Source organism: Aegilops tauschii, chromosome 1, assembly GCF_002575655.3.
Source record: "Aegilops tauschii subsp. strangulata cultivar AL8/78 chromosome 1, Aet v6.0, whole genome shotgun sequence".
Classification (NCBI taxonomy): Eukaryota; Viridiplantae; Streptophyta; class Magnoliopsida; order Poales; family Poaceae; genus Aegilops; species Aegilops tauschii.
The window spans coordinates 16864545-16936633 of NC_053035.3; the positions used below are offsets into that span (position 1 = coordinate 16864545).

At 44.4% G+C, this 72089-nt stretch overlaps 1 protein-coding gene across 1 annotated transcript; it reads right to left on the bottom strand.

The window, feature by feature from the left end:
* Positions 1-9992: 9992 nt before the first annotated feature.
* On the bottom strand, positions 9993-19476 carry LOC109769367 (probable LRR receptor-like serine/threonine-protein kinase At1g51820). The gene is made up of 11 exons (XM_073503742.1): positions 19440-19476; positions 13343-14401; positions 13122-13260; positions 12336-12407; positions 12163-12234; positions 11901-11981; positions 11657-11832; positions 11301-11569; positions 11024-11162; positions 10826-10885; positions 9993-10669 (listed from the first exon to the last, which is right to left on the bottom strand). Exons 1-11 carry the CDS (start codon positions 19474-19476, stop codon positions 9993-9995), a joined length of 2781 nt encoding a protein of 926 aa, XP_073359843.1.
* Positions 19477-72089: the final 52613 nt, after the last annotated feature.

Consider the following 72089-nt stretch of genomic DNA (forward strand, 5'->3'; position numbering starts at 1 on the left):
CCCCTATGCCTCGGCCATAGGGTCTATTATGTATGCCATGCTGTGTACCACACCTGATGTAAACCTTGCCGTAAGTTTGGTAGGAAGGTACCAAAGTAATCCCGGCATGGAACACTGGACAGCGGTCAAGAATATCCTGAAGTACCTGAAAAGGACTAAAGATATGTTTCTCGTTTATGGAGGTGACGAAGAGCTCGTCGTAAAGGGTTACGTCGACGCTAGCTTCGACACAGATCTGGATGACTCGAAGTCACAGACCGGATACGTGTATATTTTGAATGGAGGAGCAGTAAGCTGGTGCAGTTGCAAGCAAAGCGTCGTGGCGGGATCTACATGTGAAGCGGAGTACATGGCAGCCTCGGAGGCAGCACAGGAAGCAGTCTGGATGAAGGAGTTCATTACCGACCTAGGGGTGATTCCCAATGCGTCGGGCCCGATGACTCTCTTCTGTGACAACACTGGAGCTATTGCCCTTGCGAAGGAGCCCAGGTTTCACAGGAAGACCAGGCATATCAAGCGTCGCTTCAACTCCATTCGTGAAAGTGTTCAAAATGGAGACATAGATATTTGTAAAGTGCATACGGACCTGAATGTAGCAGATCCGTTGACTAAACCTCTCCCTAGGGCAAAACATGATCAACACCAGGACGCAATGGGTGTTCGATTCATCACAATGTAACTAGATTATTGACTCTAGTGCAAGTGGGAGACTGTTGGAAATATGCCCTAGAGGCAATAATAAATGGTTATTATTATATTTCTTTGTTCATGATAATAGTCTATTATTCATGCTATAATTGTATTGTCCGGAAATCGTAATACATGTGTGAATACATAGACCACAACGTGTCCCTAGTAAGCCTCTAGTTGACTAGCTCGTTGATCAACAGATAGTCATGGTTTCCTGACTATGGACATTGGATGTCATTGATAACGGGATCACATCATTAGGAGAATGATGTGATGGACAATACCCAATCCTAAGCATAGCATAAAAGATCGTGCAGTTTCGTTTGCTAGAGCTTTTCCAATGTCAAGTATATTTTCCTTAGACCATGAGATCGTGCAACTCCCGGATACCGTAGGAGTGCTTTGGGTGTGCCAAACGTCACAACGTAACTGGGTGACTATAAAGGTGCACTACGGGTATCTCCGAAAGTGTCTGTTGGGTTGGCACGGATCGAGACTGGGATTTGTCACTCCGTGTGACGGAGAGGTATCTCTGGGCCCACTCGGTAATGCATCATCATAATGAGCTCAATGTGACTAAGGCGTTAGTCACGGGATCATGCATTGCGGTACGAGTAAAGAGACTTGCCGGTAAAGAGCCAACATGGGTATCCAGATCCCGCTGTTGGTTATTGACCAGAGAGGCATCTCGGTCATGTCTGCATGTCTCCCAAACCCGTAGGGTCTACACACTTAAGGTTCGGTGACGCTAGGGTTGTAGAGATATATGTATGCGGAAACCCGAAAGTTGTTCGGAGTCCCGGATGAGATCCCGGACGTTACGAGAGGTTCCGGAATGGTCCGGAGGTGAAGAATTATATATAGGAAGTCAAGTTTCGGCCACCGGGAAAGTTTCGGGGGTTACCGGTATTGTACCGGGACCACCGGAAGGGTCCCGGGGGTCCACCGGGTGGGGCCACCTATCCCGGAGGGCCCCATGGGCTGAAAGTGGAAGGGAACCAGCCCTTAGTGGGCTGGGGCGCCCCCCTTGGGCCTCCCCCCATGCGCCTAGGGTTGGGAACCCTAGGGGGGAGCTTCCCCCTTGCCTTGGGGGGCAAGGCAACCCCTTTCCCCTCTTTGGCCGCCGCCCCCCCTTGGAGATCCCATCTCCCTGGGCTGGCGCCCCCCCAGGGGCCTACATAAAGGGGGGAGGGAGGGCAGCAACCTACAGCCTTGGGCGCCTCCCTCCTCCCCTGCAACACCTCTCTCTCTCGCAGAAGCTCGGCGAAGCCCTGCCGGAGACCCGCTACATCCACCACCACGCCGTCGTGCTGCTGGATCTCCATCAACCTCTCCTTCCCCCTTGCTGGATCAAGAAGGAGGATACGTCGCTGCACCGTACGTGTGTTGAACGTGGAGGTGCCGTCCGTTCGGCACTCGGTCATCGGTGATTTGGATCACGGCGAGTATGACTCCGTCATCCACGTTCATTGGAACGCTTCCGCTCGTGATCTACAAGGGTATGTAGATGCACTCCTTTCCCCTCGTTGCTAGTATACTCCATAGATGCATCTTGGTGAGCGTAGGAAAATTTTAAAATTATGCTACGATTCCCATCAGAAGGTATACCCAATGGTTTCCTTAGGGTATCCTATGAAGACGCATTTTTCCGACTTGGGTTCGAGCTTTTCAGGTTGAAGTTTCTTGACATAAGCATCGCATCCCCAAACTTTTAGAAATGACAGCTTAGGTTTCTTCCCAAACCATAATTCATACGGTGTCGTCTCAACGGATTTCGACGGAGCCCTATTTAAAGTGAATGCGGCAGTCTCTAAAGCATAGCCCCAAAATGAGAGCGGTAGATCGGTAAGAGACATCATAGATCGCACCATATCCAATAGAGTGCGATTACGACTTTCGGACACACCATTTTTCTGAGGTGTTCCAGGCGGCGTGAGTTGTGAAACTATTCCACATGTCCTTAAGTGTGTGCCAAATTCGTGACTCAAATATTCTCCTCCACGATCTGATCGTAAGAACTTTATTTTCCTGTCACGTTGATTCTCAACCTCACTCTGAAATTCCTTGAACTTTTCAAAGGTTTCAGACTTGTGTTTCATTAGGTAGACATACCCATATCTACTCAAGTCATCAGTGAGAGTGAGAACATAACGATAGCCACCGCGAGCCTCAACACTCATTGGACCGCACACATCAGTATGTATGATTTCCAATAAGTTGGTTGCTCGTTCCATTGTTCCGGAGAACGGAGTCTTGGTCATCTTACCCATGAGGCATGGTTCGCACGTGTCAAATGATTCGTAATCAAGAGACTCCAAAAGTCCATCTGCATGGAGCTTCTTCATGCGTTTGACACCAATGTGACCAAGGCGGCAGTGCCACAAGTATGTGGGACTATCGTTATCAACTTTACATCTTTTGGTATTCACACTATGAATATGTGTAACATCACATTCGAGATTCATTAAGAATAAACCATTGACCAGCGGGGCATGACCATAAAACATATCTCTCATATAAATAGAACAACCATTATTCTCAGATTTAAATGAGTAGCCATCTCGAATTAAACGAGATCCTGATACAATGTTCATGCTCAAAGCTCGCACTAAATAACAATTATTGAGGTTTAAAACTAATCCCGTAGGTAAATGTAGAGGTAGCGTGCCGACTGCGATCACATCGACCTTGGAACCATTCCCGACGCGTATCGTCACCTCGTCCTTCGCCAGTCTCCGCTTATTCCGCAGCTCCTGTTTTGAGTTACAAATATGAGCAACCGCACCGGTATCAAATACCCAGGAGCTACTACGAGTACTGGTAAGGTACACATCAATTACATGTATATCACATATACCTTTGGTGTTGCCGGCCTTCTTGTCCGCTAAGTATTTGGGGCAGTTCCGCTTCCAGTGACCACTTCCCTTGCAATAAAAGCACTCAGTCTCAGGCTTGGGTCCATTCTTTGGCTTCTTCCCGGCTATGGCTTACCGGGTGCGGCAACTCCCTTGCCGTCCTTCTTGAAGTTCTTCTTACCCTTGCCTTTCTTGAACTTAGTGGTTTTATTCACCATCAACACTTGATGTTCCTTTTTGATCTCCACCTCCGCTGATTTCAGCATTGAATATATTTCATGGATGGTCTTTTCCATCCCCTGCATATTGAAGTTCATCACAAAGCTCTTGTAGCTTGGTGGAAGCGACTGGAGGATTCTGTCAATGACCGCGTCATCCGGGAGATTAACTCCCAGCTGAGACAAGCGGTTGTGCAACCCAGACATTCTGAGTATGTGCTCACTGACAGAACTATTTTCCTCCATCTTACAACTGAAGAACTTGTCGGAGACTTCATATCTCTCGACCCGGGCATGAGCTTGGAAAACCATTTTCAGCTCTTCAAACATCTCATATGCTCTGTGTTGCTCAAAACGCTTTTGGAGCCCCGGTTCTAAGCTGTAAAGCATGCCGCACTGAACGAGGGAGTAATCATCAGCACGTGACTGCCAAGCGTTCATAACGTCTTGGTTCTCTGGGATGGGTGCATCACCTAGCGGTGCTTCTAGGACATAATCTTTCTTGGCAGCTATGAGGATGATCCTCAGGTTCCAGACCCAGTCCGTATAGTTGCTGCCATCATCTTTCAGCTTGGTTTTCTCTAGGAACGCATTGAAGTTGAGGGCAACGTCGGCCATTTGATCTACAAGACATATTGTAAAGATTTTAGACTAAGTTCATGATAATTAAGTTCATCTAATCAAATTATTCAATGAACTCCCACTCAGATAGACATCCCTCCAGTCATCTAAGTGAAACATGATCCGAGTCAACTAGGCCGTGTCTGATCATCACGTGAGACGGACTAGTCAACATCGGTGAACATCTTCATGTTGATCGTATCTTCTATACGACTCATGCTTGAACTTTCGGTCTTCCGTGTTCCGAGGCCATGTCTGTACATGCTAGGCTCGTCAAGTCAACCTAAGTGTATTGCGTGTGTTCCGAGGCCATGTCTGTACATGCTAGGCTCGTCAACACCCGTTGTATGCGAACGTTAGAATCTATCACACCCGATCATCACGTGGTGCTTCGAAACAACGAACCTTCGCAATGGTGCACAGTTAGGGGGAACACTTTCTTGAAATTATTATAAGGGATCATCTTACTTACTACCGTCGTTCTAAGCAAATAAGATGTAAAACATGATAAACATCACATGCAATCAAATAGTGACATGATATGGCCAATATCATTTTGCTCCTTTTGATCTCCATCTTCGGGGCGCCATGATCATCTTCGTCACCGGCATGACACCATGATCTCCATCATCATGATCTCCATCATCGTGTCTTCATGAAGTGTTCACGCCAACGATTACTTCTACTTCTACGGCTAACGTGTTTAGCAATAAAGTAAAGTAATTTACATGGCGTTATTCAATGACATGCAGGTCATACAAAAATAAAGACAACTCCTATGGCTCCTGCCGGTTGTCATACTCATCGACATGCAAGTCGTGATTCCTATTACAAGAACATGATCAATCTCATACATCACATATATCATTCATCACATCTTCTGGCCATATCACATCACAAAGCATATGCTGCAAAAACAAGTTAGACGTCCTCTAATTGTTGTTGCATGTTTTTACGTGGCTGCTATAGATTTCTTAGCAAGAATGTTTCTTACCTACGCCAAAACCACAACGTGATATGCCAATTTCTATTTACCCTTCATAAGGACCCTTTTCATCGAATCCGTTCCGACTAAAGTGGGAGAGACAGACACCCGCTAGCCACCTTATGCAACTAGTGCATGTCAGTCGGTGGAACCTGTCTCACGTAAGCGTACGTGTAAGGTCGGTCCGGGCCGCTTCATCCCACAATGCCGCTGAAACAAGATAAGATTAGTAGTGGCAAGGAAATTGACAACATCTACGCCCACAACAAGTTTGTGTTCTACTCGTGCATAGAAACTACGCATAGGCATGGCTCTGATACCACTGTTGGGGATCGTAGCAGAAATTTAAAATTTTCTACGCATCACCAAGATCAATCTATGGAGTCATCTAGCAACGAGAGAGAGGAGTGCATCTACATACCCTTGTAGATCGCGAGCGGAAGCGTTCAAGTGAACGGGGTTGATGGAGTCGTACTCGTCGTGATCCAAATCACCGATGACCGAGCGCCGAACAGACGGCACCTCCGCATTTAACACACGTACGGAGCAGCGACATCTCCTCCTTCTTGATCTAGCAAGGGGGAAGGAGAGGTTGATGGAGATCCAGCAGCACGACGACTTGGTGGTGGTAATAGCGGGGATCCCGGCAGGGCTTCGCCAAGCGCAAGCGGGAGGGAGAGGGAGGCGCCAGGGGCTGTGGTGCGGCTGCCCTCCCTCCCCTTTCCTATATATAGGCCTCCTGGGGGGCGCCGGCCCTGGGAGATCTGATCTCCAAGGGGGGCGGCGGCCAAGGGGTGGCTTCTCCCCAAGCCAAGTGGGGGGCGCCCCAACCCCTAGGGTTTCCAACCCTAGGCGCAGGGGGAGGCCCAAGGGGGGGCGCACCAGCCCACCAGGGGCTGGTTCCCCTCCCACTTCAGCCCATGGGGCCCTCCGGGATAGGTGGCCCCACCCGGTGGACCCCCGGGACCCTTCCGGTGGTCCCGGTACAATACCGGTAACCCCCGAAACTTTCCCGGTGGCCGAAACTGGACTTCCTATATATAATTCTTCACCTCAGAACCATTCCGGAACTCCTCGTGACGTCCGGGATCTCATCCGGGACTCCGAACAACTTTCGGGTTACCGCATACTAATATCTCTACAACCCTAGCGTCACCGAACCTTAAGTGTGTAGACCCTACGGGTTCGGGAGACATGCAGACATGACCGAGACGACTCTCCGGTCAATAACCAACAGTGGGATCTGGATACCCATGTTGACTCCCACATGTTCCTCGATGATCTCATCGGATGAACCACGATGTCGAGGATTCAATCAATCCCGTATACAATTCCCTTTATCAATCGGTACGTTACTTGCCCGAGATTCGATCGTCGGTATCCCAATACCTCGTTCAATCTCGTTACCGGCAAGTCACTTTACTCGTACCGTAACGCATGATCCCGTGACCAAACACTTGGTCACATTGAGCTCATTATGATGATGCATAACCGAGTGGGCCCAGAGATACCTCTCCGTCATACGAAGTGACAAATCCCAGTCTCGATCCGTGTCAACCCAACAGACACTTTCAGATATACCTGTAGTGTACCTTTATAGTCACCCAGTTATGTTGTGACGTTTGGTACACCCAAAGCACTCCTACGGCATCCGGGAGTTACACGATCTCATGGTCTAAGGAAATGATACTTGACATTGGAAAAGCTCTAGCAAACGAACTACACGATCTTTGTGCTATGCTTAGGATTGGGTCTTGTCCATCACATCATTCTCCTAATGATGTGATCCCGTTATCAATGACATCCAATGTCCATAGTCAGGAAACCATGACTATCTGTTGATCAACGAGCTAGTCAACTAGAGGCTTACTAGGGACACGTTGTGGTCTATGTATTCACACATGTATTACGATTTCCGGATAACACAATTATAGCATGAACAATAGACAATTATCATGAACAAGGAAATATAATAATAACCATTTTATTATTGCCTCTAGGGCATATTTCCAACAGACTGTACGTGGAGAGGCTGACAGCTGGGTCCACGGCCGCAGCAAGGAAGTGCCTCCTTATTACGCGCAAAATAATTATTCCTCCACCTGACAGCGGGGACCCACCGGACGGGCCATCGTATTTCACGAAAAAAACATTTCCCCCTGACTGTTGGGACCCACCAGCTACATCTTCGCATGCAAGGAAGTGCGTCCGGGCAAAAAAAAACGATTCGCCCCCCTGACTGCTAGGACCCACCAGCTACATCTTCACAGGCAAGGCAGTGCCTGACAGTCGGGAACCACCTGGTCGAAGCGTACGTAGCGTTGTCATTCTGGTCGCGAACGTGTAACTACATACTGGTCGATGTAGAGGCGCGCACGTGTCGTAGTAGAGGCGCGCATGTAGCATGTACACGTACGTACAGCGGCCAGGGTGCAAGAAAGTAAATACGGCCACGTACGTATATACGGGCGGGGTTTCGAACGCCTACTCGCGCGTACGTACGGCCAGGGCTCGTGTACATGGCTGGGTCGGAACGGAGAAACAGCGCCGTCGTCGTGTTCATGGGGAGCCAACCGGCTGGGTCGGAACGGAATGCGTCGTCGTGTTCATCAGGAGGGCTTGGACGGAACAGCCGATGGAAACGAGGCCTGGCGTACCGCAGAACAGAGGAAACGGCCTTGTGTTCGACCGGCCACGTTCGAAACGGGATCCTGTTCATCGGGAGGGGTCTGGCGTACCGCAAAACGGAGGAAACGGGCCTCCTACGGTCGAAACGGGGGTCCTGTTGATTGGGCGGGGTGTGGCGTACCGCAAAACGGAGGAAACGGATTTGTGTTGGAGCGCTACGGTCGAAACGGGGGTCCTGTTCATCGGGACGGGTGTGGCGTACCGCAAAACGGGACTCCATGGGATACTGTTCATCTCCACCGTCGACCCCTCCAGACTCCACGGGCTACTGTTCATCCACCGTCGACCTCCTCCAGCCTCCACCTGCGACTGTTCATCCACGGGCTCCTGTTCATCCAGCCTCCACCGCGCGCTACTCCACCAGCTACTGTTCAACCAGCCCTCTCCACGGGCTACTGTTCAACCACCCCTCCACGGGCTACTGTTCATCCAGCCCTCCACCGTCTACTGTTTATCCTGCCCTCCACGGGGTGGTCCTGTTCATCCTGCCCTCCACGGGGTCCTGTTCATCCAGCCCCAACCGGCTCGAACGATCGGGGTCCTGTTCATCCAGAGGCAACGCCACGGGGTCCTGTTCATCCACCCCCACCGGGAACTGTTCATCTAGACCCCCCAGCAACGCTCACTGTTCATCCAGAGGCAGCATCGATCGGCTTCAGTTAGCAGCAGTAGCGAAGGAATCGCTCGATCGGGTTCAGTTAACAGCCATCGATCGATCGCTCGGGTTCAGTAATGCATAGCCTGCAGTGCAATCACTCGGGTTCAGTTAGAGCCCAATGCCTCGCTCTGGTTCAGTTAGAGCCCAACGCCTCGCACCCACGCGTGTGCGTGTACGAGAGAAACGCGCATCGCTCGGCACCGATCACCCACCGTAACCGGGAACACCCCGATATTTTCCTCGCCCTCGCTTCTACCATGGTTTTTTTCGTCATGGACGGCCTAAAGAATGTCATGCAGCTGCGTCTCCGGCCCGCCCAGGACGAAAAGCCCATTTTCTGTCATGATTTTTTGTCATAGAAGTAGGACCCCACCACATCTATGATGATACCGTGTTTTGTCACAATTATTGTCATAGAAGTGTCATAAGTATGACAGATTTTTTCCGTTCGATCCAAAATGTCACGGATGTGTCTTTTTTTGTAGTGCATCCAACAGAACAGTTGACCAGAAGAACTATGGTGATGACAATGCATCTAATAGAAAACGTCCACTGTGTGTGATCAGTATCCACTTGATGAAATTACTCCATGTCATGGTATTCATTATGTACATTTTATCTTTCTTGATGGCTTCTTTTGTCTGCAATTGTTCAGAATCACAATTTGTAATTAGTATGCTTGTTGACCTCATCATTGGATGAGTGGTCTTCTAACATTTGTTGCTCTGATTGTTTTAAGTTAGAACCTAGAATTGCATTGAAACAACCTTTGCTCCTGCTTTGTGGTGGTAGTTTTAGTTTCCTGAACCGTAGTTGTTTCAATATCTCGAGGAGGAAGGTACAGAAATGAGTTAACAACCACACTCTTATGGTACTGGGACAATACTTTAGGGCAATCCCCTGGGCATAGGGTAATGCATCATTGCATCCAAATTACTCTTTAGAGAAGCTTCCGAATCACAGATAAACCATGGAAGCCTTGGACCAGTTGTGTTTCATTGATTAAACCAAAACAACTGTGATAAGAATATTGTGTGCACATGCAACGTTCACATTGAAGAAAAGTAGGTAGTCCTTTGCCTGCTATGCAAGCAATATATATTATAGAAATACATGGACTCTGATGCCTTACAATTAAAAATACAGATTGCACACAATTTATCTGAGAACTGTCCATTTGCACTTTCTTTAGTAAGTAAATGACAACATGATTAACAATCTCACAAGGACTTCAAGAAAGTAACAATCATATAATTGGATTTAGACGGAGAATTATCTCAGCGTGCAATAGGACCTGGACCGGTGGCCACCGTTGGCATCCTCAGTTCCATCCCAAATGCAGAATTGCTGCTCACATTAGTGGAGTGCCCACTGCCATAAGCATTATAATTCCAGCTTGAGTAATTACTGCTGCTTCCACCGGAGTTGAAGTCACGGGTGCGGCTCTCCTCGAGCTCCACACACTCATGTAACTGCGCCACCACGTCGCCCATGGTAGGCCGCTGCACCGATGCCTGTGTGGTGCATTTGAGTGCGATCTCCGCTACCTTCCACACTCCATTGACATTGTAAGCGCCATGCAGCTGTGCGTCCACCACACCCTCGATGTTGCCTTGCGTTAGTCGTTGTTGCACCCAATGGATAATATTCGTGGGCTCTGGCTCCGAGAGGATGGCCGGCTTCCCAGTGACCAGCTCTAGCAGGACCACACCAAAGCTGTATACATCGCTCTTGGTTGAGGGTTGCATTGTCGCCTGGTATTCTGGATCCACATATCCGGGTGTACCGACAAATGTATTTGTTGAAATGTAATTTTCATTGTGGTGATCGAAGGCCTTAGACATGCCAAAATCTGCGATCTTGGCCTCCAGTCTAGCATCCAACAAGATGTTGGTGGCCTTGACATCCCTATGGATAATAGGCGGGTTGCATCCCTTGTGCAGATACTCCAACCCTACACGTCACAAAATCAGCAAACAATAAGATTCTGGAAACACAGTTGGCGATCCAACATCACAAAGTGCACCCAAAGAATTCAACGACCGGAAGAGTGTTCTCTTCTGTTGGGCCAAAAAATAGTAACAACAATAGAATGCATTTAAGCATGCACCTTGTGCAGATTCAAGTGCGATCCGGAGCCTCTGTCTCCAAGGTAAACTTCGATCGCTTTCTGCAAATACAGTAAGCCCGTGACTTCTCAATCAATAAACAATAGTTCAGATGAGGGTAACCTGCATATTTGCATGGCTAGGATATTTTTTATATGCTTCATGTGAGTTGAAAGCTATTTCCTTTTGTTAATCGGAACTGGTAGTCATACCAACAATGTGCTCTCGGAGGGTTCCTTGCGACATGTACTCATACACAAGAGCCATATACTCCCCATCCTTGCAGTACCCAATCATGGTCACAAGATTCTTGTGATGAATCCGGGTTAGAATCTGAGCCTGCACAAGCAAATCAAATTTCACATGGGAATCACACAACTTCAACACAAAGAGTTGTGCAGTAACCAATCCTTGCAGAAACCAATCTGCCAGGAGTTGAAGGCACATGTTGTCAAAGGAATGGCGGCCCCATTGTACCTCTGCGAGGAACTCCTTGACGCCTTGATTAGAGGAATGAGACCGCAACTTCACCGCCACTTGAGTACCATCCTCCATGAAGCCATCATAGACACGGCCAAACCCTCCTTGGCCAAGCACTCGCTCGAAGCCATTGGTTATTAACTCGAGTTCCTTGTACATGAACCGGCGGTTCTCGACTAGTCGCAGCGAATCACTATCATTGCCATGGTTCGTTGACATTTCCTCCTCGTTCTGCGCCTTTATTATTGTCCTATTGTTCATTGATCCTTCATGTACGCATAGGCAATTGATAAATTAATATGCCAAAAGGAAATTATTGTGTGCTAGCTAGATCATGCTGGAAAAGGCCCCACTCTCACCTTGTTGCTGCTTTCGCCGTCTTAGCAAGAACAAGACTAGGACTGCAACTGATACTATCGCCACAATGACAAGCAAGGGGACAACAACATAGATAGCCAGTTTGCTCTTCCTTTTAGCAGCAAGCTGGCATGAATTGTCACGGGTACAAAGGTTTAGATTGTTGCCATGCCTAATAAATTAATGAGCAAGTTAAGTAGTGAACATGCCTTATGAAATTTATGAAGTATGTACGCTTACCTTAGGTTCAGGGAGCCATCTTGAATTCTTTTGAGAAGTCCAGGGGGGATCGATTCATTGAGCTGGTTGCCAGACAAATCTCTGGAGGAAACAAATGAATCACATTATATATATTCATGATAACTCAAATAATTCAGTCAAAATCTTATTAATTATTACATATGTGTCATGTCTAGTGTTTGAGCTGTAATTAACTGTGCATGCACACGGACCATGATGACATTAGCTAAGTAGTGCTAACTTGTTGCCCAACTAAACTTACATGTCTATCAACGATTGTAATTGTGAAAGGGCGTCTGGAATTGAGCCTGTCAAGTTGTTGTTTGACAAATTCCTGCAATATATGGAATCAAGCCCTTTAATTTCTGGAAGTTTTTGTTTCTGAAACCTAGAAGAAGTTTAAGCCAAGTAAATCTAGAACTCTGGATGTAGTACAAGTATTGGAGAGCCGTGAAATTTGCGAAGGAAGACGATATATCACCAATCAGGCCACTTGAGGACAGATTTCTACAAAGAAAAAAACACATATACAGAGGATCAGTTCCGCTATCCATAGTAAAATAAGGAGCCATTTGGTCTCTCCAGTTTTTGTCAGTTATAGATTTGGTCCTTAAACTTTGTAACAAACACATCTTGGACCCTAAAATTTTCAAATTAGGCAATTTTGGTGCATGGCCACAGCTAAAATGGTAAGACTTATAACACATTGGTGGTTCTGCACAGGAAATCAGCCCATCACAAAACATAGGACAAAACTAAAACATATATATTGTGGAAATATATTATGAACATTCATGAAAAATCAAAATAACAAAATGTTTACAATTTATTTATGAGTTTTCTCAAATTTCCAAAAATATAGAAAACTCATATCACCCTTCTATTCTAAAATTCCTTTAATTTCAATATATTGCTGAAAACTTCTTGGTTTGTATGTTATTTACATAATCACAACTTTTTAGAAGATTTTTTTCGAAGATACCAGCTTTCGAGAAGATGCTTGCTGAAGTTTTTCTTTACTACTTTCCCCTTTAATGACAACAATTTTCATTGATTATAAGCTTTGACCCAGTCAGCGGCCCATTATAATTTTCCAATGAAAGTTTAGGGACGAAGAAATATACATGAGCGATATTGAAGTTGAGGGACCAAATGTTGTTTTTTATGCGTAATTAACATTGTACATTTCGTCATAAAATATACTCATAATGAACTACTTACATGGTAGTTATCCTTGAAGGGTTGGCAGTCTTAGAGCTGCAGGTCAACCTATCCCACATCATAGTCTTGGGAAGGCACGGGTCACCGATCCAGTTCTTCTGCACCTTGTACTTGGCCTTGATTGACATGGCGGCAGATGCTGCGTGCACGCTTGCAGTAGTTAATCACATCGCACCCAACATTTCAATAGGTAGATACATGTTCTTAATTAAATTGATTACCATCTTGGATGTCGGTGCCAAGGTTGGTGGTGGGGATGACGGAGTACACCTCGACGGCGTTGATGATGGGCGGCAGCGTGGAGCTGGTTGTGGCCTCGATGGAGAAGTTGTAGCCGCTCTCCCGGCTGGGGGATTCGCTGTAAAGGTAGCCACTGAAGAGGTAATATGGCGTGTAGCCCGCGTGCCAGAGGTTGTCGTTGAGATTGATGTTGAACTCGCGCAGCTCGCCATTGCTGCCATTGAGGAGCTGCAGCTCGGAGAAGTGCAAGATGGCGATATACCCTGGTGTAGGGTTTTTGGGTTGGGGCTGCGCGTCCCAGTAGAACTCGATGTTTTCCCAGGGGTTCCGCGGTGTGCCCGCCGTCTGCATCACTGCCGTGGGCACCTCGAAAGAGCCGATGGTTCCCACGCTCTCCTTAGTCGACATCTCTGCCAAGATCGTGGCATCAAAAAACGGGTACCAGAGCCGGTCGTATGGATCATCGGGGTACCTGAGGGTGACTGTTTTATTTATTGGGGCAAAGTTTACTCTGCCTAGCAGGACCAGCCCCAGCACCGCGGTCACCTGCGGGTAGAGCGACATCTTCAGCGGCCTCACGTCCAGCCCGGAGATGAAGGGCGTCCCGTCGCCGGTGTTCACCAGGCACACCTGCACCACATCATCCGGGACGATGACGATGGCCTCTATTTCCCACGTGTTGCCCTGGTCCGACCCCCACAATGTCGTGTTCACCGCAGTCCAGAAGTTGATGCCGATGTAGAGGTCGAACGACGCTGGTCGCTTGTTAAGGCCATCGTAGTTGCCATAGAGAAACGTGGCGCGGAACAGGTACTTGAGACCGGGCACCAGTGACCGTAGCGTGTAGCAGTTGCGCACACCATCGGGGAAACTTCGTAGGCTTTGGACGGGCTTGGAGAGCCGCGGCCCGAAGTACTCAGCCGAGATGTTGTAAGGTATGCCAGTGTCGGTGAAGCCAGCATCAGTGACGTACAACAGCTTAGTGTTGTCGTCGACATAGCTCTCCTCTCCCTGTAGCCCGCAGTCTATACTGATGAAACCTGCACACATGGATATGCAATTTAAAATGAGGTATGATGATGAAAAGCCAAGACCAGTGCTATGCGGACAACAAAACATAGGGTTCAGTGCCCATTCCCAGGATTAGTACTACTAACCACTTCCTCCATTTCAAAATATAAGGCCTACTAATTTACTTAGGAGTTAATTTCGACCAAGTTTACTTGAAAAAAAACGGCATTGACAATACAAAATAAATAAGACATAAAATTTATTTCGTGATGAATCTAATGGTACTGATTTGGAATTGTAGATACTGATACATTTTCTATAGTTTTGGTCAATTTTAGAAATATGTAACCTTTAGAAACATTATACATCTTATTTTTTGGAACATCTTTGAGGTGAAATGTCCTAGCTAGTCTGCTAGTGTTATCATAGCCAATTAATTGAGCCATTTATGCCTAGAATTCAAGCGGAGCTTCAACAACTTGAACTTTGAAATATTTCTTCTTCACATACAGTTGTTGCCTGAAATGTAAAACACTCAACAAAGTTCTCTACTGAAGTGGCCGATCTAATTTGCTGAGAAAAAAAATGAACATGTCACCCAATATTATGCATTTGTTGAACCAAATTATGCATTTGTTTGATCCAAATTATGCATTTATCAGAAATCGCCAAAAAGAACTTTACGATATGAGCAGTATCGAGATGGGAGTGATTTTCCCATGCGAGTGTCGCAATTTCTTTTTGTTCCATGCTAAAAATTTGAATTTCGTATTTGGAAACTAGGGAGTCGCAAAGGGAATAATCTTTTTTGTAACTATTATTCCTGTTTATTATAGAAATTTGAAAAATAAGAATCTAAAACAACATATTTCAATACTATGACCCTGTTGTTCAATGATTAGTGTGTTTTCATTTGTACCAACAATGAAAAGGTGCTGGTCGCAGGCGGTAGCAACGAGGAGGTGGTTGTTGTTGTGGTCGCCACTAGCAACGATCGGTTATTTCAAAATTTCAGTTTTGAGAAAATCACCTAACCAATGTTTCAGTCAAGAGTTCGGCTCGATCATCAGTTGTGAATGAACTACACCAAAGGAACAACATATGAAGGTAGAAATTGTGTGCCTTCCACACAATTGCTGCTTGCGCTCACACTAGATCAAACTTGCTGCCTCGCTTGCCATCTAGGGTGAGGATGGAAAGTATAAGAGCATCTTCAACAGGCGCCCAAAAACTGGGCCGCACGCTAAATTTTAGGTTTTTCGGGCGCCAGACAGCTTCAGCAGAAGTTGTAAAACAGTGCGCGTGCAAAAAAAGGTTGGGTGCGCGCTAAAAAACGCTAACCGAAGCTGTAAATTTGAGACGCCGTATTGCGCGCGCTTCATAATTTACACTGTGTGTCTTTTTGGGCGCGCATTTTTGGGCATCTGCTAAAGCAATGTTGGGTCCGGCGCATTAAAAATGCTACAGTGGCGCACTAAAACTATTTTAGGGCGCGCAATTTTTGTGCGCCTGTTGGAGATGCTCTAATAGGAGGAGGTTGCCGGGAAGATGGTACAGGTTGTTGGGGTTGGAGAGTAGGGGAGGCTCAGGTTATTTCGGAGGTCTTCGTTGAGGGAGAGGGAGGAGATGGCGCTGGTCGGCGGCTGTTGGAAAATATCATTGGCTTTTGTGGATGCATGGGCGGTTAGGGTTACGAGTTATGACTTAGAGCAACTCCAACCGAATCCCCCATTTCTCTTTATATGTCCGGCGAACAGTTACACGGTCCGGACAAAAAAAATCATCATCTGAATTACATACCTAGCTCAAATGTTCAGATTGTTTAGCACCCCCATATCTAGCTCATATATGTTGGGAGGATTTATGGCCGCCGGACATGTCCGAAGGCACATTCGCCACATCGGATCTGCCCACCTTGGCACCAGAAACTCCCCTCCCTATCCTCACCTAGGATCATACCCTAGACATTTGTATGAGTCCACACCTCTTCTAGCCTTCTCTGCTTCGCCACTCTCTGCTCCTCTTAGGCCATATCAAACATGCTAACAGTGAATCTGAGCCCGAGTGCTCCGAATCCGTCAACTGGTAGCTCGCCGCCTACTCGGACAAGGAGGACATAGAAGTCTGGCTCGTGGTCCGCCAGTCCCAGGAGAGTACAGGAGCTCCACCGTCAGAGCTGCCCCGCTATTGATCCACCAGCCGTGTGCGTTCTCTGCCACCCCGACTAGGATCCAACAGTGGTGTCGTGTCTGGCGTAAGCTCGCACCACTCCGTCGCCAAAGTAGACGCACATCCAATGGAGGTCCCGGCGCGCCGACGAGATTGGCTTCAAAACTCCACGGCACTGGGTCCTTGTCCGAGTCGAAGTCTGAGGTCAATGGCAGCAACGCCCAAGGCCATAGAAGCGCAGGAAGCAGCAGTCATGGTGGCACGTCCAAAGTCGAGGCACCGCATGCCGATTGTGAGAGGGAAAAGGCGCGCTACGACGGGGAGTCAAAGCGTGCCACCGAGAATAAGGCCGATGAGGATGCACATGCTTGGATCCTGGTGAAGCGCCTAGCCGGGTCGTCCGTTCCCTCAAGGTGGAGCAAGACCAGGGCGTCCGAGCCCTCATCGGCCTTCCTCCGAAAGAGGATTAGAAGTCGTCAGGTTCCGCACCTGACACGTCCAGCTCCAGCCCCTATCAGATCCGTATCAAGCTCCTATTGCATCCTAGACAGCTACTTCCACTATAGCGAGGACAAGGGCAAGGGTGGTCATGATCAGTTTCCCCTGTCTATATCTATATCTATATCTATATCTATATCTATACCTACTAATAAAGCAAGGTTCGTTTCTCCGATTTTTTCAACCGTTCACCGCCAAAAGATATTTTGTTCTATCTGAGGTGGAACTAATCTTTTGTACGTCCGTCTGTTAGCAAAGAAAAATGATTTGTGCAGAATTTCATACGTGGGCCGCGTGGGCTATAGCCCAATAAAATCAGCCCATTTCCCACACACTGCGGCAAATAGTTCGAGCTACACACAGGGTGCTCAACACAGGCCACCTATTTTCTTCTGTGTCCTATTCCAATTTTTCATTTTCTCTTTCATTCTCTTTATATTTCCTATTTCTTTTCTATTTTTCCCATTCTATGTCTATTTTTTTTTACTTTTTTACTAAAATTTTCAAAAAATGCTTGGAATTTCAATTTTTATTCAGATTGGGCCGCCCATTTTTTCTGTGTTCTATTTCAATTTTTCTTTTTCTGTTTCATTCTATTTATATTTTCTGTTTATTTTTTATTTTTCCCATTCCAAGTCTATTTTTTTATTTTTTCTGAAATACGAAATTTTCAAAAAATGTTCAGAATTTCAATTTTTTTCAGAATTTCGTAAACATTTACAAATTACAAAAATATGTTCCTATTTTAGATAATATTCCAATTTTTTCAAAATTTAAATACTATTTCCCTTTTTTAATTTTCTTTTTTTAATTTTTCAAAATTAAAAAAATGCATTTAAAAAATGTTCAGTATTCGAAAATTTCCTTGTTCTAGCGATATGCTAACTTTCTTGAAAATAATGTGTGCATTAAAGAAACATATATTCTAAAATTCTTCTGAATGTTCAAAACATGTTCCCATTTCAAAAATTGTCCACAACTTAAAAAATGTTCTGATTTTTATAAAAGGTACATGTTTTTTTAAGAAATGTGTATGTGAATTTCAAGAAATGTTCCGTACAATTTTTTTCTTCTTGTTTTTTTTCCAAAAATGTATGGAATCTTCAAAAAACTGTTCGTAATTTTGAAAATTGTTCACGCTGCCCATTTTTTGTGAATTCTTAACATGAACTACCGAATGTTTTTTCTATGAAAGGTTCATGCTTTCAATAAATGTTTGTGAATTTCAAAAAATGTTCCGTTCAAAATTTTGTTCGTGTTTTTTAAAAATGTATGGATTTTTCAAAAAAGTGCTCCTAATTTGGAAAATTGTTCATATTCCCAAGTTTATTTGTCAGTTCATAGTTATCATTTTTTGAAAAGTTCAAATAAATAAATAAAAATGTTTCGACTCTGACGTTGCATTATATTCTTAAATATTCACGCTGACCATTGGTTAGCAGGATGCGTTTGTTTGAGTGGCTAGCAACATGTGGTCGGGTATTTGAGGTCGTGAGTTCGATTACTGCCATACTGGGCCTGCTCCGCATCCGGCACATCGAACTAGGTCGGCTTGTTCAGAATAAGGGACACCATAAATTATTGACGTGGTAGCTTCCATGTGCCAATAGAAGAGAACATGTTGGTTAATTATAATTGAAAGAAATTATGGGCACGTGCCAATAAAAGTGAATATACTATTTTGGCTCTAATTAAAGGGCGCCATGTTGAACTAGAGAATACATGCATGTGGGGGTCTTGATTCATTCTTATATTGAGATAGAGGGAGTTATTCACCCAAAACCACCACACTTGAGGCTGGGGTAACAACTTGATAGCACATCTGAGTCAGGGCACAAGAACCAGCAACTCTGCGCCTAACCAATAACGGGAGCACTGATTGTCCAGTTAGCTCGTGAAAACAGCGAAACCGATAGGTAGGCCCCACCTGTTGCGCTGACGTGGCGAGCCTACATGTACATTTTGCTGAGGTGGACATGGGTCCTGCCAGTCAATGACTCGGTTTTTCTATTTACTTCTTCCTCTATTTCTTCCTGACATTTCATCAAGTAAGTTGTGGGCGGGTGTGGCGATGTGCTGGAGCTTAAGTCCGGCGATGGTGGAGCTAAGTGGAGGAGCCAGCTGCTGAGGAATCCAATTCGGAAGCGGCAGCGGCTGCTGGGGAGTGATGGCGGCACGCGCTGGTGGAATTCCTACTCGATCTGGAATGGCACATGAGCTCTGCATCCACTCCTTGGAGCACCGCCGCTCCGGGCTTCGGTCTTGAGGCCGTACGACGAGTAGTTGGTGCCACGCTCGTCGCCATCACACGAGTGCACTCTGAGCTTGCCTGATGCGCGTCTAGCGCCGCCGTCGCCTTGGCCTCACTGGTCATGCGCGTTCCGTGCAGTCTTCGCGTACAGCCGCCGCCGAGTACAGCAACGAGCAGCTCCCGCATCTCGGCCACGCGGCGCCGCGTAAGCTGCTGGCCTTCGCATCGATGTACTGCGCCGCCGCGCCGCTCACCGCACTGGCTGGTCGCTGGTCACCGCACACCTCTGCGTGGTGCTCTGGCCGCCGCGGCCATGTTGGCTCGTGAGCGCGTGCTTGATGCTAGCCGCCACAGTCAGCGGGGAGCTGGGCGGTGCTAACTCCGCTGACACGGGGCTTCATGGCGTACAACGACAACCCCCGGCAATGGAGCGGCACGCTCGCGGCCGAGCTCGGCGCGCGGCGTAGAGATGAGCTACGGGCATCTACGCCTACCCCACTGGCGCTCCATGGAGACGCAGACGAGCTGCCGCCACTCACTCTCTCCACCGAGAGGAAAGTGATTCGTGCCAATAAGCTGTTCGATGAAATGCCTCGTTGAAAAAGGGATGTGGAGAAGATGACCATCTAGCCATTGACGTGTGGGGCCCACATCTCATTTGCCACATGAGTGGTCAAATTTTTAGTCTTCGCCACGTCAGCCCGACAGGTGGGGCCTACCTGTCGGTTTTGCTGTTTTCGTAAGCTAACTGGACAATCAGTGCTCCGCATTATTGGTTATGCGCAAAGTTGGTGGTTTCTTGTGTCGTGGCTCAAATATGGTATCAAGTTGTTACCCTAGCCCCAAGTGCGATGGTTTTCAGTAAATAACTCAGTTAGAGGCATGCAATTTTATTAACCTGTTGCAACGCACGGGCAAGTGTGCTAGTAGTCTTAATTTAGTTATGAAGAACTAGTAGATGCGCGTACAAATTATTTTGATTGTGTTTTCTGAGGAAAGTGAAAGAGAGAGAGTTTATATTAAGGAACTTTGTGTGTTTGACCCGCATGAATTCCTATATTCCATGACTTCCTAGACAATTTTGTCAAGCTCCACCAATGATTTGGACCATGTATATTTAGGTTTTCGGTCAGCTCAGGTACCCGATGCCTTGAACTGAATACACTGAAGTTAATGCCTCTTTTGGTTTGGAGGAATTTCATAGGAATGCTATAGGATAGGATTCTTATAGAAGGTTTTTCTTTAGAGTCCTTGGTTAACAAATTCCTATTCCTGCATAGGATTGGTTTTTATCCTCCACATTTCAAAGGAAAATAAACATTAGTCTACGCTCAACAGAAAAATTCCTATGATGTGAACCAAATGACATCTCTTTTTTCATTCCTGTGGATAAGAATTAAGATACATGTCATCTCATTTTCTACAAGTTTTCTACTATTATGATATTCCTATCGTATGAACAAAACAAGGCCTAATTCGGTTTTCTAGACTTGAGACCCAAACTTCAGGTGTTAGTTATCGGTTTCGGTCTGTGTTCTTTCGGTTCGGTAGTTCGGCATCGGCTAATATTCCCATCCTATGCACGGGCAGCCGCGTCAGATTGATCAGCATGTACATGCTGGTAGCTTGCCCTATGCAGCTCCCCTTCACTCCCCTTCCCCGCCCACTCTCGGGCGATGCGAATGTGGGTGCCAGCAGTGATCTCCTGCATGAGCTACATCCTTGGCACGCCGAGCTTGACAACGAGGGTGGGCTTCTCAACTTTTAGTGTAATTTGAAGATACCATAAAGTTTGTATGTACTTAAATAGTTGCCTTTCATTCAAAATATTTCGGCACTATTAGTAGTACACAAAAGAGTATGTTTTTTATATCATCACCGCCGAGGCCGTCAACCTCTTCCTCCCCTTCCTCCGTTGCTGCCGGGGACGTGGCCGGGCAAAGTCTATGGCCAACGGCGGTGGCGGCTCTTCTGGTGTGGGGTGGTGCGGGGCCACTCAGCATGGAGGAGCGACCGACTGGGTCATGTCAGCACGGCGGACGACCCAACTTCGGGCGACAATGGTTGCAGTCGGCTTTAGGCGGCGGCTGGCTCTGCTCGGGCGACGGCAGCTGACCTTGCTGCGGGCGGCGGCGGGCCGGTTACTTCAGATCAGCGGCAGCGACGTGGAGGGTGGGGTCGGCTACATGCGGGGTGTGGTCTCAGGTCAGATATGATCTTCCCCGTGCAGCCTGCTCACTGCGCGGCGTTGGAGGTCAGTGGCAGTCCCGTGCACACGATGCTGAAAACCCTGCTCTCGGCTACTTGCCAAGGCCGGCGATGGCTCAAGAGAAGGGGATGACGCAGAAGAACACTTCTCTTGAAATTATTATAAGGGATCATCTTACTTACTACCATCGTTCTAAGCAAATAAGATGCATAACATGATAAACATCACATGCAATCAAATAGTGACATGATATGGCCAATATCATTTTGCTCCTTTGATCTCCATCTTCGGGGCACCATGATCATCTTTGTCACCGGCATGACACCATGATCTCCATCATCATGATGTCCATCATTGTGTCTTCATGAAGTTGTCACGCCAACGATTACTTATACTTCTATGGCTAACGCGCTTAGCAATAAAGTAAAGTAATTTACATGGCGTTATTCAATGACACGCAGGTCATACAAAAATAAAGACAACTCCTATGGCTCCTGCCGGTTGTCATACTCATCGACATGCAAGTCGTGATTCCTATTACAAGAATATGATCAATCTCATAAATCACATATATCATTCATCACATCTTCTGGCCATATCACATCACATAGCACATGCTGCAAAAACAAGTTAGACGTCCTCTAATTGTTGTTGCAAGTTTTTACGTGGCTTGTATAGGTTTCTAGCAAGAACGTTTCTTACCTACGTAAAACCACAACGTGATATGCCAATTTCTATTTACCCTTCATAAGGACCTTTTTCATCGAATCCGTTCCGACTAAAGTGGGAGAGACAGACACCCGCTAGCCACCTTATGCAACTAGTGCATGTCAGTCGGTGGAACCTGTCTCACGTAAGCGTACGTGTAAGGTCGGTCCGGGCCGCATCATCCCACAATGCCGCCGAAACAAGATAAGACTAGTAACGGCAAGAAGAATTGGCAACATCTACGCCCACAACTACTTTGTGTTCTACTCGTGCATAGAAACTACGCATAGACCTAGCCTATGAAGATTGTGTTGGGGAACGTAGCAGAAATTCAAAATTTTCTACGCATCACCAAGATCAATCTATGGAGTAATCTAGCAACGAGGGGAAGGGGAGTGCATCTACATACCCTTGTAGATCGCGATGCGGAAGCGTTGCAAGAACGCAGATGAAGGAGTCGTACTCGTAGCGACTCAGATCGCGGTTGATTCCGATCTAAGCACCGAAGAACGGTGCCTCCGCGTTCAACACACGTGCAGCCCGGTGACGTCTCCCACGCCTTGATCCAGCAAGGAGAGAGGGAGAGGTTGGGGAAGACTCCATCCAGCAGCAGCACGACGGCGTGGTGGTGATGGAGGAGCGTGGCAATCCCGCAGGGCTTCGCCAAGCACCGCGGGAGAGGAGGAGGAGGGAGAGGAGTAGGGCTGCGTCGAAAGAGAGACGTTCTCATGTCTCTTGGGCAGCCCAAACCTCAACTATATATAGGGGGGAAGGGGGCTGCGCCCCCTCTAGGGTTCCCACCCCAAGAGGAGGCGGCCAGCCCTAGATCCCATCCAAGGGGGGGCGGCCAAGGGGAGGAGAGGGGGGGCGCCACTAGGGTGGGCCTTAAGGCCCATCTGGACCTAGGGTTTGCCCCCTCCCACTCTCCCATGCGCCTTGGGCCTTGGTGGGGGGCGCACCAGCCCACCTGGGGCTGGTCCCCTCCCACACTTGGCCCACGCAGCCTTCTGGGGCTGGTGGCCCCACTTGGTGGACCCCCGGGACCCTCCCGGTGGTCCGGTACATTACCGATATCACCTGAAACTTTTCCGGTGACCAAAACAGGACTTCCCATATATAAATCTTTACCTCCGGACCATTCCGGAACTCCTCGTGACGTCCGGGATCTCATCCGGGACTCCGAACAACATTCGGTAACCACGTACATGCTTTCCCTATAACCCTAGCGTCATCGAACCTTAAGCGTGTAGACCCTACGGGTTCGGGAACCATGCAGACATGACCGAGACGTTCTCCGGTCAATAACCAACAGCGGGATCTGGATACCCATGTTGGCTCCCACATGTTCCACGATGATCTCATCGGATGAACCACGATGTCGGGGATTCAATCAATCCCGTATGCAATTCCCTTTGTCTATCGGTATGTTACTTGCCCGAGATTCGATCATCGGTATTCCGATACCTTGTTAAATCTTGTTACCGGCAAGTCTCTTTACTCGTTCCGTAACTCACATCATCCCGTGATCAACTCCTTGGTCACACTGTGCACATTATGATGATGTCCTACCGAGTGGGCCCAGAGATACCTCTCCGTTTACACGGAGTGACAAATCCGAGTCTTGATTCGTACCAACCCAACAGACACTTTCGGAGATACCTGTAGTGCACCTTTATAGCCACCCAGTTACGTTGTGACGTTTGGTACACCCAAAGCATTCCTACGGTATCCGGGAGTTGCACAATCTCATGGTCTAAGGAAATGATACTTGACATTAGAAAAGCTCTGAGCAAACGAACTACACGATCTTGTGCTAGGCTTAGGATTGGGTCTTGTCCATCACATCATTCTCCTAATGATGTGATCCCGTTATCAACGACATCCAATGTCCATGGTCAGGAAACCGTAACCATCTATTGATCAACGAGCTAGTCAACTAGAGGCTTACTAGGGACATGGTGTTGTCTATGTATCCACACATGTATCTGAGTTTCCTATCAATACAATTCTAGCATGGATAATAAACGTTTATCATGAACAAGGAAATATAATAATAACCTATTTATTATTGCCTCTAGGGCATATTTCCAACAGATTGATCAGTGGAAGACGGTGACAACAGCCTCAACAGCGTGCGCATGCGGTGCACGCTGAGAGTGCGCCGGACCGGTGTGTGACCCAGACCTGGCAATTTGGCTTGGTTGGGGTCTTCGGCTTTAGATGTTGGGCTTTGCTGTAAGGTCTGGATATGCGGCCCCGACAATCTGCACCCCTTTATTTAGTGAATAGGACTGGTGACAGATATTGCGAAGACGGTGGCTTCAGACTTATTTAGTATGTATTAATTTGTAAGGTCTTGATGAATAATTAATAAAACAGCATCCCCTGTTGCAGAGGCCCGGGGTCATCCTTCTTTGAAAAAAAATAGTACATAGAAATTCAAATTATTTCCTTAATTTTTAAAATATTTGATTGGATGTCATCCAATCAAAATCAAGTGGAAATTTCAGTACTTTTTCCAACATTAAACACAAAACTCAATGATTTCAGCAACGGCTGAAATATTTATGAAACTGACATTCAAAACCATAGGATGGAGAAGCTCTGCCGGGCCGCTCCTGCATGGCGGGCGCGCCGGGATTGGGTGTGATGGTGCGCACGGCGGCGAGCGCAGCGGGATGGGTGGTATGGTGGGCACGGCGGCGATCGCGCCAGAATTAGGTGGGATGGTGGGTACGGTGGCGAGCGCGCCAGGATTGGGCGGTGGTGATGGCAGTGGGCGGCTCCCACGCTCCAGCGGCGTCGGGGATGGTCGGAACGGTGGGCGTATCGGTGCCGGTGTCCAGATGCGCAAGTATCGGACGAAGCTAGCCACCAGCTTGCTGATTGATTCCGCCGGCGCCCGGAAAAAACAATCAGCTAGCTTGTTGCTTGACAGTGTTGTATCGCAAGTTCGCAACAAGGGATCCAATATGTGTGTGTGTGTGAGAGAGAGAGAACGGTACCTTTGGTGTCTGACTGGGCGCGAGCTTGGAGTACGCCGCCGGCGATGAAGAGAAGCACCAGCCACCACCGGCGTGCCATTGTTCTCCCCGCGCGTTGAGTGTTCAACATATGGATGCAATCAGCTAATGGAGCGACATGATCATAATATATAGAGTATGATTTGCTGACCCAAGGATCTAAGTGGGGACGGGATAGGGACCCAGGATTTGACATTAAAAAATGCATATTGATCATTGGTTATGCAGGCTTCTTCAAAGGAGATAAACCATTACCACACGTTCGCGCGCTGTATGGAAAGCGGTAAATCCTCGGTGTTTTGCACCACTTGTACCTCCGAACTAAAAAGTCAATCGTCGTGCTGGGATTAATAGATTTTCAAGGACAAATGGACCGGGGGAGAGCAATTCAAATCATGGGACTATATTACTTGTTTATTTTGAAAACCCTCCTGGCATCTGCATCCTTAAATGCACACACCAAAATTTTATTTAAAGTTGATACAAGGAAACGAGGTCAAAGTCATAAATAACAGACAGGTCAGTAAAAGATGTAGACAACTATGACAGACCTATTACTACATATCTGAACAAATCACATACGGTTAAATTGACTTCTTCCGGGACAATCCCTTCAAAAAGATAAAAGAGCCTTGCTATACGTACGACATTTTCATGTCCGAACACACATACGATTGTTGTTGCATGTGCTTTCGTCCAATCAACCAGCTTCATCGGGAGACGAAAAGGAATGCAGCATCGAGTCTAGTAGAGACACATCACATCGTATGTACAAAGATCGTGTGCAAAGCAATTTTGAAGATGAGCCTTGCTATACGTACGACATTTTCACGAGAACAAGAGTTTTAATAAAGTAATGATGCAAGGATGTGATAAGAATATTCATTTTGAATGCCAATACCAACCAATCAAGGTCTGAACATGGAGAGAACTCCTTTAATAAAGTAATGATGCAAGTTCACGAGAACAAGAGTTTTCACCCGGTACATGAAGTGGTGTTTCAATCATCATCCTACTGACAAATGTTTCAACATATATAGCAATCTGTATTCCGCGCTAAATAACTATGTTGTCCGCCGGAGGAGGCCGCATACGAACCATGCACCAGATAAGCCCCGCCGTTTGTGTTTGCCGTCTAGGGCCGGTATGGCACGCTGCCTAGAGTTGGTTTGTTAGGAGTGATTTTTAGTACATTGTCCCATGTCACACATATTCTATTTACTCGGGGGTTCTTTTTGCGGGTAGATTTACTCGGGTTCCCGAGGTTTGAAACCGATTTGTCTGAAGTAATTTCTATTTTCAGATCTGATGACCGAGCTTCGCAGCGAATAAAACGGTTTTGGTGACTACGGTCCCAGCTTAGGTTTGTCGTTGGTTTTTTGGGTGTTGGTTTTTTATGGTATATTTCAAATGTATTGTCAGTATTTGCTAAAAGATTTCACAACAGCGTGCCGGCACGACACTAGTTCCTCTTTGTTATTTGTGCTAAACCTCTGTCAAGTCTTATAAGCTGACCTAATCAACCGTGTTCGTGCGTGTTTTTTTTAGCTTGGAATATCATCCCACTAGATTGCACGGTCAGCAATCGTGCTACCCATACCCACGGGTACATGTACATCAGCTGGCAAAGCATCCAGCCAAAACCTGCCTCCCAACAGCACCAAAGGCTGCAAGTTCATGCGCTATTTTATTACAATACCTACGGCAGTACGAGAAACCAGCATTAATAACAATTCAGAGCCTAATAAAAGCTTTAATCTATTGTGTCGTGCGTGGTTGATCTCGTCTAAACATATGCCAACGGGAGAGCCAGGAAATTGATTTCTGAAACGTCTTCGGCTGCTCACCTTTTACCCCTTTTCCTCATCCCTTGCTGCGTGTATTTTTCTTCTTCTTTTTTATGAAATTGTGTATTTTTCTTCTTTGCTTTCTCGATTCCTCGCCCTGATTCCCTTGCATTCCGTTTGAAGAAAAGGGGTCCCACCCAGCAAAAAAAAAAAAGGCTCCCCCCGGCCCATTTTTATTTTAGCAACAACGAGGCAACCACCCAGAACCATACACCGTTTACAGCGTCCAGGGTCTCGCAAAAAAGAGTAGCTGGACTAGATTCTTTTGTATTTCCCAACTTGTAATGGTAGTGACCCTGTTGTTCATCCGCCATCTCTGCCTGGGTGGTGACACTTAGATATTAATAGGCATGCAATTCGTTCATCTTTGCATTGCATGCACTGTTTTCAAAGACATACGTCACTTTTCAGGGTTCCGCCCGCGCTGCCGCCGGCTCCCCTGTCGCGGGTAGCCGCCGCCGCCGCCGCCCGCCGGCACTAGCCCTCCCCTCCCCTCCCCCCTCCCCCATACCCCCGCGTCGCCTCCCCGAACGAGGCGAACGGGGCCCCTTCCCCGTTCCTCCCAGCGCTCCTCCCTCCTCCCGCCACCGCCAGCGCACGCCCCCGAGCCTTGCCCGCGTTGTGCTAGCGGCGGCGGGTCTGCCTGTCCCCGCGTGCAGCCCTCTCTACTCGGGCGTCGGTGGCCGGTGGCGGTGCTCCTCGGCTTGCGATGGTGCGACTTGGCGGCGGGATTCCGCGGGTCGTGGGCGTTCCTGATGCGGCGGTGCGGCCGTTGGCCGCAGGGCGCGTGGTGGTGCGGCTGGCGGACGGCTTCTGCTCACCCCGATTTGGGCCCCTCTGGGCCTCGTCTGGGTTGGGGCGGGCCGGCGCTACGACGTGCGGCGACACGGCTCCCTGGTAGAGATGGCGCGGCGTCGGGGGTTGCGGGCGGTGGCGGCTTCGTCGGCCGATGCGCTGCAGCGTGGCGGCAGGGGTTGTCCGGATCCTTCAAGGTCCGGCCGGGCCTGTGTGGACCTGGTAACACTAGTAGAAAAAATGCTATTTGTCCCGGTTCATAAGGCCCATCTGTCTCGGTTGGGGAACCGGGACTAAAGGGTCGTTACTAATGCCCTAGGCCTTTAGTCCCGGTTCTTATACTAACCGGGACAGATGGGCCTGCACGTGGCCGCTCCGGCGAGTCCAGGCAGGAGGGCCTTTGGTCCCGGTTGGTAGCACCAACCGGGACCAATAAGCTTCCACGCATCAGCATTTCAGGGGCTGGGTCTTTTTTTGAAAGGAGGTGGTTTAGGGGTTTTGGGGGTTAAGTTAGGTTGGTATAGGTAGCTAATAGAGAGATGTGTCCTCTCTTATCTCCGTGCTACTGCTACTGCTATGCCTAAACATGACTTAGATTGAAGTGAGGCAACATGTTGTGCATGTCGAAAGTAATACTAATACTAACTTGATCAAGTTTGGATTGTACTACTTTCGACATGCACCACATGCATGTTGCCTTCACTTCAATCCAATCCATGTTCATTTCACCCACAGATATATAATAACTCTTCATGCTCGCATCATGCATCATCATAATAACAAGTCCTACTAATCATCATCATAAAACTTCTACTCGTTATTAATAACAAGTCATACGATCATCATCTTGATAGTCATCGAACCAACCCTACTTAATTGTTCTTAGCACATGATCATCGGTATTAGGCAGGACCTAAATACCCTATTTAAGGTAAAATAGCATAAAACAATATAGACCCTGACTCTCCATTATGGAGAATGGAGATCATCCTGTCTCCAATTCTTGCGCGACGCTTCCTTTTGCTTCCAAGAACCTCCTTACGACTGTCCATACATTTTTCCATTCTCTGATTAGCATGTCTCCACTTCTTTTAGAAATCCGGTATGGACAGTTGAGATTCGTAGGATGACCTGGTTGTATGTTCAAAACATGAAGGCTACCATACTCATACATCAAATGAGGCACACAATCCGTCGGGATTCTCTGTTGAAAACATAGTAATAACTTCATAGTTAGCAATGATGTACTAGTTTTAGAAGTATGCAAAAGATGCACGGATGTCGTAATAGTAAAAAAAACTTACCAGGGTATCTCCATGGTAGTTACCGTAGTTCAACACGTGCACTAGTGGCACGTATTGACCATAATGTTGAGGAGTTTGATTGTAAATATTGTAATTCTCAATATCAGTACAAAATCCGACCAGATGATTTTTCTCCTTATAAGTTAACTCAGAGCCATCGGTGTAGTAGGTTCTGTCTACCATCTTCCGCACATTCTTTGAACAATTAAAATAAGCTGTCAATGGAAATAAGCTGTCAACTATTTTGAAATGAACAATATAAATTAGTTAATAATTAACTATGTTTGAGAAAATCACATAGCGGTAGAACTGGAGGCGTATCAACAAGGACCCAAATGTCCATATTGTCTTGGTCGATGTCAGGATCACCAAGATCCATGGTGATAAGCATACCCTCATGAAAACCATACATCTTGCAAAGTGCTTCCCAATTTTTGCAACCAAAATGGGTTACGCTCTCAGAATTATACAGATTTACTTCAAAATCCACATCATGATGAGTTCTTAGGTGAATTTTCTTTGTTTCATAATTTTCATGGTCTTCAAAATCCATCCTCTCCAAGACATAGCGTCTTGCATGGCATGAGATAAGCCACTCGAATTGTAAAAGATGAAAATTACACGTTGAAATAGTTGAAGTCATGCTTAATTACGAAAAAAACACTTGTCGTCGTTGCGTACCGTTTCAACTTCGAAGGTCTCCTCAAGCTTAAGGCTGAAGCGCCGATCATCGTCCAGGTGAGGCCTGTCGCACAGACCTCGATCGTTGTGGCACCAGCTGCACTCCCCCGGGAGACCTTCGTCGTCCGATGACAACATTTCCTACGTTCATAATTCAAAGATTAAACTTGTACAATTAAATATATGTACTACAAAAACTAAATTAGATCATTATTATTCATCACGGGTTGACTATCGGTCTGTCGAGTCTTTTCTTGAAAACTCTCAGCTCACGTGGTGTATACATTCGACCGTTGGTGATGGTCGCTCCTCCATTTTACTTTTTCCTCTACACTAACCTAAAATGCACTAACCTAAAATTGATATCTACTAACAATAACCTAAATAAAAAATTAATACATATATGAAAAAAAACATATATAAACAAAAAAAGCTATGAACATTATATTCATACATACATAGCCACGTCCATTCATCATATAGCTAGCACATACATATATAAATTATATATATGAAAAAAAATGCAATGAACAAAAAAATAATACACATTATATATAAAAAAAAGCACTGAAAAACAGAGCCGTGGCGGCGGCGGCTCACATCGGGGGCGGCCGGCGAAGGCGACGGCGGGGGCGGCGAGGGCGTCAGCAACGGCGGGGGCGGCGAGGGCGTCGGCGATGGCCACGGTGGGTGGCGCGGGCCGGGGCAAGGGCGTGGCCGGCGACGACGGCGACGGTGGGGGCGGGTCGTGGCGCAGGGGCGTGGCCGGGCGCACTCGGGGGCGGCGGAGGGCGACGGCGTGGGCTCAGGGCGGCGGACGGTGTCGGCGTGGGCTCGGGGGCACGGGCGACGGTGACGGCGGCGGGGCAGTCTGGCGGTGTCGAGGAGGTTGGCGTCGTCGGGCGGCAACTGGCGATGAAATTGAAAAAATGCTAACTGTTGGCTTATATAGGAAAGGCTTTAGTCCCGGTTCGTGGCAACAACCGGGACCAAAGCACCCTTTTAGTCCCGGTTGGTGGCACCAACCGGGACTGAAGGGGGGCTTTGGTACCGGTTCGTGGCGCCAACCGGGACCAATGCCCCCCTTTAGTCGCGGTTGGTGCTACCATCCGGGACCAAAGGCCTGCGCCTGCCAAAGCCGCGGTGCGGTGGGATGATTAGTCCCACCTCGCTAGCCGAGGAGCGGCAGGACCTATTTATAAGCCCTGACCCACCATCTGCATTGAAATCCTCTGAATTGCAGGCCTCTGGGCCTAATCTCACACTGCTATGCCTGTGGGCCTGCTGGGCCTTCTGCGGGCCTGAATCCTAGCCCATGGATGTGTTTCTAGTCGTATTCAGGCCATGGTGGCCCAGTAGGTGGAATTTTTTTTAGTTTTTCCCAGTTTATTTCTTTTCTTTTTTGCTTTATTTATTTTATTTTGTTTCTACTTACAACAAAATACTTATTTATTTTATTTTATTTTATTTCTAATTACCTATTTATTTTATTTTATGATAATTCTTTTTGCTATTAAAGTTTCTAACAAAAAAGTTCTTTATGAAAATTCTTTTTGCTTTTAATGATTTTGAACAGAAAAAACTTTGATAATTTTAGTTGCATTAATTTTATATAATTTTAGTTTCAATAATACTAGAGGTTGCCTATAATGTTTTGAACAGAAAATACGTTGATAATTTTATGTTCATAAATTTTATTTATGTTATGTTATTTTATTTTATTTTGTTTCTATTTATATATTTTATTAAAGTTTATTTTATTCTGTTTCTAATTACTTATTTATTTTATTTTATGATATTTTTTATTTTCCATGCATTTACTGATTATTTTGAGCTATAAGACCCTGAAATTGAAAAGCACTACAAATGAACTCTGAAAAGGTTGAAAGTTGGCATGGTATCATCATTTCACCCACATAGCATGTGCAAGAAAGTAGAGAGGGTTACGGCAAAAGCTGGATACACTTCGTGTACAAAACGGGCAATCTCTTTCGAAGTACCAGGGTTTCATACGGAAACTCGTCTGTTACAAAGGGATTTCATTTTTTAGAACTTATTTGAACTCCATAGTTTTTATGTGTTCAAAATGCACCATTCAAAGCCACATCATCAATTTTCAACCCTTTCTTTGTTATTTTCCATGCATTTACTGATTATTTTGAGCTATAAGACCATGAAATTGAAAAGCACTACAAATGAACTCTGAAAAGGTTGAAAGTTGGCATGGTATCATCATTTCACTCACATAGCATGTGCAAGAAAGTAGAGAGGGTTACGGCAAAAACTGGATGCACTTCGTGTACAAAACGGACAATCTGTTTCGAAGTATCAGGATTTCATACGGAAACCCGTCTGTTACAACAGGCATTTCAAATGAACTACGAAAAGGTTGAAAGTTGGCATGGTATCATCATAATAGTTGTGGAGAGAAAGTCTTCACTTTTTTTCACTTGTGTGCTTTGCTTATTGCGCCGTAACCATGGATAATCTTCATTGTTTATCAGGATGCTTGGGTCAGCCTTGAATTTGAAGGGAGGAATTTCATGAAACTTTTCATAATCTTCAGACATGTCTGTCTTGCCCTCCACTCCCACAATGTCCCTTTTTTCCTGAAAGAACTATGTGGCGCTTTGGCTCATCGTATGATGTATTCGCTTCCTTAGCTTTTCTTTTTCTCGGTTTGGTAGACATGTCCTTCACATAGATAACCTGTGCCACATCATTGGCTAGGACGAACGGTTCGTCAGTGTACCCAAGATTGTTCAGATCCACTGTTGTCATTCCGTACTGTGGGTCTACCTGTACCCCGCCTCCTAACAGATTGACCCATTTGCACTTAAACAAAGGGACCTTAAAATCATGCCCGTAGTCAAGTTCCCATATGTCCACTATATAACCATAATATGTGTCCTTTCCCCTCTCGGTTGTTGCATCAAAGCGGACACCGTTGTTTTGGTTGGTGCTCTTTTGATCTTGGGCGATCGTGTAAAATGTATTCCCATTTATCTCGTATCCTTTGTAAGTCAATACAGTCGAAGATGGTCCCCTGGACAACGAGTACAGCTCATCACAAACAGTGTTCTCACCTCTGAGACGTGTTTCCAACCAACTGCTGAAAGTCCTGATGTGTTCACATGTAATCCAGTCGTCACACTGCTCCGGGTGTTTGGAGCGCAGACTGTTCTTGTGTTCATCGACATACGGGGTCACCAAGGTAGAGTTCTGTAGAACTGTGTAGTGTGCTTGAGACCAAGAATGCCCGTCCCTGCATATTATTGAGTCCGCTCCTAGCGTGCCTTTTCCAGTCAGTCTCCCATCATACCGCGATTTAGGGAGACCTATCTTCTTAAGGCCAGGAATGAAGTCAACACAAAACCCAATGACATCCTCTGTTTGATGGCCCATGGAGATGCTTCCTTCTGTCCTAGCACGGTTACAGACATATTTCTTTAGGACTCCCATGAACCTCTCAAAGGGGAACATATTGTGTAGAAATATGGGGCCCAGAATGACAATCTCATCGACTAGATGAACTAGGACGTGCGTCATGATATTGAAGAAGGATGGTGGGAACACCAGCTCGAAACTGACAAGACATTGCGCCACATCACTCCTTAGCCTTGGTATGATTTCTGGATCGATCACCTTCTGAGAGATTGCATTGAGGAATGCACATAGCTTCACCATGGCTAATCAGACGTTTTCCGGTAGAAGCCCCCTCAATGCAACCGGAAGCAGTTGCGTCATAATCACGTGGCAGTCATGAGACTTTAGGTTCTGGAACTTTTTCTATGGAATATTTATTATTCCCTTTATATTCGACGAGAAGCCAGTCGGGACCTTCATACTGAGCAGGCATTCAAAAAAGATTTCCTTCTCTTCTTTGGTAAGAGCGTAGCTGGCAGGACCTTCATACTCCTTTGGAGGCATGCCGTCTTTTTCGTGCAAACATTGCAGGTCCTCCCGTGCCTCAGGTGTATCTTTTGTCTTCCCATACACGCCCAAGAAGCCTAACAGGTTCACACAAAGGTTCTTCGTCACGTGCATCACGTCGATTGAAGAGCGTACCTCTAGCTCTTTCCAGTAGGGTAGGTCAAAAAATATAGATTTCTTCTTCCGCATGGGTGCGCGTCCCTCATCGTCATTCGGAACAGCTAGTCCGCCGGGACCCTTTCCAAATATTACATGTAAATCAGAAACCATAGCAAGTACGTGATCACCGGTACGCATGGCGGGCTTCTTCCGGTGATCTGCCTCGCCTTTGAAATGCTTGCCTTTCTTTCGACATTGATGGTTGGTCGGGAGAAATCGACGATGGCCCAGGTACACATTCTTCCTGCATCTGTCCAGGTATATACTTTCGGTGTCAGCTAAACAGTGCGTGCATGCGTGGTATCCCTTCTTTGTCTGTCCTGAAAGGTTACTGAGAGCGGGCCAATCGTTGATGGTTACAAACAGCAACGCATGCAGGTTAAATTCCTCCTGTTTGTGCTCATCCCACGCACGTACACCGTTTCCATTCCACAGCTATAAAAGTTCTTCAACTAATGGCCTTAGGTACACATCAATGTCGTTGCCGGGTTGCTTAGGGCCTTGGATGAGAATTGGCATCATAATGAACTTCCGCTTCATGCACATCCAAGGAGGAAGGTTATACATACATAGAGTCACGGGCTAGGTGATGTGATTGCTGCTCTGCTCCCCGAAAGGATTAATGCCATCCGCGCTTAATGCAAACCATACGTTCCTTGGGTCACTTGCAAACTGAGCCCAGTACTTTCTCTCGATTTTTCTCCACTGCGACCCGTCAGCGGGTGCTCTCAACTTCCATTCTTTCTTACGGTCCTCACTGTGCCATCGCATCAACTTGGCATGCTCTTTGTTTCGGAACAGTCGTTTCAACCGTGGTATTATAGGAGCATACCACATCACCTTCGCTGGAACCCTCTTCCTGCGGGGCTCGCCCTCAACATCACCAGGGTCATCTCGTCTGATCTTATACCGCAATGCACCGCATACTGGGCATGCGTTCAAAATCCTTGTATGCACCGCGGTAGAGGATGCAGTCATTAGGGCATGCATGTATCTTCTCCACCTCCAATCCTAGAGGGCATACGACCTTCTTTGCTGCGTACGTACTGTCGGGCAATTCGTTATCCTTTGGAAGCTTCTTCTTCAATATTTTCAGTAGCTTCTCAAATCCTTTGTCAGGCACAGCATTCTCTGCCTTCCACTGCAGCAATTCCAGTACGGTACCGAGCTTTGTGTTGCCATCTTCACAATTGGGATACAACCCTTTTTTGTGATCCTCTAACATGCGATCGAACTTCAGCTTCTCCTTTTCACTTTCGCACTTTTCCCTTGCATCAACAATGACCCGGCGGAGATCATCATCGGGCACATCGTCTGGTTCCTCTTGATCTTCAGCTTCCCCCGTTGCAGCATCACCGTATTCAGGGGGCACATAGTTGCCATCGTCCTCTTCTTCTTCGATGTCTTCCATCATAACCCCTATTTCTCCGTGCTTCGTCCAAACATTATAGTGTGGCATGAAACCCTTATAAAGCAGGTGGGTGTGAAGGATTTTCTTGTCAGAGTAAGACCTCGTATTCCCACAATCAGGGCATGGACAACACATAAAACCATTCTGCTTGTTTGTCTCAGCCACTTCGAGAAATTTATGCACGCCCTTAATGTACTCGGAGGTGTGTCTGTCACCGTACATCCATTGCCGGTTCATCTGCGTGCATTATATATAATTATGTGTGTCAAAAGTAAGAAAATTAGACAAGTATCTATCTAAAGTAAGATTTTTTTCTTTCAGAAAGAAGATAAGAACAAGAGGCTCACCACGGTGGTGCCGGCGACGAGATCGGCGCGGGCGATCGACGGCGGTGAAGACGAGGACGGGGCGTGATGGACCGCTAAACCTAGACAAATCTCGGAAAAAAATGGAGCTCGGAGGTCGAGCTTCAAGAGGAGAAAGCTTAACTAGTGTGGCTCGGGCATTTCATCGAACACCTCACATGCATAAGAGGTGAGCTAGAGCACCCAAATGCCCTTCCTCGCCGGCCAGCAAAAAACAGAGCACTGTGGAGTGCTCTGCTCGCCGGCGATGAGGTATATATAGGCAACTCATTTGTCCCGGTTCGTGGGTGGAACCAGTACTAAAGGCCATCCTTCTGTCCCGGTTCCTGCCACAAACCGGGACCAATGGTTGTGGGCCAGGAGCGAGGCCCATTGGTCCCGGTTCGTGCCAAGAACCAGGACAAATGGGCCCAGACGAACCGGGACCAATGCCCACGAGGCCCCGGCCGGCCCCCTGGGCTCACGAACCAGGACAAATGCGTCCATTGGTCCCGGTTCGTGGCAGAACCGGGACTAATGGGCTGGCCAGGCCCGAACGAAAGCCCCTTTTTCTACTAGTGTAAGCTCCTGTCGTCCCGTCCGGTCGGCTCCGCGGCAGCGGTGGTGGTAATCCCCTCCCGCCGGCTGAGTGGCGGATCCCCCCGAGCCCGTTGGCTCTTCGTCCCTCCCCTAGGTCCCGTGTCAGTGGCTAAGAGAGACGGCGTTGATGGTTCGGTGACCGTGGTGGCACATGTTGGTGGGCGGCAGTTCTGGTGGTGCACTTCAGATCGTCCAGGTGGTGGTGGTCGTTTGGGTGGGAGAAATCCTTTGTGGCTCGTCCGTCATCGACGCGGTGATGCCTGCGGGCGCCGCCATACCTTCCTGAAGGGCGTCAGGTATACCCCTTCCCCACTGCCCTTTGCGTACCGGGGGAAACCCTTGGACTTGTATACATATAGAAATTTTAGGACAGACTATGCACTGAAGTAAAAATGCATTAGGAAGGTGCAAGCCATCATCTCTCTCATTTTTAATTATGTCACCCCAATGAGCTAAGTGTCGAGGCAATGAATCTGATAGTGAGTGCTAGGGGTACGAATAGGAGCAGAACCTAGCTACGACACAGGTGTGACACTCGGATTTTACGAGTTTAGGCCTCTCGCGGAGAGGTAAAAGCCCTACGTCTCAATCCCAGAGGCTACGTTTTCTCTTAGGTGTCTGATTACAGAAGGGTTGCGAACCATTGTCAAAGCACTAGGGGGCGGCTTATATAGAGTGTGCCGACCGCCATTAATGCGATGTTACAAGGAAGGTAAAGAGGAGGATTAATACAAGTGTTACTAGTAACTGATACGTCTCCAACATATCTACAATTCTTGATTGTTCCATGCTATTATATTATCCATCTTGGATGTTTTATATGAATTTATATGCCACTTTATATGATTTTTGGGACTAACCTATTAACCTAGAGCCCAGTGTCAGTTTCTGTTTTTTCCTTGTTTTTGAGTTTTGCAGAAAAGAAATATCAAATGGAGTCCAAATGAGCTGAAACTTTACGGTGATTTATATGGACCAGAAAAAGCCCCCGAAGCAAAAGAGTTGGGCCAGAAGAGCCACTAGGCCTCCACAAGGGTGGAGGGCGTGCCCCCCTGTCTTGTCGTCGCCTCGTGGACCCCCCTGACTTGTTCCCGACGCCAAAAATTCCTATAAATATAGAAACCCCCAGAAATAAACCTAGATCGGGAGTTCCACCGCCGCAAGCCTTGTAGCCACGAAAAACCAATCGGGAGCCTGTTCCAGCTGACGGTGTCCTGGGTTAGGGGGTACTCACCACGTCATCTCCCGACTAGGAGGATTGGGCCGAGGACCCCCATGGTTGTTTACTCATGGGCCAGTTCGGACAGCCGATGCATACACGAGGAAGATTCAGCAAGACTTGGTGATCAAGACAAGGACTCCTCTCCACCGACATATTCGACTAGAACTCTTGTTATCCTAGGCCCCAGGTACATTATATAAGCCAGGGCCAGGCTAGTCGATAGAGGATTATGGTATTATTCATCATACCATTAGGTTTTGGACCACAACATATGATCTCGAGGTAGATCACCTCTTGTAATCTCTATATTCATCAAGATCAATCAAGCAGGAAGTAGGGTATTACCTCCATTAAGAGAGCCCGAACCTGGGTAAACATCGTGTCCTCTATCTCATGTTACCCATCGATCCATGATACAAAGCTTGGGACCCCTACCCGAGATCTTCCGGTTTTGACTCCGACAATGGTGCTTTCATTGAGAGTTCTACTGTGAGATCAACGAAGGATCAATGGCCAGCCAGCAGATCAACTGCGATATCGGCATCTTCGTCGCCGGCTCGACCGAGGACTGCGCTACACGTTAGATCATCATGTTCGGACATGAGCGTTCATCAATATCAACTCCGATCTCAATCAAGATCATGGATGAATCATTCATGGAGCTCAGGGGCTCAACGTCAACGTTGCCCTTGAGCGACCGTGCTGTTTTTCTGGACAGCGAATTTATATCCACCGTCACCGCCTCCTTGAGTATCGCCTTGACGATTTCTTCCGTGGAATTGTGCGAAATTGAGTCTACAACAACCCTGTAAAATTTCGTCGCGTTCCGATGGAGGAATCTCCGGCGATCTACGATATACCGGAGCCCTGTCGAATCTAGACGGGAATCTGAACGAGTTTGGGGCGAGGAGTCCAGTGTCTGGCTCAGACATCCTTTGGAAGATCCAACCGTTCATCTTCTGAGGAATTCCTATATCTAGCACCCCTCAAAATTTCAGCTCGATCCGACCGTTCAAACTGCGGGAACCTTCCGATGAGTAGGCCAATTTCCAGATCTGTTTTCTGCGCGAATACGAATCCGACCTGAGTTCATGTTTCTTCATGAACGGGATATTGGACAACCTTTTTGAAGGAATTTTTTTCTAGCGTATTGTGCGTGTTTTTAAACACGTGCCCATAAAATTTTAAGACTCCTTTGAGGTAATCTTTACCATCACGTTGGTGTCAAACCAGTCCGGCAATATTGCTCCACGGCTGCCGACCTGCGCTAGACACGTCGTCGCTTGGTTAAGCCGAGCTCAACTTCTTCGGATCATCATCTCGGCGAGCCGAATAAGAGTTCGTCATCACAACGGAATTCACACAGCAGGCACATCGGCATCGCTGCACGGTCACTTCATCAAGCCGGCATTGACCGTGCCACAAGTTACGACCTGCGTCGGCATGGCCACACTATTGCTTCTTCAAGCCGATGTCCATCACGCCGAACTGCTTCAACACCTCGGCTGACATGGCAGCTGCAACGTCTCCTTATCGACCTGCTCCGTCACCACGGCTAGACCAGGGGCTTCACTATATCTTCATCAAACCTACTCCGTTGACTTCGGTGTCACCAATCGACCTGCTTCAATTCATCGGCTGACATGGAGGCTTCGACACTTCGGCTAGACCGGGGACTTTGCTACTTCTTCATCAACATACTCCGGTGACTTCTGCATCACCAACCATCCAGCTTTACCATGATTAGCTGGTCCGGGGCTTTCGCTCACCACATCGACCGCGCTATGTCGTCACTTCGTCAAGCCGAACTCCTCGCCCGGTCACTTTGGGCTCGTGTGCTGCGTCCTCGGCCAGGCCAAGGACTACATCTTCGTCCCATCAGAAGCCTGAATCTTGTCAACAACACCGAGCACATTAACCAGCTAAGTCGCTTCCATGCTCAGTTATTTTCTTTAATTCTCGTTCGTTCGACCAAACATTATATTTATTTGTTAAAAACTTAGTTTGTCAAAAATGTTGTTTCTTAAAAGTATTTATTTTACCCAAGTTAACTGGGGGCTCGCAAATTTACATGACCCATTTTATAATAAGTGTTTTCTTCTAAGTCGTTGCAAAGTCTTTTTCTACCACTACTTTTTCGACTCGGGTATACGGTCAATAGCCAGATGGCCTGGTCTCTCTCTAAAGCCGCTCAAGTTTTGTTCGTCAAACTGGCCTTTGAGAAACACTCCGCCTTCGGGATAAGGAGGTTGACGCCGAAGGCTGACCTACTTGATGTCTAGAGATCGGATGTGCCAAAGCACGACGGAAGCACACATTTATTTTAAGACCAATTTTCGGATTGGCACCAAATGACTTGATTTAGTTCGGATGTCAAGCTTTTACATAAGTTTTTTGGCTTTTCGAGCTTAGGGAACTTTTTTAGCTATTTGTATGTTTTTCTTTCAGGAAGCGGGACATCCTCATGACTGAGGTGCCCTGCATTCTAATTCAACTCAGGAGATCTTTTCCGGCCGACAGCTCGGCATCTTTCCCGCCGAACTACAACTCGGTGTTAACAAAATACGTGCCACATCAGGACTAGTTCCCGAACAGTGCAATGCCAGACGTCTTTAAAGCATTGGCAATATTAACGGGGGGCTGGACTATAGCCGAACGCACTAAAAGCCAAGGTACTCTGAGGAGTCTTCGGCGAAACATTTTTGGATATTGCTTTATATGCATCAGATTCGAATTGTGTCTTCGGTCAATAGCTGGATTGCCCGGCTCCTGTGCTTGCCTCCTACGTTCCGCTTTATTCAGCTAGATGTGCAAAGAGAGAACCACTGCGATTGTGCTTCCAGCTTGAATGGTTAAGTGCCTCAGTAGAGAAAGCCAAAAACTGATTGTCACAATAAGCGCAAACTGGTCAGCGATCCGATGACTATAAGATCGATAGAGGCCACCCTGTGTTAAATGACAGGCCGTTCATAACATTGGCCGAAGTGTTTACGGCTTGAACTTGGCTGTCGCCGAATACTAACCGGGGGCTAGTAACTGGCCTCCCAACTTTAAGCTCCTATGACTAAGTGAAAGTTATAAAGCCCGCATATCTGATTGCCTTATTTCTGCTAACACAACCATCTCCGGGCACCGAGATGTCGGCTAAGGTTGTCTTGTTACTGCGGAAACACCCTACATAGCATCTACAAAGGGGTAGAATCCGACGATGGGCCACTTTCAAATGATAAACGGTCCCAACGGAGTCAAAATAAACATATATCATTAGCATTTGTATTCATCTTCTATATCTAAATAGGGGCACCCAACTAGCTGATTTTCTTGCATCCTCTTGAAGCCACATCATCAGTATTGTTATAGCCGTTGATGTAGTATAACTTAGCAATCTGCAGCCGTCCGATCAAAAAGTTGACAAAATTACCAAGTATTGCCACCGCTAAGTGAAAATACCGCTTCGTTCCCTTCGTACTGTCCCGCTCGCTGCGTGCCTCCTACCGACTCGATTTGTTTTGGCTGGGCTTGGCCCATCAACTGATGCCGCTAACCAACCTTCAAACATCGCACCTCTTCCATCCCCTTGACGATTGGTTTAATTGTTCGGACTGCTCATCTTCTCTGCTTCTCCCCTGACTTTCAATCTCCACACCACAACGCACATGAAATGGACGGGGGCATGCGAACAAGCATCAGCCTTAATCACCATGAAAACGCATAAGAAACTGATAGAGATCGTCGGCATAAAGATTGTTCTCAATAAAGTGGTGCCCATGCTCCGCTACATATTTGCCAGGTGCCCGTACCTCTTCATGGAACCTGATGGATTTTCTACTCCCTCCCAATCTCCTCCAGATCGATTAGTTTTCACTATCGAAAGGTCGATGCGATTTGAAGCCCCTACCATGAATGTTCTTCACCTTCCAGTGTCACATTTGTTCTACGAGACAAACTGGAGCCCTCACCGCCACCACAGCGTCTCCGCAGAGGCCTTCTCAGCCTCTACGGTTACACCTTCCTCCCCTATGAACTGCTCACTACTCTATCCTGATGGCGTTTTTTATTAATCCCCAATCCATGGACTCTTTCTTCCTGCCCATTCAATTTATGTATACATCAGATTCAAGATGTTTGGATCTATGATTGGAGAAGCGTCCGGTGTATTTTCGTCTGCAATTAATTGGACACAACAACGGAAAGAACTTGATTTTCTTCTTGCAACTAACTATAAGCTGCCGGGTACCCGAGCAAGTCATCTCGCTCATCTTGATCTACCAGCTTCTTTTTCTTAGTCAGGTATGAATGTATGATGTAAATTCAGATAACTAGATTTACGTGATATTGTATTCTTGGTCATTTGTTGTTTGCAGGCAGGCAATTGCTACAGTTTTAACCATATTAATTTCCTATGTGTCGTCTCCACATTTTCGTCAATGATTTTATATTGTATGGGGCTGGAGCACAGCTATTATTTCCTTTTCTTTGATCATATGAATGCTTATACTGAGATTGCCAGATTGTATTTCTAAAAATGCATCACTAATTAGACTTGTGGCAATATTGCTCGATGTATTCTGGTGTAGAATCGATAGATTGCTATATTATAATTCTCCTTTATGCCCAGTCAATATTAAATCTGCCTAAAACAATCTTAGGATGCAGTATTGCTTTACGTACGATCCAAACTATGGATTTGACAAGAGCTCATAGTTTCAGTCGGTGATGATTTCTCCCTCAGTTTTGTGAAGATGTGCAGTCTGGCATCCATTAGATGCAACAACCCTTTTATTTTTTGTCAAATGTATTTCGAATTTCAGTCACTCACCTTTATTAATTATTTTTCTAATCTCCATATAGGGTATCTATGCTAATATTTTCAACTGCAAATCTGCTATTTGCATCAGGATGCATTGGTTCATTCTTTTCTTAAAAATTCTGATAAAAAGGTCAGTGCTTCCTTCAATTGGTACTGTGAAAACTCATGAAGCTGGTGAGCTAATTTTCATCTTTATCAATGAAAATTGTGAGGCCCTCATAACCTTTTGAAGAAAAAAAGGTTGGCGTACATCTTTCTTAATTCTGAAAAATTGGTGCCACAACAAGTATATTGGTAGTCATCTCAATATCTCACCCTTGGGGCAGCCTTAGTTTTCTATCTTGCTGATTAATCCTGCCTTAAGAATTCCAGTTTGGGCATGCATATATTCTGGCTGTATCAGTGATCACGCTAGATTTTTATCTTAGATAGTCATCTTGCGGTTATATCTTATTTGATGATTAAACAATGATAGCCTTATATGACAGTTTATATTACACCTAGAATATACGTTCCTATGTTAATTTGAACTAAATTTTGAGTATCTGAAGATGAATCATGGAAGAATAGTTCCTCAAAAATCACTAGCATGGTCATAGCTAGCCACCATTTGCCAGCTTACCTTGATCGTTCAAATCTTTTCCTACTGTTTAACATGGCACATACAAACTACATCCAGTTTAATATCGTTCTCATACTTAATCAGTTGTGAAGGTAACAGCCCTATGTAATATACTTTTCACGAAATGGCAACAACTCCATGTAACTGGTATATGAACTTGGTGGGTAATATTGAACTTCCAGTTAACCAAATCTATAGTATGCAAACAGTAACAGAATACAGTCCATACTTTAAATTATTTATTATTATGGGGTCTTCTAGATTTTAGGTATAGGTAATGATGACTTCGATAAACATTTCTTACCATTTATGTCCTTCTTTTGGTCTCTCACACATGTAATCTCAAAGGACTGGGTTGACAAGAACACAAATTCATACATTCATATTAGCCTTTTGATGGCTTTCATTATGGCATATATAGTGTAGTAGTAACTCTTTGTTAGATCGAATTAGTGCTTGCAGTTGCACATCCACGTGAGAACCAAGCAACAATGTCACAATATTTTTGGACATTTATTTTGTACATTAGTAGCTCTTTCTTAGGTTATTGATTTATTATTCCTCCTGCCATCCACAACCATTTTGGTACTCAATAGCCATGATTTTCTTAAAGCAGATTCGAACCATAATTCACCGCAGCAACACGCGGGGTATCATCTAGTTATACAAGCATTGCCTTCCGTAATTATCGTTATAAAGCCATAAATATGCATCAATTTGACTTAAGATTTTAGCCAAGCTGGGTTGCCTGGCTCCTGTGCTTACCCCTACGTTCCCGATTGTTCGGCTAGGCGGTAAAGGGAGCACCTCTGTGATTGTTACTACCGGGTCGTCCAGGTTAGTACCTCAGACTAGGTGAAGCTGAAAGCTAGGCATCTTAAAGGATATAATTGGTCGGCAACGACGGAAGTGAAAATTTTGGTTCATTAGACCATAGAGTTCGGGAACTTTCCCCAAACTAAATCCTCAATATTTTCCTCCCACATTGATCGGAGGTGAGGTTTCATGATCATGATCAGCATGACAACCCAAAGAAAGGAATTGATAGCGGGACTATTTTTCTTTGGAAGATATTTCTTACGTTAATAGTAATATAACATATCTCTCCATGTACCTTTGTTTATAAGACCGTATGGCCGGATTGCCTTGTTTGCCATAAATCTTTGCCCTCATAAAGGCTTTATAAAGTGGGACAAACACTCCTCGGCTACTGGCTGCGGAGATTGAAGCCGATAGTCGGTCAACAAAGTTTTGTACAATGCGGATCCGAGCATTAATGATGTAAAGTACTTGGATACTTAGAATCATTACACATAAATTGTGAGTAAGTCAATTTACTGCATCCCATATTTCAAAGAGTCAAGGGAAAAATTTCGCAGAGAAAACCGAGCAGCTGGCATAATGCTCTCATAATTCCCCATTGATTTCCAATTTATTAAGCCCCTTGGGGCCGACCTTGGCAAGCTAAGCTTTCGCTAGTTCTAGCTCCTTTAAAAGATCTTTATTCTTTCCGAGAAGTTTGTATTAAACACAACAAAATTTTCTATCAAATGGATATCGATCCTTAATTCGGCCACCCGTGCCCACATTAAGGCTCGGGGGCTACTGGGCTTCGCGCTTATCATTTACAAATATTAAAGGGGCACATCGATCCCCTGATCTAGTGTTGCCACCCGACCAGTGGCTCGGGGGCTACTGCATCGCCTATTCAATGCAGAAATTTCAAAATGATCAGTGTTCGGTTTGACCGAGCTATGGGCAAACGCGTCTTCCAACAAAAATAGGTACCATCTGGACCTATCCGGCATCAAGCTAATATATTATGGCAACTTCTCAAAGATCCTCTCTCAAGGGCCTGTTCGCCGATCACTATTTCCTCTAATATATTACACCGTGTTTCTATTCCTAAGTATGCTGTCAAGCTGGGAATTGATCCTCAAGTTGATTTCACTAATCAACATGAGTCTCAGGGGCTACTAGGATCAGCGGTTTCATGTTTTCCTTCGGGTGCATCTCGGGTTTTAGACCGACACACACCTTGAGGGCTACTGGTTATACATATCGGCAGTGAATAAATTGCACCGATCGGAAACAATTCCATAAAAAATCAGTTCATGACCAAGGTGGTAAACCACCTCGGATGTAGTCCGGCATAAAGCTTGGACACAAGTGGCTGGCTCCATACAGCGCATTTCCGGCATTAAGCTCGGCTGAATTCCTTCAAGTTTTTCAAGCGAAGGTGATCTATGACACCTCTGATATAGTCCGGCATTGGAGCTTGGATACAGTCCGGCGTTGGAGCTCGGATACAGTCCGGCGTTGGACTTCGGATATAGTCTGGCATTGGAGCTCAGATATAGTCCGGTGTTGGAGCTCGGATATAGTCCAGCGTTGGAGCTCGGATGCAGTCCAACGTTGGAGCTCGGATGCAAGAAGACACTGCCACACGGGAACAACTTCGAACCCGAGGTGTGGTGTGAAAAATAACAAGGCATTGATAAAGGCCGAAAACTTAAAGGTCTCCTGGGATGCCCAGCGTGTGCACTCTTCGGATTTAGCTCTGTGATCCTCAAGATCAAAGATGGGGAAATTTGTTGAACCAGTTTCAAGACCGACGACCGAAGACGAAGAACAGTTCGGAAGAACCAAGGAGCGTCCCCAACTTGAAGACCGGTTCAGGGGGCTACTGACGGTGCCCTGGACTAGGGGGTACTCACCACGTCGTCTCCCGACTAGGTGGATTGGGCCGAGGACCCCCATGGCCGTTTACTCATGGGCCAGTTCGGACAGCTGATGCATACACGAGGAAGATTCTGCAAGACTTGGGGATTAAGACAAAGACTCCTCTCCACGGACGTATTCGACTAGGACTCTTGTTATCCTAGGCCCCTGGTACATTATATAAGCCGAGGCCAGGCTAGTCGATAGAGGATTATGATATTATTCATCATACCCATAGGTTTTAGACCACAACATATGATCTCGAGGTAAATCAACTCTTGTAATCTCTATATTCATCAAGATCAATCAAGCAGGAAGTAGGGTATTACCTCCATTAAGAGGGCTCAAACAAAGGTAAACATCATCTCCCCTATCTCATGTTACCCATCGATCCATGACACACAGCTTGGGACCCCCTACCCGAGATCTGCCAGTTTTGACACCGACACCAGCACCCTGCCAGAGGGGGAAACCATCACCGGTGGCCATCTTCATCATCCCGGCGCTCTCCATGACGAGGAGGGAGAAGTCCACCCTCGAGGCTGAGGGTATGTACCAGTAGCTATGTGTTTGATCTCTCTCTCGTGTTCTTGATTTGGCACGATCTTGTTGTACCGCGAGCTTTGGTACTATAGTTGAATCATATGGTGTTTCTCCCCCTCTATCTTCTTGTGATGAATTGAGTTTTACCTTTGAGGTTTCACTATTATCGGATTGAATACTATTATGGATTTGAGAACACTTTATGTATGTCTTGCGTGGGATACCCGTGGTGACAATAGGGTATTCTATTGATTCACTTGATGTATGTTTTGGCACTCAACTCCTGGATTTCCGAAGTGAAATTGGGGTAATCTATGCATAGGGGTTGATGCACGTTTTTGTCCTTATTTCTCCGATAGAAATCTTGGGGCACTCTTTGAGGATCTTTGTGTTGGATTGAATATTATGAATCTGAAGTTGTTTGATGCATATCGTATAATTGACCCACGGATACTTGTGCAAAAGAACGCCAAACAACTTCAGATTCATAATATTCAATCCAACACAAAGATCAAAGATCGAGTTCCCCAAGATTTCTATCGGAGAAACAAGGACAAAAACGTGCATCAACCCCTATGCATATATTACCCTAATGTCACCTCGGGAATCCGCGAGTTGAGTGCCAAAATATACATCAAGTGAATCAATAGAATACCCCATTGTCACCACGGGTATCCCACTTAAGACATACATCAAGTGAATCTATGCATAGGGGTTGATGCACGTTCTTGTGACAATGGGGCATCGTATTGATTCACTTGATATATGTTTTGGCACTCAACTCGCGGATTCCCGAGGTGACATTGGGGTAATCTATGCATAGGGGTTGATGCACGTTCTTGTCTTTGTTTCTCCGGTAGAAATCTTGGGGCACTATTTGAAGTTCTTTTTGTCGGATTGAGTATTATGAATATGAATTTGCTTTGGTGTTATTTTAGTACGAACTCTAGGATAGATCGAACGGAAAGAATAGCTTTGTGTTATTTTAGTACAAACTCTTGAATAGATCGAACGGAAAGAATAGCTTTAAGGTGGTTTCATACCCGACAAACAATTTATTCTTTTGTTCTCCACTAGATAGGAACTTTGGAGTGATTCTTCATCGCACTTTGAGGCTTGGTTATATGATCCAATTATATTAGCACTGTTGAGAGATTGCACTAGCGGAAGTACGGACCCTAGGCCTCATTTTCAAGCATTGCAATACCGTTTTTGTGCCCATTTAATATTTGCTACCTTGCTGTTTTTATTTATTCAGATTATAAAAATATATTTCTACCATTAATATTACACTTTTATCATCATCTCTTCGCCAAACTAGTGCATCTATACAAATTACCATTGTATTTGGTGTGTTGGGGACACAAGAGACTTTTTATTATTTGGTTGCAGGGTTGTTTGAGAGAGACCATCTTCATCCTACACCTCCCACGGATTGATAAACTTTAGGTCATCCACTTGAGGGAAAATTGCTACTGTCCTACAAAACTCTGCGCTTGGAGGCCCAACACGTGTCTACAAGAATAAAGTTGCATAGTAGACATCAAATACATGCACAAACAAACACCAACTTGCACCCAACACGATAAAGGGGTTGTCAATCCCTTCACGGTTATTTGCAAAGTGAGATCTGACATAGATTGGATAAACGGTAAAGTAATATTTTTGGTATTTTTGGTTTATGGAACGGAAAGTAAAAGATTGCAAAGAAAGTAAATAGAAAAGTAAAATCGTAGATTGAAAACTTATATGATGGAAAGTAGACCCGGGGGCCATAGATTTCACTAGAGGCTTCTCTCAAGATAGAAAATATTACGGTGGGTGAACAAATTACTGCCGAGCAATTGATAGAAAAGCGCAAAGTTATGACGATATCTAAGGCAATGATCATGAATATAGGCATCACGTCCGTGTCAAGTAGACCGAAACGATTCTGCATCTACTACTATTACTCCACACATTGATCACTATCCAGCATGCATCTAGAGTATTAAGTTCATAAAGAACGGAGTAACACATTAAGAAAGATGACATGATGTAGAGGAATTAACTCAAGCAATATGATGAAAACCCCATCTTTTTATCCTCGATGGCAACAATACAATATGTGTCGGTTCCCCTTCTGTCACTAGGATCGAGCACCGCAAGATTGAACCCAAAGCTAAGCACTTCTCCCATTGCAAGAAAAACCAATCTAGTTGGCCAAACCAAATCGATAGTTCGAAGAGACTTGCAAAGGTATCAAATCATGCATATAAGAATTCAGAGGAGATTCAAATATTATTCATAGATAAGTTGATCATAAATCCACAATTCATCGGATCTCGGCAAACACACCGCAAAATAGTATTACATCGAATAGATCTCCAAGAACATCGAGGAGAACATTGTATTGAGAATCAAAGAGAGAGAAAAAGCCATCTAGCTACTAGCTATGGACCCGTAGGTTTGTGGTAAACTACTCACGCTTCATTGGAGAGGCAATGGTGTTGATGTAGAAGCCCTCCATGATCGAATCCCCCTCCGGCAGGATGCCGGAAAAGGCCCCTAGATGGGATCTCACGGGTACAGAAGGTTGCGGCAGTGGAAAAGTGGTTTCGTGGCTCCTCTGGAAGGTTTTGGGATATTTGAGAATATATAGGCGGAAGAAATAGGTCGGTGGAGTCACGAGGGGCCCACAAGGGTGGGGGCGCGCCCTACCCCCTGGGCGCGCCTCCCGACCTTGTGGCCGCCTCGTGGCTTTCCTGACATGCACTCCAAGCCCTCTGGATGTCTTCTGGTCCAATAAAAATCATCGGCGAAATCTTCTGGTCCGAGGTTTCATTCTGTTTGGACTCCGTTTGGTATTCCTTTTCTGTGAAACTCTAAAACAAGGAAAAAGCAAGAACTGACACTAGGCTCTAGGTTAATAGGTTAGTCCCAAAAATCATATAAAACAGCATATTAATGAATATAAAACATCCAAAACAAATAATATAATAGCATGGAACAATAAAAAATTGTAGATACGTTGGAGACGTATCAAGCATCCCCAAGCTTAATTCCTGCTCGTCCTCGAGTAGGTAAATGAAAAAAACAGAATTTTTGATGTTGAATGCTACCTAACATATTTATCCATTTATTCTCTTTATTGTTGCATGAATGTTCAGATTCGTATGATTCAAAACAAAAGTTTAATATAGACATAAAAACAATAATACTTCAAGCATACTAACAAAATAATTATGTCTTCTCAAAATATCATGGCCAAAGAAAGCTTATCCCTACAAAATCATATAGTCTGGCTATGCTCTATCTTCATCACACAAAATATTTAAATCATGCACAACCCCGATGACAAGCCAAGCAATTGTTTCATACTTTTAGCGTTCTCAAACTTTTTCAACTTTCACCCAATACATGACCGTGAGCCATGGACATAGAACTATAGGTGGTATAGACGGTGGTTATGGAGAAGACAAAAAGAAGGAGATAGTCTCACATCAACTAGGCGTATCAACGGGCTATGGAGATGCCCATCAATAGATATCAATGTGAGTGAGTAGGGATTGCCATGCAATGGATGCACTTAGAGCTATAAGTTTATGAAAGCTCAAAACGAAAACTAAGTGGGTGTGCATCCAACTCGCTTGCTCACGAAGACCTAGGGCAATTTGAGGAAGCCCATCATCGGAATATACAAGCCAAGTTCTATAATGAAAGTTCCCACTAGTATATGAAAGTTATATCATAGGAGACTCTCTATCATGAATATCATGGTGCTACTTTGAAGCACAAGTGTGGTAAAAGGATAGTAACATTGCCCCTTCTCTCTTTTCTCTCATTTTTTTGGGCCTTCTCTCATTTTTTTTGCCTCTTTTTTTTCATCCGGAGTCTCATCCCGACTTGTGGGGGAATCATAGTCTCCATCATCCTTTCCTCACATGGGACAATGCTCTAATAATGAAGATCATCACACTTTTATTTACTTACAACTCAAGAATTACAACTCAGTACTTAGAACAAAATATGACTCCATATGAATGCCTCCGGCGGTGTACCGGGATGTGCAATGAATCAAGAGTGACATGTATGGAAGAATTATGAATGGTGGCTTTGCCACAAATACGATGTCAACTACATGATCATGCAAAGCAATATGAAAATAATGGAGCGTGTCATATAAACGGAACAGTGGAAAGTTGCATGGCAATATATCTCGGAATGGCTATGGAAATGCCATAATAGGTAGGTATGGTAGCTGTTTTGAGGAAGGTATATGGTGGGTTTATGGTACCGGTGAAAGTTGCGCGGTAGTAGAGAGGCTAGCAATGCCGGAAAGCTGAGAGTGCGTATAATCCATGGACTCAACATTAGTCATAAAGAACTCACATACTTATTGCAAAAATCTATTAGTCATCAAAACAAAGTACTACGTGCATGCTCCTAGGGGGGCAGATTGGTAGGAAAAGACCATCGCTCGTCCCCGACTGCCACTCATAAGGAAGACAATCAATAAATAAATCATGCTTCGACTTCATCACATAACGGTTCACCATATGTGCATGCTACGGGACTCACAAACTTTAACACAAGTATATCTCAAATTCACAACTACTCAATAGCATGACTCTAATATCACCATCTTCATATATCAAAACAATCGTAAGGAATCAAACTTCTCATAGTATTCAATGCACTTTATATGAAAGTTTTTATTATATCCCTCTTGGATGCCTATCATATTAGGACGAAATTTATAACCAAAGAAAATTACCATGCTGTTTTAAAGACTCTCAAAATAATATAAGTGAAGTGCGAGAGTTCATCAATTTCTATAAAATAAAACCACCGCCGTGCTCTAAAAAGATATAAGTGAAGCACTAGAGCAAATTTGCCTAGCTCAAAAGATATAAGTGAAGCACATAGAGTATTCTAATAAATCACGATTCATGCGTGTCTCTCTCAAAAGGTGTGTATAGAAAGGATGATTGTGGCAAACTAAAAATGAAAGACTCAAATTATACAAGACGCTCCAAGCAAAACACATATCATGTGGTGAATAAAAATATAGCCTCAAGTAAAGTTACCGATAGATGAAGACGAAAGAGGGGATGCCTTCCGAAGCATCCCCAAGCTTAGACTCTTGGTTGTCCTTGAATATTACCTTGGGGTGCCTTGGGCATCCCCATGCTTAGGCTCTTGCCACTCTTTATTCCATAGTCCATCAAATACTTACCCAAAACTTGAAAACTTCACAACACAAAACTCAACAGAAAATCTCGTAGGCTCCGTTAGTATAAGAAAATAAATCACCACTTTTGGTACTGTTGTGAACTCATTCTTTATTTATATTGGTGTAATATCTACTGTATTCCAACTTTTCCATGGTTCATTCCCCCCGATACTAGCCATAAATGCATCAAAATAAGCAAACAACACGCGAAAAACAGAATCTATCAAAAACAGAACAGTCTGTAGTAATCTAGATAGTTCGCATACTTCTGTAATCCAAAAATCCTTAAAAATTAGGACGACCTAAGAAATTTGTGTATTAATCTACTATAAGAAATTCAAAAAAATTCGACGCTCCTGTGATTTATAAAAATCCCGGGACTGAGCGCATAAGTTTCTGTTTTTCAGCAAGATCCAGTCAACTATCACCGTAAGCTATCCCAAAGGTCTTACTTGGCAAACACTAATTAAAACACAAAACCACATCTAACCAGTGGCTATATGAAATATTTAATGCAAAACAGAAAGGAAAAATATTGGGTTGTCTCCCAACAAGCGCTTTTCTATAAAGCCTTTTAGCTAGGCGTTGGTAATTTTAATGATGCTCACATGAAAGATAGCAATTGAAACACAAAGAGAGCTTCATAAAACATGTGAAAAACAAGTTTAATTCTAACATGCTTCCTATGCATAGAGATTTTATAAGCAAACAAATATCAAGACAAGTAAAAACCATCATATGCAAGGAAGAAGAAAGAAACAATAGCAATCTCAACATAACGAGAGGTAATTTTGTAACATGAAAATTTCTACAATCATATTTTCCTCTCTCATAATAATTACATGTAGGATCATAATCAAATTCAACAATATAATTATCACATAAAATTTTCTCTTCATGATCCACATGCATGCAAAGTTGACACTCTTCCGAAATAGTAGGATTTTCATAAAATAAAGTCATGACTTCTCCAAACCCACTTTAATCAAAAATTTCATAAGATTGAATATTCTCCAAATATGTGGGATCTAAAGTCGACAATCTTCCAAACCCACTTTCAATATTATTGCAAACATTATTATCAATCTCATATTCATCATGCGGCTTAAATAAATTTTCAAGATCATAAGAAGAATCACCCCAATCGTGATCATTGCAACAAGTAGTAGACATAGCAAAATTAGCATCCCCAAGCTTAGGGTTTTGCATATTATTAGCACAATTGACATTAATAGAATTTATAATAACATAATTGCAATCATGCTTTTTATTCAAAGATCTATCGTGAATCACTTTATAAAGCACTTCGTCACAATTTTCAGATTCACGGATTTCAAGCAAAACTCCATAAAGATAAGCTAGTGCACTCAACTCACTAGCAATTGGTTTATCATAATTGGATCCTTTAAAAAGATTAGCAAGTGGATGGGAATCCATAAACTTTTAGCAAGCGAAGATGCAAGCAAAAAGAAGGCACATGGTAACACAAGATCGAACGGAAGAAGGGCGAAAGAAAAGGGCAAATCTTTTTGAAAATCGTTTTAGAGGTGGGGGAGAGGAAAACGAGAGGCGAATGGAAAATAATGTAATGCGAAGGATGAGAGTTTATGATGGGTACTTGGTATGTCTCGGCTTGGCATAGATCTCCCCGGCAACGTCGCCAGAAATTCTTCCTGCTACCTCTTGAGCTTGCGTTGGTTTTTCCCTTGAAGAGGAAAGGGTGATGCAACAAAGTAGAGTAAGTATTTCCCTCAGTTTTGAGAACCAAGGTATCAATCCAGTAGGAGACAACACACAAGCCACCGAATACCTGCACAAACAAACACCAACTTGCACCCAACGTGATAAAGGGGTTGTCAATCCCTTCACGGATATTTGCAAAGTGAGATCTGATATAGATGGATAAACGGTAAAGTAATATTTTTGGTATTTTTGGTTTATGGAACAGAAAGTAAAAGATTGCAAAGAAAGTAAATAGGAAACTAAAATTGTAGATTGAAAACTCATATGATAGAAAGTAGACCCGGCGGCCATAGGTTTCACTAGAGGCTTCTCTCAAGATAGAAACTATTACGGTGGGTGAACAAATTACTGCCGAGCAATTGATAGAAAAGCGCAAAGTTATGACGATATCTAAGGCAATGATCATGAATATAGGCATCACATCCGTGTCAAGTAGACCGAACGATTCTGCATCTAGTACTATTACTCCACACATCGACCGCTATCCAGCATGCATCTAGAGTATTAAGTTCATAAAGAACGGAGTAACACATTAAGAAAGATGACATGATGTAGAGGAATTAACTCAAGCAATATGATGAAACCCCCATCTTTTTATCCTCAATGGCAACAATACAATACGTGTCGGTTCCCCTTCTGTCACTAGGATCGAGCACCGCAAGATTGAGCCCAAAGCTAAGCACTTCTCCCATTGCAAGAAAAACCAATCTAGTTGGCCAAACCAAATCGATAGTTCGAAGAGACTTGCAAAGATATCAAATCATGCATATAAGAATTCAGATGAGATTCAAATACTATTCATAGATAAGTTGGTCATAAATCCACAATTCATCGGTCTCGGCAAACACAACGCAAAAGAGTATTACATCAAATAGATCTCCAAGAACATCGCGGAGAACATTGTATTGGGAATCAAAGAGAGAGAAAAAGCCATCTAGCTACTAGCTATGGACCCGTAGGTCTGTGGTAAACTACTCACGCTTCATCAGAGAGGCAATGGTGTTGATGTAGAAGCCCTCCGTGATCGAATCCCCCTCCGGCGGGACGCCGGAAAAGGCCCCTAGATGGGATCTCACGGGTATAGAAGGTTGCGGCGGTGGAAAAGTGGTTTCGTGGCTCCCCTGGAAGGTTTTGGGATATTTGAGAATATATAGGCGGAAGAAATAGGTCGGTGGAGTCACGAGGGGCCCACAAGGGTGGGGGCGCGCCTCCCGGCCTTGTGGTCGCCTCGTGGCTTTCCTGACGTGCACTCCAAGCCCTCTGGACGTCTTCTGGTAAAATCATCATGAAAGTTTCATTCCGTTTGGACTCCGTTTGGTATTACTTTTCTGCGAAACTCTAAAACAAGGAAAAACAGGAACTGGCACTGGGCTCTAGGTTAATAGGTTAGTCCCATAAGTCATATAAAATAGCATATTAATGCATATAAAATATCCAAAACAGATAATATAATAGCATGGAACAATAAAAAATTATAGATACGTTGGAGACGTATTAGGCTCCCGATTGGTTTTTCATGCCTACAGAGGATTGCGGCGATGGAACTCCCGATCTAGGTTTATTTCTGGGGGTTTCTATATTTATAGAATTTTTTGGCGTCGGCAACAAGTCAGGGGGGTCCACGAGGCGATGGCAAGACAGGGCGTGCGCCCTATGGGGGCGCCCTCCACCCTTGTGGAGGCCTCGTGGGTCTTCTGGCCCAACTCTTTTGCTTCGGGGGCTTCTTCTGGTCCATAAAAAATCACCGTAAAGTTTCAGCTCATTTGGACTCCATTTGATATTCCTTTTCTGTGAAACTTAAAAACAAGGGGGAAAACAGAAACTGGCACTGGGCTTTAGGTTAATAGGTTAGTCCCAAAAATCATATAAATTAGCATATAAAACATCCAAGATGGATAATATAATAGCATGGAACAATAAAAAAATTATAGATACGTTGGAGACGTATCAAGCATCCCCAAGCTTAGTTCCTGCTCGTCCTCGAGTAGGTAAATGATAAAAACAGATTTTTTTGATGTGAAATGCTACCTAACATATTTATCAATGTAATTTTCTCTATTGTGGCAAGAATGTTCAGATCCATAAGATTCGAAACAAAAGTTTAATATTGACATAAAAACAATAATACTTCAAGCATACTGACAAAGCAATTATGTCTTCTCAAAATAACATGGCCAAAGAGGGCTATCCCTACAAAATCATATAGTCTGGCTATGTTCCATCTTCATCACACAAAATATTCAAATCATGCACAACCCAACTTATGAATTACTGAGCGATATTGTTGTTGTTGTGTTGTCAGTATTTTCATATAAGTTGTCAGTTTCTTGGACCATGAGAATATCGTAAGCCAACATACCGCATGGTTATTTTTGGGTTTATCGTATGCCACTCTGTAAATGGATGTGGATAAAGATGACTTACAGGCATACCTGAAACATATGTTTTGACAGCGATAGTTCAAGGCTGGGATTTGCTCCTCTCACAATAGAGAGATACTCTCTGGGCCCACTCGGTGTTACGGTATCATTATCATCTGGCCAGACCCTTCCGTTGGAGATCACGGGATATCGGAACATGGAAACAAGTAAAGAGAACAAAACCGGTAACGAGGATAACATGTATAGTGATAAAGGAGTTGAATCACAAGGATACAAAACTTATCTCACCTTGGATTTTGTAAATGTACTGCGAAGCAAAGGGAATGGTATTTGCAAACAAAGGTTCGCTCGAGAACTTCGTGAATGTGCAGCAGTTAATTAGAGTGTCCAGATCCTGTTTGTTAACTATTGACCGAAAGGGGTTCGAAATTGTGCTGGGTCTGGGGTGACTGTGAGAGAGCACTTGGGCATGTTTATTGCTGCAAAGGTGAGTAGGTATGATGTTGTATCATATCGTACCCCTTCATCGTTGAAGTGCTCGCATGTTGAGATGGAATGGAAGTGGCGATGGAAAAGGGATTTCAGAAGGTCACTATGGAGACAGACTCTCAGATTGTTGTTTCGGCCTGGGAAGCTATGAATGATAAATCTGGTGCTAGCCATATCTTTCGAGAGATGAAATCTGTCAGCAGCCAGGGCGTCAACAGCGACGATGGACCAGGCGAGAAGAGAGAACCAGACGAATCAAGTAATGGGCTGACGGACCGGCCCATTCGTGCGCGTAAACCGTCCCAGTGGCTTGCAGGCCCAAACTGGACCCGTTGAAGCGGGGTGTAACGTTCGACAGTTTAAATACGGCTAGCTTCTAGAGAGATGAGAGGAAGGAGGACGATGGCTTCGGCCTGGCCTGAGAGAGAGCTTGTAATTTGAATTCGCTGTGAGGGTGGTTGGGTGGACAACTAAAGCTAATAGAAACCTAGATCTTGCCATGATTGTAGCCGGAACCTTACATCTGGTACTTAGAGCTTGTTGATCCTGGAGATCCCAAATCACATCCACGCCACGCGTTTCAAACTCCAGCAGAGGAGCGCCGCCATGGACAAGCTGTCGTCCGAAGGGCGGCAGATCCAGGAGCTGTTGCGAGCGGATTTCGCCGAGGTTTTGGACCAGAGGTTCAAGGCGTAAGGCGACGAGATCATCAAGTCCGTCGGCAAGATGCTCAAGGAGACGACCGTCGCGCTCGACGGCCTCATCACGACGCGAATCGATGGGGCCAGATCGGAGTTCAACCTCGACGTCCAGCAGATCCGCGCGGAGCTCGAGCACTGTGGCAAGGACGAGACCGTGGGCAAGCAAGCGACTACGGCGACCGGCAAGGAGGTTGGGAGCGGCCGCGAGTCGACCGCGGGCGATTCCCTTGGCTTCGACAAATTCCACCGGGGGAAGGCGCACCAAGTTTATGTGCCTCCTGCGGTCAGAGGTGCACGCGATTCCAGTTCTCCCCGTGAAATTTTTTCCCCTTGTGAATTTGCTGCATCCGAGGTCTCTGACATGTTCCAATCTGCACCCCGTGTCGAATTGTCGTGGTTTGATGGGGCGAATCCGCGGCTGTGGCAATCCTGATGTGAGGACTACTTCAAAATTTGGGGAATGCCTGCATCAAGATGGATATCGTTCGCAACTTCACAGTTTGATGGAGCTGCAGCTAGATGGTTGGAAGCGGTATAGCGCAGATCGCCCAATTTGTGGTCGTCAGAGTTCTGTCAGTTGCTAATGAACAGGTTCGGCCGAAATCAACATCAAACACTGGTGAGGCAGATGTTTCGTATTGCTCAGGAATCAACAGTGGAAGATTATGTGGAACGTTTTGCGGAATTGTATGACCAATTATCAGCTTATGAGGAGTTGCCTGATAGCCTGTACTACACCACACGTTTCATCGATGGCCTCAAGCCTGGTGTGCGCATGTCAGTGGCCCTACAAAACCACAAGATCTAGATGCTGCTTATGACATCGCCTTGCTCCATGAAGAGCTTAGTGACAGTCACTCTGCAAACCAGCCGTTTAGGAAAACGGCGACCGCAGCTAATCCTTCGTCAAGAACTTCATCCAGTTCTGACAGAAGAACGACAGAAGCCAGTAAGTCTGTTCCTTCAGAGGACAAGTGGAATGTCTTGCGTACCTATAGGAAATCAAAGGGTTTGTGCTTCGTCTGTGGAGAGAAGTGGTCCAAGGATCATGATGTCTACTATGCAACGTCCTTCTTATAGACGTTGTTGGGCCTCCAACTGCAGAGGTTTGTAGGACAGTAGCAAATTTCCCTCAAGTGGATGACCTAAGGTTTATCAATCCGTGGGAAGCGTAGGATGAAGATGGTCTCTCTCAAGCAACCCTGCAACCAAATAACAAAGAGTCTCTTGTGTCCCCAACACACCCAATACAATGGTAAATTGTATAGGTGCACTAGTTCGGCGAAGAGATGGTGATACAAGTGCAATATGGATGGTAGATATAGGTTTTTGTAATCTGAAAATATAAAAACAGCAAGGTAACTACTGATAAAAGTGAGCACAAACGGTATTGCAATGCGTTGAAACAAGGCCTAGGGGTCATACTTTCACTAGTGCAAGTTCTCTCAACAATAATAACATAATTGGATCATATAACTATCCCTCAACATGCAACAAAGAGTCACTCCAAAGTCACTAATAGCGGAGAACAAATGAAGAGATTATGGTAGGGTACGAAACCACCTGAAAGTTATTTTTTCCGATCAATCCATTGGGCTATTCCTGTAAGTGTCACAAACAGCCCTAGAGTTCGTAGTAAAATAACACCTTAAGACACACAACAACCAAAACCCTAATGTTACCTAGATACTCCAATGTCACCTCAAGTATCCGTGGGTATGATTATACGATATGCATCACACAATCTCAGATTCATCTATTCAACCAGCACATAGAACTTCAAAGAGTGCCCCAAAGTTTCTACCGGAGAGTCAAGACGAAAACGTGTGCCAACCCCTATGCATAGGTTCATGGGCGGAACCCGCAAGTTGATCACCAAAACATACATCAAGTGAATCAATAGAATAACCCATTGTCACCACGGTTATCCCACGGAAGACATACATCAAGTGTTCTCAAATCATTAAAGACTCAATCCGATAGGATAACTTCAAAGGGAAAACTCAATCCATTACAAGAGAGTAGAGGGGGAGAAACATCATAAGATCCAACTATAATAGCAAAGCTCGCGATACATCAAGATCGTGCCAAATCAAGAACACGAGAGAGAGAGAGAGAGAGATCAAACACATAGCTACTGGTACATACCCTCAGCCCCGAGGGTGAACTACTCCCTCCTCGTCATGGAGAGCACTGGGATGATGAAGATGGCCACCGGTGAGGGATGCCCTCCGGCAGGGTGCCGGAACAGGGTCCCGATTGGTTTTTGGTGGCTACAGAGGCTTGCGGTGGCGGAACTCCCGATCTATCCTGTTCTCCGAAGGTTTTAGGGTATATTGGTATATATAGGAAGAAGAAATACGTCAGGGGAGCCACGAGGGGCCCACTAGGGTGGAGGGCGCGCCCAGGGGGTGGGCGCGCCCCCCTGCCTCGTGTCTTCCTCGTTGATTCCCTGACGTGCACTCCAAGTCCCCTGGATTGCTTCCGTTCCAAAAATAACTTTCCCGAAGGTTTCATTCAGTTTGGACTCTGTTTGATATTTCTTTTCTGCGAAACACTAAAACAAGGGAAAAACAGAAACTGGCACTGAGCTCTGGGTTAATAGGTTAGTCCCAAAAATAATATAGAAGTGCATAATAAAGCCCATAAACATCCAAAACAGATAATATAATAGCATGGAACAATCAAAAATTATAGATACGTTGGAGACATATCAGCATCCCCAAGCTTAATTCCTGCTCGTCCTCGAGTAGGTAAATGATAAAAACAGAATTTTTGATGTGGAATGCTACTTGGCATAATTTCAATGTAATTCTTCTTAATTGTGGTATGAATATTCAGATCCGAAAGATTCAAGATAAAAGTTCATATTGACATAAAAGTAATAATACTTCAAGCATACTAACTAAGCAATTATGTCCTCTCAAAATAACATGGCCAAAGAAAGTTCATCCCTACAAAATCATATAGTTTAGTCATGCTCCATTTTCGTCACACAAGAATGCTCTCATCATGCACTACCCCGATGACAAGCCAAGCAATTGTTTCATACTTTAGTAATCTCAAACTTTTTCAACCTTCACGCAATACATGAGCATGAGCCATGGATATAGCACTATGGGTGGAATAGAATATAATGATGGGGGTTATGTGGAGAAGACAAAAAGGGAGAAAGTCTCACATCAACGCGGCTAATCAATGACCTATGGAGATGCCCATCGATTGATGTTAATGCAAGGAGTAGGGATTGCCATGCAACGGATGCACTAGAGCTATAAATGTATGAAAGCTCAACAAAAGAAACTAAGTGGGTGTGCATCCAACTTGCTTGCTCACGAAGACCTAGGGCATTTGAGGAAGCCCATTGTTGGAATAGCGAAGTTCTATAATGAAAAATTCCCACTAGTATATGGAAGTAACAAAACAAGAGACTCTCTATCATGAAGATTATGGTGCTACTTTGAAGCACAAGTGTGGTAAAAAAGGATAGTAACATTGTCCCTTCTCTCTTTTTCTCTCATTTTTTTGGGCCTCCTTTTTTATGGCCTTTCTCCTTTTTTATTTTTTTTATTTTTTTCTCACTTGGGACAATGCTCTAGAAAATGATGATCATCACACTTCTATTTATTTACAATTCAATGATTACAACTCGATACTAGAACAAAGTATGACTCTATATGAATGCCTCCGGCGGTGTACCGGGATATGCAATGAACCAAGAGTGACATGTATGAAAGAATTATGAATGGTGGCTTTGCCACAAATACTATGTCAACTACATGATCATGCAAAGCAATATGACAATGATGAACGTGTCATGATAAACGGAACGGTGGAAAGTTGCATGGCAATATATCTCGGAATGGCTATGGAAATGCCATAATAGGTAGGTATGGTGGCTGTTTTGAGGAAGATATAAGGAGGTTTATGAGTGAAAGAGTGTATCATATCACGGGGTTTGGATGCACTGGCGAAGTTTGCACCAACTCTCAATGTGAGAAAGGGCAATGCACGGTACCGAAGAGGCTAGCAATGATGGAAGGGTAAGAGTGCGTATAATCCATGGACTCAACATTAGTCATAAAGAACTCACATACTTATTGCAAAAATCTACAAGTCATCAAAAACAAAGCACTACGCGCATGCTCCTAGGGGGATAGATTGGTAGGAAAAGACCACCGATCGTCCCCGACCGCCACTCATAAGGAGGACAATCAAAGAACACCTCATGTTTCAAATTTGTTACATAACGTTTACCATACGTGCATGCTACGGGACTTGCAAACTTCAACACAAGTATTTCTCAAATTCACAACTACTCAACCAGCACAACTTTAATATCACTACCTCCATACCTCAAAACAATCATCAAGCATCAAACTTCGCTTAGTATTCAACACACTCATAAGAAAGTTTTTACTAGTCTTGAATACCTAGCATATTAGGATTAAGAAAATTACCATGCTGTTTAAGACTCTCAAAATAATATAAGTGAAGCATGAGAGTTCATCTATTTCTTCAAAATAAAACCACCATTGTGCTCTAAAAGATATAAGTGAAGCACTAGAGCAAACGACAGACTACCCCGAAAGATATAAGTGAAGATCGATGAGTAGTTGAATAATTATGCAATTATGTGAAGACTCTCTAACATTTAAGGATTTCAGATCTTGGTACTTTATTCAAACAGCAAGCAAAGCTAAAGAAAATAAAATGACGCTCCAAGCAAAACACATATCATGTGGTGAATAAAAATATAGCTCCAAGTAAAGTTACCGATGAATGAAGACGAAAGAGGGGATGCCTTCCGGGGCATCCCCAAGCTTAGGCTCTTGGTTATCCTTGAATATTACCTTGGGGTGCCTTGAGCATCCCCAAGCTTAGGCTCTTGCCACTCCTTATTCCATAGTCCATCGAATCTTTACCCAAAACTTGAAAACTTCACAACACAAAACTTAACAGAAAACTCGTAAGCTCCGTTAGCGAAAGAAAACAAAAAACCACTTCAAGTTACTGTAATGAACTCATTCTTTATTGATATTGGTGTTAAACCTACTGTATTCCAACTTCTCTATGGTTTGTAAACTATTTTACTAGCCATAGATTCATCAAAATAAGCAAACAACACACGAAAAACAGAATCTGTCAAAAACAGAACAGTCTGTATTAATCTGTAACTAACGCAAACTTCTGGCACTCCAAAAATTCTAAAATAAATTGGCGGACCTGATGAATTTGTCTAGTAATCATCTGCAAAAAGAATCAACTAAATAGCACTCTCCAGTAAAAAGTTTTAGCTAATCTCGTGAGCGCTAAAGTTTCTGTTTTTTACAGCATGATCATAAAGACTTCACCCAAGTCTTCCCAAAGGTTCTACTTGGCACAAACACTAATTAAAACATAAAACCACATCTAAAAAGAAGCTAGATGGATTATTTATTACTAAACAGAACCAAAAAGCAGGAAACTAAAATAAAATTGGGTTGCCTCCCAACAAGCGCTAACGTTTAACGCCCCTAGCTAGGCATGACGATTTCAATGATGCTCACATAAAAGATAAGAATTGAAACATAAAGAGAGCATCATGAAGAACATGACTAGCACATTTAAGTCTAACCCACTTCCTATGCATAGGGATTTTGTGAGCAAACAACTTATGGGAACAATAATCAACTAGCATAGGAAGGCAAAACAAGCATAACTTCAAAACTTTAAGCACATAGAGAGGAAACTTGATATTATTGCAATTTCTACAAGCATATATTCCTCCCTCATAATAATTTTCAGTAGAATCATGAATGAATTCAACAATATAACCAGAACCTAAAGCATTCTTTTCATGACCTACTTGCATAGAAAATATGATCTTCATTAAACGTAGCATCCCCAAGCTTGGGACAAACATTAATTGCAGCAAATATATTCTCAAAAACATCATCTTCATCAAAAATAGCATCCCCAAGCTTGGGCCTTTTCATATCATAAGCATAATCACTCTCATCATTAATAGTATGGATAGCACCAATAGTATAGCAATTATCATATTCTTCCAAGCAAGTGCCAAAAAGATTTTCAAGATCATAAGAAGTATCATTATCTTCCCAATCATAATCATCACAACAAGCAATAGGCATAATGAGATCATCATCAAGTAATCTTTTATAAACTCAATTTCATTTTTTTGTAGTTTTCTTTTATAAACTAAACTAGTGATAAAACAAGAAACTAAAATATTCGATTGCAAGATCTAAAGATATACCTTCAAGCACTCACCTCCCCGGCAACGGCGCCAGAAACTGCTTGATGTCTACTACGCAACCTCCTTCTTGTAGACGTTGTTGGGCCTCCAAGTGCAGATGTTTGTAGGACAGTAGCAAATTTCCCTCAAGTGGATGACCTGAGGTTTATCAATCCGTGGGAGGCGTAGGATGAAGATAGTCTCTCTCAAGCAACCCTGCAACCAAATAACAAAGAGTCTCTTGTGTCCCCAACACACCCAATACAATGGTAAATTGTATAGGTGCACTAGTTCGGTGAAGAGATGGTGATACAAGTGCAATATGGATGGTAGATATAGGTTTTTGTAATCTGAAAATATAAAAACAGCAAGGTAACTAATGATAAAAGTGAGCACAAACGGTATTGCAATGCGTTGAAACAAGGCCTAGGGTTCATACTTTCACTAGTGCAAGTTCTCTCAACAATAATAACATAATTGGATCATATAACTATCCCTCAACATGCAACAAAGAGTCACTCCAAAGTCACTAATAGCGGAGAACAAACGAAGAGATTATGGTAGGGTACGAAACCACCTAAAAGTTATTCTTTCCGATCAATCCATTGGGCTATTCCTATAAGTGTCACAAACAGCCCTAGAGTTCGTGGTAAAATAACACCTTAAGACACACATCAACCAAAACCCTAATGTCACCTAGATACTCCAATGTCACCTCAAGTATCCGTGGGTATGATTATACGATATGCATCACACAATCTCAGATTCATCTATTCAACCAACACATAGAACTTCAAAGAGTGCCCCAAAGTTTCTACCGGAGAGTCAAGACGAAAACGTGTGCCAACCCCTATGCATAGGTTCATGGGCGGAACCCGCAAGTTGATCACCAAAACATACATCAAGTGAATCAATAGAATAACCCATTGTCACACGGTTATCCCACGCAAGACATACATCAAGTGTTCTCAAATCATTAAAGACTCAATCCGATAGGATAACTTCAAAGGGAAAACTCAACCCATTACAAGAGAGTAGAGGGGGAGAAACATCATAAGATCCAACTATAATAGCAAAGCTCGCGATACATCAAGATCGTGCCAAATCAAGAACACGAGAGAGAGAGAGAGAGAGAGAGAGAGAGATCAAACACATAGCTACTGGTACATACCCTCAGCCCCAAGGGTGAACTACTCTCTCCTCGTCATGGAGAGCGCCGGGATGATGAAGATGGCCACCGGTGAGGGATCCCCCTCCGGCAGGGTGCCGGAACAGGGCCCCGGTTGGATTTTGGTGGCTACAGAGGCTTGCGGCGGCGGAACTCCCGATCTATCCTGTTCTCCGAAGGTTTTAGGGTATATTGGTATATATAGGAAGAAGAAATACGTCAGGGGAGCCACGAGGGGACCACGAGGGGCCCACGAGGGTGGAGGGCGCGCCCAGGGGGGTGGGCGCGCCCCCTACCTCGTGCCTTCCTCGTTGATTCCCTGACGTGCACTCCAAGTCCCCTGGATTGCTTCCATTCCAAAAATAACTTTCCCGAAGGTTTCATTCCGTTTGGACTCTGTTTGATATTCCTTTTCTGCGAAACACTGAAACAAGGGAAAAACAAAAACTGGCACTGGGCTCTGGGTTAATAGGTTAGTCCCAAAAATAATATAAAAGTGCATAATAAAGCCCATAAACATCCAAAACAGATAATATAATAGCATGGAACAATCAAAAATTATAGATACATTGGAGACGTATCAGATCATCAGTGCAAATCATCAGTTCAACTTCATATTGTGCAGGAAATGATTGAACATATACAAAGCAATAGTTCCTTCTACCCAGATTCGTCTGACAGTGATTCAGACAATCTCATGTTACTGTCTGCAGCTGCTTGTTCTGCTGAAGCTACTCCTTCAACATTGAAACTGAAGGTGGTTGTTCAAGGACAAACACTCACATTCTTGGTTGACTCTGGCAGCACCCATTCCTTCCTCAATACAGCTCTGGTTGCTCTGTTGCCTGCAGTTAAGGATATCAAACCAATTGCAGTAACCGTGGCAGGTGGAGCTCAGTTATTTTGTACATAGGTTGTGAAACAATGTAGCTGGCAATGTAAACAAGCAGGGTTCAAGACAGATTTCAGATTGCTACAGTTAGGCCACTGTGATGGTATCTTAGGGCTTGATTGGTTGGCTAGTCATAGCCCTATGGTTATTGATTGGGAACAGAAGTGGTTTTCCTTCCAATTCCAAGGAAGTTGGATTACATTACAGGGAGAATTGCTAGATAATTGCACCTATACAGTTATGAGTGTTGAGTTGGTCAGTGCAGAAGGTAGTGAGGACAGTAAACATATACCTGAAGTGCAAGCACTGTTGCAGAAGTTTTCTGCTGTCTTTGAAGAACCTAAAGGGCTACCTCCTAGAAGAAAGTATGATCATACTATACCTCTAATCCCTGGAGCAACACCAGTGGCTGTTAGACCTTACAGAGTGGCTCCTCATTTGAAAACTGAAATGGAAAAACAAGTTCAGGAACTATTGAAGAATGGTATGATTAGACTTAGCAGAAGTCCTTTTTCCTCCCATGTGCTTATGGTCAAGAAAAAGGATGTAACCTGGCGAATCGTGGTTGGTTACAGACATCTGAATGCCATAACAATGAAGGGCAAATTTCCCATTCCTGTAATAGATGAACTGTTGGATGAGTTGCATGGAGCATGCTGGTTTACTAAAATGGATTTGAGGGTAGGGTATCATCAAATCAGACTGGCTCCTGGCGAGGAATTCAAAACTGCATTCCAAACTCATATGAGCCACTATGAATTCTTAGTTATGGGTTTTGGGCTATCTGAAGCTCCAGGAACCTTTCAGGGGGCTATGAATTCTGACCTGCCTACATTAAGAGAGTTTGTCCTAGTGTTCTTCGAAGATATCTTGGTTTTCAGCAAAACCTTGAAGGAACATCTGGTGCATGTGGAAAAAGTGCTTTCTACATTGCAAGAAAAACAATGGAAAGTCAAGCTGAGTAAATGTTCATTTGCTCAACAGCAAGTGGCTTACCTGGGTCACATTATCAGTGAAAAGGGAGTTGATACGTCTCCAACGTATCTATAATTTTTTATTGTTCCATGCTATGTTATATTATGTTTTGGACATTAATGGGCTTTGTTATACACTTTTATATTATTTTTGGGACTAACCTATTAACCGGAGGCCCATCCCAGAATTGTTGTTTTTTGCCTATTTCAGAGTTTCGCAGAAAAAGAATATCAAACGGAGTCCAAACGGAATGAAACCTTCAGGAACGTGATTTTCGAACGAATGTGATCCAGAGGACTTGGACCCTACGTCAAGACATCAACCAGGAGGGCAGGAGGTAGGGGGCGCGCCTACCCCCCTGGGCGCACCCTCCACCCTCGTAGGCCCCACGTTGCTCCACCGACGTACTTCTTCCTCCTATATATACCTACGTACCCCCAAACTACCAGATACGGAGCCAAAAACCTAATTCCACCGCCGCAACCTTCTGTACCCATGAGATCCCATCTTGGGGCCTTTTCCGGAGCTCCGCCGGAGGGGGCATCGATCACGGAGGGCTTCTACATCAACACCATAGCCTCTCCGATGATGTGTGAGTAGTTTACCTCAGACCTTCGGGTCCATAGTTATTAGCTAGATGGCTTCTTCTCTCTTTTTGGATCTCAATACAATGTTCTCCCCCTCTCTTGTGGAGATCTATTCAATGTAATCTTCTTTTGCGGTGTGTTTGTTGAGACCGATGAATTGTGGGTTTATGATCAAGTTTATCTATGAACAATATTTGAATCTTCTCTGAATTCTTTTATGTATGATTGGTTATCTTTGCAAGTCTCTTCGAATTATCAGTTTGGTTTGGCCTACTAGATTGATCTTTCTTGCAACGGGAGAAGTGCTTAGCTTTGGGTTCAATCTTGCGGTGTCCTTTCCCAGTGACACGTATTGTATTGTTGCCATCGAGGATAACAAGATGGGGTTTATATCATATTGCATGAGTTTATCCCTCTACATCATGTCATCTTACTTAAAGCGTTACTCTGTTCTTGTGAACTTAATACTCTAGATGCATGCTGGATAGCGGTCGATGTGTGGAGTAATAGTAGTAGATGTAGCCAGGAGTCGGTCTACTTGTCTCGGACGTGATGCCTATATACATGATCATACCTAGATATTCTCATAACTATGCTCAATTCTGTCAATTGCTCAACAGTAATTTGTTTACCCACCGTAATACTTACGCTCTCGAGAGAAGCCACTAGTGAAACCTATGGCCCCGGGGTCTATTTTCCATCATATTAACCTTCCAACACTTAGCTATTTTTATTGCCTTTTATTTTACTTTGCATCTTTATCATCAAAATACCAAAAATATTATCTTATCATATCTATCAGATCTCACTCTCGTAAGTTACCGTGAAGGGATTGACAACCCCTTTATTGCGTTGGTTGCGAGGATTTATTTGTTTGTGTAGGTGCGAGGGACTCGTGCGTGGCCTCCTACTAGATTGATACCTTGGTTCTCAAAAACTGAGGGAAATACTTACACTACTTTGCTGCATCACCCTTTCTTCTTCAAGGGAAAACCAACGCAGTGCTCAAGAGGTAGCAAGAAGGATTTCTGGCGCCGTTGCCGGGGAGTCTACGCAAAAGTCAACATACCAAGTACCCATCACAAACCCTTATCTCCCGCATTACATTATTTGCCATTTTCCTCTCGTTTTCCTCTCCCCCACTTCACCCTTGCCGTTTTATTCACCCTCTCTTCTCCGTTTGCCTCCCTCTTTCTTTTTGCTCCTCGCACTTTCTGCCGTTATGTCTGAAATTGGGGAAACTATTTTCGATATGGACAATAGTAATAATGTGGAAAATTATGATGCTCTCGCTGAAGAACCCCCTATCTTGCATACAAAAAAATTCCGAATTGGTAGTGGTAACATTATTGGAAAAGGGGTTATTCAAGATTTCTTTACTTGTGCCGGTGCTTTGCCTTCTATGGGCAGTTCTATTCTTCATAGAACTAGTAGTCTTGCGGACGCTATTGCCATGCTTGTAGTTGAACTTGAAAGGCAATTTATGCACATGCACCCTTGCATACAAAGGATTTTCCTAGAATTTTCTAATATTGAGCATTCTTCTGTTAAGCGTGCCGCTACTATCTTTTTGGCTCATGAGTTCAGATTTATAATAAAAGAGGCCAAAGAAATCTTTGCGCATTATAGGGTAGACGCTGGCCGTCCTCCCATAGAAACTATCTTATTCGATCAAGAGGAAATAATGCGTTTTCAATCTCTTGACTATGTTGCTTTTAATGAGAACCTTAGAAAAAAGGTTCCTACCAATGTTCTAGTTGATAGAATTTCTGAACTTAATAATGATTTGGCTATCCGAAATAATGAGCTAGGATATTCTCTCGAGTATAGGCTCACAAAGTTCTGTCAAAAGAATGCTTATAATGATGAATTGGTTGTGCAATACGAAGGGCCGAAGGAGGAACCTATACCTCCTAAAGTTGATCTTGGGGACTTTTGTCCCATTAAATTTAGCCCTTTTGATTTATTTTTCTTGCCTCAAAGAAAACTCGCTGCTGAACGTAGAGAATATGAAATGAGTTTTAATGATCTATCCTATTATTATGGCAATACCTAGATCTATCCTTGCTATTATGCCTAGCTAGGGGCGTTAAACGATAGCGCTTGTTGGGAGGCAACCCAATTTTATTTTTAGTTTTTTGCTTTTTGCTTATGTTTAGGAATAAATATTTGATCTAGCCTCTGGTTAGATTTGTTTTTATGTTTTAATTAGTGTTTGTGCCAAGTTTAACCTATAGGATTTTCTTGGATTATAGTTATTTGATCTTGCTGAAAATTGCAGAAACTTTCTGTTCACGAAAATAATTGTTAAAAATTACCAGAACGTGATAAAATATTGATTCCAATTGCTGCTGATCAATAAGCAAATTTTCTAGGTCGTCCTAGTTTGGCTGAATTTTTTGAGTTCCAGAAGTTTGCGTTAGTTACAGATTACTACAGACTGTTCTGTTTTTGACAGATTTTGTTTTCCGTGTGTTGTTTGCTTATTTTGATGAATCTATGGCTAGTAAAATAGTCTATAAACCATAGAGAAGTTGGAATGCAGTAGTTTTAACACCAATATAAATAAAGAATGAGTTCATTACAGCACCTTGAAGTGGTGTTTTGTTTTCTTTCGCTAACGGAGCTCACGAGATTTTCTGTTAAGTTTTGTGTTGTGAAGTTTTCAAGTTTTGGGTAAAAGATTTGATGGATTATGGAACAAGGAGTGGCAAGAGCCTAAGCTTGGGGATGCCCATGGCACCCCAAGATAATCTAAGGACACCTAAAAGCCACAGCTTGGGGATGCCCCAGAAGGCATCCCCTCTTTCGTCTACTTCCATCGCTAACTTTACTTGGAGCTATATTTTTATTCACCACATGATATGTGTTTGGCTTGGAGCATCTTGTATTATTTGAGTCTTTGTTTGTTAGTTTGCCACAATCATCCTTGCTGTACACACCTTTTGAGAGAGATACACATGATTCGGAAATTGTTAGAATACTCTATGTGCTTCACTTATATCTTTTGAGTTATATAGTTTTTGCTCTAGTTTTCACTTATATCTTTTAGAGCACGGTGGTGGTTTTGTTTTATAGAAACTATTGTTCTCTCATGCTTCACTTAGATTATTTTGAGAGTCTTAAACAGCATGGTAATTTGCTTAAATTGGGAAATTAATCCTAATATGATAGGCATTCAAGATTAGTAAAAAAAAAACTTATGAGTGTGTTGAATACTATGAGAAGTTAGATGCTTGATAATTGTTTTGAGATATGGAGATGATGATATTAGAGTCATGCTAGTTGAGTAGTTGTGAATTTGAGAAATACTTGTGTTAAAGTTTGTGATTCCCGTAGCATGCACGTATGGTGAACCGTTATGTGATGAAGTCGGAGCATGATTTATTTATTGATTGTCTTCCTTATGAGTGGCGGTCGGGGACGAGCGATGGTCTTTTCCTACCAATCTATCCCCCTAGGAGCATGCGCGTAATACTTTGCTTTGATAACTTGTAGATTTTTGCAATAAGTATATGAGTTCTTTATGACTAATGTTGAGTCCATGGATTATACGCACTTTTCTTTCTTCCACCATTGCTAGCCTCTCTAATACCGCGCACTTTTTGCCGGTATCATACACCCACCATATACCTTCCTCAAAACAGCCACCATACCTACCTACCATGGCATTTCCATAGCCATTCTGAGATATATTGCCATGCAACTTTCCACCGTTCCGTTTACTATGACACGCTCCATCATTGTCATATTGCCTTGCATGATCATGTAGTTGACATCGTATTTGTGGCAAAGCCACCGTTCATAATTCTTTCATACATGTCACTCTTGATTCATTGCATATCCCGGTACACCGCCGGAGGCATTCACATAGAGTCATATTTTGTTCTAAGTATTGAGTTGTAATTGTTGAGTTGTAAGTAAATAAAAGTGTGATGATCATCATTTTTAGAGCATTGTCCCAAGTGAGGAAAGGATGATGGAGACTATGATTCCCCCACAAGTCGGGATGAGACTCCGGACTAAAAAAAAGAGGCCATAAAAAAAAGAGAAAAGGCCCAAATAAAAAAATGAAATGAGAGAAAAAGAGAGAAGGGACAATGTTACTATCCTTTTACCACACGTGTGCTTCAAAGTAGCACCATGATCTTCATGATAGAGACTCTCCTATGTTGTCACTTTCATATACTAGTGGGAAATTTTCATTATAAAACTTGGCTTGTATATTCCAATGATGGGCTTCCTCAAAATGCCCTAGGTCTTCATGAGCAAGCGAGTTGGATGCACACCCACTTAGTTTGTTTTGTTGAGCTTTCATATACTTATAGCTCTAGTGCATCCGTTGCATGGCAATCCCTACTCACTCACATTAATATCTATTAATGGGCATCTCCATAGCCCGTTGATACGCCTAGTTGATGTGAGACTATCTTCTCCCTTTTTGTCTTCTCCACAACCACCATTCTATTCCACATATAGTGCTATGTCCATGGATCACGCTCATGTATTGCGTGAAGATTGAAAAAGTTTGAGAACATCAAAAGTATGAAACAATTGATTGGCTTGTCATCGGGGTTGTGCATGATTTAAATACTTTGTGTGGTGAAGATAGAGCATAGCCAGACTATATGATTTTGTAGGGATAACTTTCTTTGGCCATGTTATTTTGAGAAGACATAATTGCTTAGTTAGTGTGCTTGAAGTATTATTATTTTTATGTCGATATTAAACTTTTGTCTTGAATCTTTCGGGTCTAAATATTCATACCACAATTAAGAGAATTACATTGAAATTATGCCAAGTAGCATTCCACATCAAAAATTCTGTTTTTATCATTTACCTACTCGAGGACGAGTAGGAATTAAGCTTGGGGATGCTTGATACATCTCCAACGTATCTATAATTTTTTATTTGTTCCATGCTATATTATATTCTGTTTTGTACATTAATGGGCTTTGTTATACACTTTTATATTATTTTTGGGACTAACCTATTAACCGGAGGCCCAGCCCAGAATTGTTGTTGTTTGCCTATTTCAGAGTTTCGCAGAAAAAGAATATCAAACGGAGTCCAAACGGAATGAAACCTTCGGGAATGTGATTTTCGAAACGAACGTGATCCAGAGGACTTGAACCCTATGTCAAGACATCAACCAGGAGGGCACGAGGTAGGGGGGCGCGCCTACCCCCCTGGGCGCGCCCTCCACCCTCGTAGGCCCCACGTTGCTCCACCGACGTACTTCTTCCTCCTATATATACCTACGTACCCCCAAACTACCAGATACGGAGCCAAAAACCTAATTCCACCGCCGCAACCTTCTGTACCCATGAGTCCCATCTTGGGGCCTTTTCCGGAGCTCCGCCGGAGGGGGCATCGATCACGGAGGGCTTCTACATCAACACCATAGCCTCTCCGATGATGTGTGAGTAGTTTACCTCAGACCTTCGGGTCCATAGTTATTAGCTAGATGGCTTCTTC

Bases quoted from the DNA above. Each gene is read 5' to 3' on its own strand.
- LOC109769367 (XM_073503742.1), bottom strand. From the start codon at position 19,476: ATGCGGGAGCTGCTCGTTGCTGTACTCGGCGGCGGCT. The intron at 14,402-19,439 runs GTACGCGAAGAC...CCATGTGTGCAG, and splicing joins TGCTGTACTCGGCGGCGGCT to GTTTCATCAGTATAGACTGC. The intron at 11,570-11,656 runs GTGGGGCCTTTT...GCGTACATGAAG, and splicing joins AAAGCAGCAACAAGGTGAGA to GATCAATGAACAATAGGACA.